Source organism: Pollachius pollachius (assembly GCF_949987615.1).
Source record: "Pollachius pollachius genome assembly, chromosome: 8".
NCBI lineage: Eukaryota > Metazoa > Chordata > Actinopteri > Gadiformes > Gadidae > Pollachius > Pollachius pollachius.
Window position 1 is genome coordinate 26,140,891 of NC_136941.1, and position 62,483 is coordinate 26,203,373.

Sequence of the window (62,483 nt, forward strand, 5' to 3'; positions counted from 1 at the left end):
CTCCGAGCCGCCATCTTCTCCCTTGTTCCCCGCCAACCTTCTTTTTCCCGCCCTCTCCTCTCCTCCCATTCGCCAGTGCACCTGCATGCAAGTCATTGATTGGCCGAGCCTATGGCTAAGTTCATGGGTGCGATTGGGTGAGGCTATTATGAGGGAAAGGTTATCGTAGGGGCTACATATCAAGAAATATATGCACACTCTAGGTGTACACCTACACAAAGACTGACATTTAATTGCTTTTGTCAGTCCAGACCGCATTAGAACTGGTCCTGATTGAAAACCACTACACCCAGACTCTTCAAATCTGGACTTGCCATAAGCAATTAAATGTTGCATTTTCACAAATAGAAAAAAGGTTTCACAAATCTAAAACTATGTTTTATATAATGTATAGCCTCACTGTGATAATGTAGTCCAGATTTGAAGAGTCTAGGTGTAGTGGTTTTCAATCAGGACCAGTTCTAATGTGGTCCAGAACTGTCCTGTATTTTAACTAATCAAATAAAGGTTACATAAATTGTAAACTGTGTCTTAAAGACTGTTTAGACTCTCTTAGATAATCTAGACCAATTAAAGCGGCTCTACCGCGACTGAAGAGGTTAAACAACGAAGAATCAGTCGCTCCATGCCGCTCGTTAAGAATCCCTTAACCTTTTCCTTAACTGCCGAATCGGATGCTGTGAATCGGATGCCAACTTCAGCGTCGTATCACTACAGTACTTTTCAAGTCTCTACCGCCATCTGCTGGCCGGATGGTATCGTAACAGATTGTAGGAGCCAATTCCTTTGTTTTCATTTAGTTGTCATTTTCAGTACCGTGTGTGTTTTGTTCACTGATGTGTATGCTAAAATAAAAGGACCTGTTTGTAGACCTTGCTTGTCTTGCACATCTTATGTTTTTATTTTCAACAACAATCTTTACTTTGAATATTTCTTTGCATGAAGACTCATAATTAAAGATTCTTATTTTGAATCGAATCTGGACATTCCGTTTTTTGCAAGACATCCAGCGTCTTCTATAGCATTTACCCCAGTCCGGAGAAAGAGCGATCTACACAAGTAACAACAATGGAAATCGTAGTCAATAGAGTTTTGTTTTTTTTCTGCCATAGGCCTACCTCATACTGCTTGTTTAACTCCGGATAGATTTCATCTTCCATCTTCCATCTTCCATCTTCTCTGCGGGGAAAATCAACATCAATCCTCCCTTCTAGGCATGATTCTGTTTCGATTCAGATTGTGCATCTGCAGGGGTTTGAGCCAATTCAGCGGCGTAATAATGATTTATAGTCTGTTGTCGATTAGGCCTAGATTGTATTGTCTTCCTGTACTTTTGAGTCTGAGACTAAGAAAGAACTTTGTTTGCCTATATCTTGGTAGGCTATATTTACATTTACATTTAGGGCATTTAGCAGACGCTTTTATCCAAAGCGACTTACAATAAGTGCATTTGTTACAATAAGTACATTTGTCATAAGAAGTGAAACAATATATCACTGTCGGTACAGTAAAGACATTCATAGAACCAAGTGCAAGTATTACAATCGCTAGGCTAACCCATTCCCCGTGTAAAGCAGCGATAGCAGCTACTGTAGATGCTACACAATTAAGTACCTTGAATAAGTGCAATGTACAAGTGCCAGGACGTACAACATTCAATGGTGGCTGTGCATTGGTTTCTATGCAGAGTCGAGATGAACTCTGAACAGGTGAGTTTTGAGTCTTTTGCGGAAGCTGGTGAGCGACTCTGCGGTCCTGACATCGGTAGGGAGCTCGTTCCACCACTGAGGTCCCAAAACAGAGAAAAGTTGTGACTTTGCTGATCGACCTTTGCTTGCTCTTAGCGATGGCGGTACCAGACGTCCAGCTGAGGTAGTTGAGCGGAGGGATCGAGCTGGGGTGTGTGGCTTTACTAATGCTTGGAGGTAGGCAGGGGCAGTTCCATCGACTGCCTTGTATGCCAGTACCATCATCTTGAATCTGATGCGAGCTATTACAGGGAGCCAGTGGAGGTCTCGGAAGAGGGGGGTTACATGTGAGAACTTTGGTAGGTTGAACACGAGGCGCGCTGCCGCATTCTGGATGCGCTGCAAGGGTTTAATCGCAGAGGCAGGGAGTCCAGCCAGGAGAGAGTTGCAGTAGTCGAGGCGGGAGATGACCAGTGATTGGACTAGAAGCTGAGCTGCTTCCCTTGTGAGGAAGGGCCGGATCCTGCGGATGTTGTAAAGTGCAAATCTGCAGGATCGGGCCACCGCAGTGATGATTGCGGTGCAGCATAACTGATTGTCCAACACTACACCAAGGTTTTTGGCAGTTGGAGAAGGAGATACAGTGATGTTCTCAACAGTGACCAGTAAGTCCATGTGTGGGCAATCTTTCCCTGGTATTAGGAGGAGCTCAGTCTTGTTGAGGTTAAGCCTCAGGTGATGGGCAGTTGTCCAGGTGCTGACTTCTGCCAGACATTCAGATATGCGTGTTGCAATCAGGGCTTTGTCAGATGAGGGAAAGGAGAGAAATAGCTGAGTGTCGTCAGCATAGCAGTGATAGGAAAAGCCGTGGGATGTAATTACAGAGCCCAGAGATCTGGTGTAGAGGGAGAACAGAAGAGGCCCCAGTACCGAGCCTTGAGGGACACCTGTATCAAGCGTGCAAGGTTTGGGCAAGGAGCCATTCCATGTTACCTGATAAGTGCGATTCATCAGGTAGGACGTGAACCAGGAAAGGGCAGATTCAGCTATGCCAAGCTCGGCGAGAGTGGCGAGGAGGATCTGGTGGTTCACAGTGTCAAATGCTGCAGACAAGTCAAGGAGAATGAGAACCGATGAGAGGGACGAGGCTCTGGCCTCCCGGAGGGACTCAGTCACCACGAGGAGAGCCGTCTCAGTGGAGTGTGCTTTTTTGAAGCCTGACTGGTGAGGGTCAAGCAGGTTGCTAGATGAGAGATAGGAGGAAGGTTGGTTAGCGACGACACGTTTCAATGTTTTAGAGAGGAATGAAAGAAGAGATACCGGTCTGTAATTCTGGATGTCAGTGGTATCAAGCATTGGTTTTTTGAGGAGAGGCTTTATTCTGGCAGTCTTGAAAGACGTTGGAACAATGCCAGAAGTGAGGGAGGAGTTAATAATTGCGGTTAAAAATGGCAGGATGTCGTTTGACACAGCCTGGAGGAGGGAGGAAGGGATAGTGTCAAGGGGGCAGGTGGTGGCATGGTTAGATGTTATAATTCTGTTGACCTCGTCTGAGGTGAGAGGGATGAATTGGGTAAAGACAGAGGTGGGGGTCGGGGGAGGGAGGATGGTGGCAGTGATAAAAGAGGAGCTAATGTCCTTTACTTTCTGGGTAAAGTAGGTAACAAAGTCATCAGCAGTGAGGCAGGAAGGAGGAGGAGGGGAGGGAGGGTTGAGGAGGGAAGAGAACAAGGAAAACAGTTCCCTGGGGTTTGAGGCGGAGGAGTTAATTTTGGTCCGGTAGAAGGCAGATTTGGCTGTTGACACAGTGGAGGTGAAACCTGAGAGAAGAAGGAGATAGTGAGATAGATCATTAGGACAGTCTGATTTCTTCCATTTCCTCTCAGCTGCCCGCAACTCTGCTCTATGTGTCCGCAGAGATTCAGACAGCCAAGGAGGGGGGGGGGGTGAAGATCGTGCCGGTCTGGAGTGGAAGGGACAGAGGGAGTCCAAAGAGGAGGAGAGGGAGGATAGCAGGGTGTCAGAGGAATGCTCTGTGGATAGTTGAGAGAATTGTTCAATAGAAGGTAGTGAAGACAGAACAGTTGAGGCAAACGTAGAGGGAGAGAGAGTTTTGAGGTTGCGGCGGGTGGTGACAATGTGGGGACTAGAAAGAAGGGGGGAGAGGACTTTAAGGGGAGAGAAAAAGCAACAAAGTGATGGTCAGACACGGGGAGTGGGGTAACAGAGATTGCAGAGATGCCACAGGACCTTGTGAATATCAGGTCAAGCTGGTTCCCTGCCCTGTGTGTGGGAGGAGAAGGGGATAGTGTTAAGTCAAAGGTGGCAAAAAAGTTGGTTAATTCAGGTGAGTGCAACTTCTCTGGCAGGATGTTAAAGTCGCCAAGTATAACGAGTGGTGTGCCATTTTCAGGAAAGCAGCTGAGAAGGGCATCCATTTCGTCATAGAAGTCACGAAGGGGACCAGGGGGACGGTAGATTACCACAATGAAGAGATTAATAGGAAGGGTGACAGTGACAGCGTGGAGTTCAAATGCAGATCTGGCCAAGTGTTCTAGTGGAAGGACCTGATAGGTCCACAACGGAGAGATGAGGAGTCCGGTCCCTCATCCTCGCCCCGAAGGTCTAGGGGTTTGTGAGAAAGAGTAAACAGTGGAAAGGGCAGCAGGAGTGGCAGAGTTCTCTGGAGTGATCCAGGTCTCTGTCAGGGCCAGGAAATGGAGGGTATTGAGGGATGCGTAGGCCGAAATAGAGTCTGCCTTTTTGACCGCTGACTGGCAATTCCAGAGTCCTCCCATCACTTCAAGGTCAGTGATGGCGAGGGTGGGTAAATGGCATAGATTGGATGGGTTGCGACGCCGAGCAGAGGATCTATTGCGGTGTCGTCTATGAGTAGAGATTCTAACGATAATTGAATTACGACACATAGCTACTATACTGTGGCCTCTAAGGTCTTCTTCGATGGACTCCCACAGAGAGACTCCCTTGGTCTTTGTTTCCCGGGTCTTGACTCCCACAGAGAGACTCCCTTGGTCTTTGTTTCCCGGGTCTTGACTCCCACAGAGAGACTTCCATGGTCTTTGTTTCCCGGGTCATCGTTTGCTGGGTCCGGACGCTAAAGCTGAAGCTACTAACTTAGCCTTTACATGCACATGGTAGCTCAGGCAGCCTTAGCTCCGCCCAGTCAATCAAGCCTATTGTTCACACCTTGTGACCGAAACTACACTCAACGACCTTACTATCAACAACAACACAGCAAAAACCAACACTGCAGGTACTAGGGTTAAAGTTAGTACAACCAAATGCAATGCCAAACACTATAATTCTTAGCTTCAACACTCACCACATCTAGATATGAGACGACCTTCTTAAAGACAAAATGTAATGTATGTCAGCCCAGACACTATGGATTATGTCCTATTAAAAAATAACCACTGAAAGCCCCAGACGTATGGTTTCATCTTTAAACTGAACATGGTTTTCAATTTGTACCTGGGGCTGAGGTTGACTGGGTAAACTATGGTGTTCTGCGTCTCAAGACTTTAGGACGACAACAAAAATCACAATATCATTTAAACATTACTTTCATGCATAAGTGGATTAAAACCACAAATAATAAATTAAGTGAATATGACCTAAATCTGGTTATTACAGTAGATGTGAAATAAAGGAATGCTTTTAATATACGGGATTCAAACTCAAACCATTGTGCGGAAAAAGTATTTTAAGTTGGGGAGACTATTCCATTGGTCCTTTATCCCCAAAATGATGTCATCAGTTGTAGCACTAAACAGCACAACCAGCCTTCCTAAAAACAGGAGGCAGTCAGATCAATCATCAGATTTGGTTTGTTCTATACAGCAGGGATTCCCCATGAAGCATCCTGATGGCTTAAGGGTCCTATACAGGCCTCATGCATGAGTATAAGAGATATCCAAGACGAGGCAAACAGTGTTTGTCAGATTAGTTTAGAAATCGAAAAGTCCTCCTTCATATTGGCCTTCCAACACACACAGCCAGTGGAACCATAATGAGCACTGTGTGCATTCAATCTGAAAGAAGATGGATCAATGAGATTTTTTTTATCTAAAGAATGCACTTTCGATGTCAATAACTTTAAAGGCTCACTACCCAATGATCCACATGTGCTCCTTTCCCCACAGAAACGGCACGGTTCTGTCAGGTCATCTGTTTAATGATTTTCACGTGAGGTCGATATACAATTGATTGAAGTGTACCAGAATCCTCCAACAGTCTCCTGGCCATTTCTGTTCTCATGAAGTTCATGGCACCCTCATCCACCTCAAACTCCATGCTGCCACCCTTTAACCGCAGCTCTGCTACTTAAAGGTCCCATGGCATGCTACTTTATGGATGCTTTAATATAGATATTAGTGGGCCCCAAACACAGTATTTGAAGCTGTCCCGAAATTCAGCCGTGGTGCAGGATTACAGCCACTACGAGCCAGTCGCACATTGAGCTTTCCCCAAATGCGCCGTTTCGGTGTCTGTAACTTTAATGCAAATGAGGAGGAGAGAGGCGGGTCAAGGAGGAGGGTGGGGGTGTGGCCCTGAGCAGCTTGCAGCCACGGTACCATGCGCTCTGTTTACAGTGGGTGTGTATCTTTAGCCGTGTTCTGTAAATATTCTAGAACACACGGGAGTCCTGGAGCTCTATATCTAAATAATATCATATTATACATAGATATCTATATCATATAACATATATTATCACGGCCAAAAGCTATGTGAGCCTCCAGATGATATTATGAATCTCAAACGACCGCGTCGGGTTCTCCGACGTCTCTGGTTCTTCCACGTCCACATCAATCTGAAGTAGACTGAACCACAACATGGAGGAGAAAGGGATGGGCGGTGGTCCCTCGGCAGCAGGAAGCGGGGCTCAAGCAGGAGACATTTGCAGCCAACAATCCTTTTCTCCTCCATGTCGTGGTTCATGTACTTCAGGGAGTCAAAGCCAAAGTTCCTTTTCCCCCCAATTCATTCTCAACCATGGCTGAGATAACCCCCACTACGAGTCTCGTGGAAATACAAGAGACGAGAGTCTGACATGTTATGCGCCATAACACCAACAGCAGAACGGTTATCCAAATAACAAGGAAGTGTACAACACTTGCGTTACAGTCCTGGAGCTCTATATCCAAATAATATCAAATAATGCATAGATATCTACATCATATAATACATATTATCATGGCCTAAAGCTGTGTGCACCTCCAGACGATATTATGAATCACAAACGACTGTCGGGTTCTCCGACGTCTCTGGTTCTTCCACTTCCACATCAATCTGAAGTAGACTGAACCGGCGGCATGTCGCAGTTCATACTTCAGGGAGTCAAAGCCAAAGTTCCTTTCCCCCAATTCCTTCTCAACCATGGCTAAGATAACTCCAACTTCAGTCTCGTTGTGGAAATACAAGAGACGTCAAAGAACCGACGTGTTATGCGCCATAACACCAACAGCAAACACTTGCGTTACAGTGTGTGTAATCACACACACACACACAGACATGTGGCACTCGCATGGTCGTGTCTCATTGGCGGGCCAAATTCTTTGGGAGGGCAAGGTAGAGAAAGGGGAGGAGCTTAGATCCTTTATGACGACATATGTGACCACATTCCAAATCAGCACGCTTTAGCTTCCATTTTTTCAAAGGCGAGCAGAAAACCTAGTGCTCGTTTTACACCGAACGCAAGTTTTAGCCACTGGGGGACCATAGGCAGGCTAGGGGAACTCATATTTATGTTAGAAAACCTCATAAAGAGAGATTTTCATGCCATGGGACCTTTAATAATACATGGTAGTGCTAGTATTATTGTCCTTTTAATAGGTTTAAAATGCTTGTTGGCAGTGGCGTTGTACATGTAAAAAACAGGTGAGGCTAATATTTTTTATTCTATTAAATGACGTGCCAGTGTCCGTGACGTCACCCGTTTGTTTTCACGGTCGTGGCGATCTTTGTAGACTATGTGGTACCCGCTCCTCGATGTCTCGGGGTTCAAAGTACATATCACACTTCAAAGTCGGGGTTAAGCCACACACGGCATTTATTACAAGGATCCTTCACCATGGGGAACACATGCACTCTACATAGGGTCTCCGTGAGCTTCTATTCGGTTGTGGTCTCCAGCCCTTACCCCGTGCCACTCGCTCCCCTTCTCCCGTTCTGGTGCTCCTTTTAAGATGGCTCCTTTTCCTCCCTCCGGCCAGGTGTCCCCTATCTCGCTGATTGGGGGGAGAGAGGTGATGCTTTCTGTTGCCGGTTAGTGGGTGGCGGCGGTATACGCCGTTCACCACTGATCCTCAGACCCGCCCGGGCCGAGGTTTAAGAGGCGGGATGCCACAACGTTGACACCGCCTGTTCCCGGCTATCCTGCACAACACAGGACTGTATGTAAAAATCGAGTTCAACATCTGACCTGTGAAGGGCAGTAATACGCTAAACAGCGTCTAAACTGCCGAAATCTTTCAACAAAAATGGTAGACCCCTTCACTTTTATAACAGTGTTGCTACTGGCTTTTACAGGCATACAGACATCCTTCCAAACACCATTGATCCATTTATTTGTACTGCTTGTAGGCAATAGTTAATATCTTATTATAGAATATGAAATGACCAGTGCTCCTCTCTGTCTTGCGTACTTCAAACTTATTGTGACTGATTTAGTGCTGACATGTTTCAAGATATTGGAGCTGCAGTCTCATAAGCATATCAGTTTGAACTATTGTATACCCTCTTGACCTATCAGTAAACCAAGCTAATGTGGAGGGGGTATTAGAATATATTCAAACAAATTACGGGGCATTTTAATTTTGTTTGAAATTCATTTTTGGAAAAAAGTTACAGCCCTAATATATTACAAATAAAAATGGTAATTTTCATAAAAAAGCTGTGCTATTTTGCTATTTTGAAGTGTTTCAAAATAGAGAATGAGCTTCCTTCATTGGTCTTACTTACGTGTCAGTGTCCCACCATGCTGTTTGTAGCCCTGGCTTAGTGTTTCCCATTCTCTATTCAGCCTTCAGCTCCACCCACAAGGACAATAGGCAGGTACTGGGGCCATCACAACCATTACAAATAAAAATATACTTTAGCACTATTCATTATGCTGGGCTTTTTTTTTTTTTGATCTAAGTGACTGTTCTCCATGTATCAGATATATATATATATCTATATATATATATATATATATATATATATATATATATATATATATATATATATATATATACTGTGGCAGCACTGTGGCAGCAGTGTTTAGAGACCAGCTCAGGTCAGACATCACCTGCAGTCCCAGGAATCGGTGGCTGTCCGCCCTCTCCACCTCAGTCCCTTGGATGGTAAGAGGCTGTAGGGGGGCAGGACTCCTCCTGAAGTCTGCCATTACCTCTCTCGTTTTGGCTACGTTGAGGATGAGGTCATTCTCCTCTCCATAGACGAGAATTTCCTCTATCACACTCCTGTAGCCTGACTCGTCACCCCCATTGATGAGGCCCAGGATGGTGGTGTCATCAGCGTATTGGATGACAATGGTGTTATCTTGTGTGGAGGCACAATCATGTGTGTACAGGGTGAAGAGTTTGGGACTGAGGCAGCAGCCCTGTGGTGAACCTGTGCTGACTATGAGCTCAGCAGACACCCGCCCTCCCACTCTCACCACCTGTGGTCTTTCAATCAGGAAATCTAGGATCCAGTTACAGGTGGGAGTCGGGACACCAAGGTCAGTCAGTTTACCAATCAGCTTGCCTGGGCGGATCGTATTGAAGGCAGAGCTATAGTCCAGGAAAAGCATTCTGACATATGTTCTGCTGTTGTCCAGGTGTTGTAAAGTGTGATGTAGGGCTATGGCCACCGCATCATCCACTGATCGGTTGGGGCGATAGGCAAACTGGGATGGGTCGACAGTGTCCGATACTGTGTCATTTATGTGGGAAAGAACCAGCTTTTCTAGGCATTTCATGGGGGCTGAAGTTAGCGCCACCGGCCTGAAGTCATTCAGCGTGGAAGAATTAGGCTTTTTTGGAACCGGTATGATGATGGATGATTTAAATACTCGGGTATATATAATACTCGACTACTGCCTGGGATAGGGACAGATTGAAAATGTCAGCATACACACCCACTAGTTGTTCCCCACAGGCCTTCAAGACTCTTGGATGAACGCCGTCTGGTCCCATAGCCTTATGGCGGTTTACCTGCTTCAGAGCCCTCAGAACCTGTGCGTGTGTAATCCGGAAGGCAGTGTCCCTGGAGTCACAGGGGGCTTTTGAGGGAGTGTCTGTGTTCAGCCTGTCGACCCTTGGCATAAAAGTTGTTGAGACTGTCTGGGAGGGTGGCATCTCGGGTGTCTGGGGTCATCATGGTAGTCCTGTAATTTGTAGCTGCCTGGATTCCCTTCCACCTGCTGCGCGTGTTGTTGTTCAGGTAGAGGCTTTCAAGTTTTTGGGAGTGGGCCCTTTTTGCAGCTGTGATGGACCTCTCAAGCTCATACCGGGCTCTCTTATATTCCTCTTGATCTCCTGACTTGAAGGCCCCACGTCTAATTCTGATGTTTTGTTTTATGTCCCGATTAAACCAAGGTTTTTGGTAAGGGAACACACGCACAGACCTTGGGGGGGCACATATAGACGTGCACCAGCTGATGTAGTCCCTCACACTCTCTGTGTAGTCGTGGATGTTGTCTGTGGCATCTCTGAAGATGTTCCAGTCTGTGGCCTCCAGGCAGCCCTGCAAGCTCGCCTGTGCGCTGTCAGTCCAGGTGTTAACAGTTTTAATGGTGACTGGTCTCGCCTTGAGCCTTTTGATGTATGCAGGCCTTAGTATTATTGCTAGGTGGTCAGATTTGCCGAAATGTGGTAAAGGTGCAGCGAAAAAAGAATTTTTAATGTTGCTATAGCATTAATCCAGTGTTTTGTTTCCTCTGGTGGGGAAAGTCACAGACTTGTAAAGTTTCTGAATATATTTCCGGAGGTTACAGTGGTTGAAGTCTCCCAGAATGATGAAAGCAGCATCAGGGTAAGAGTTGTCATGCTCACTGATCGAGCCGTGCAGTTCTTTAAGTGCAGCCTCCTCCTTGGCAGAGGGGAGGGGGCACACAATTATGCATTGCAGTTCTCTGGGTAAATAAAACGGCCTTAGCCTTACCGTCAGATATTCCACGTTTTCCGAACAGGATTTGGAAATAACTCTGCAGTCCGTGCACCAGGATTGTTTGACATGGATGGCTGTTCCACCTCCCCGGGTTTTACCGCTATCCCTAGCGCTCCGCTCCCCCCTGAAGACCGTATGTCCAGTGCTACGGCCTCGTCAGGTGACTTTTCCCCCAGCCATGTCTCGCAGAAACAGAACAAGGTGCAATCCTGGATGTCCTTCTGGTGGATATCCTTACATGAAGATCATCCATTTTCTTTTCCAAAGACTGGATGTTCGCGAACAGTATGATTGTTAGAGATAGCCTCCCTCGGCTGGCCAAACGCCCGAGCCATTGCTGCACTCCTCCCTGTCTACCGCGTCTCCGCTGTGGGCCGTTGTGGGTAGGAGAGCTGCCTACCGGTGGTTGGCATGGCCATGTGATGAGTAGCTCCGGGTAATCGCTCAACGTACTCGGGTCGAACAGGCCAGAACTCAAGCAAGCCAGGGTCGACTAAAAATGAACTAAAAGCGCCAAACGTATTATTTTACAGAACTTTCTGGGGAGATTTTTTTAAAAATATAAATATATATAATTATTTTTATATAATATATATTATTTATTTTTTTCCCCACTTGCCCCTAATGGCCAGTCGCCACTGCTTGTTGGGCACATAATCTTATTTTGCACACGATAACTCTTCAGGATGTAGTGTCCTTCTGGCGGGGATGCAGGATTGTGTCGCACAGGCACCTCGACAGGTTCCCCATTTCTTCTTCTGCATGAAAGCCCTGAAGACAAACAATAAATAAAACAATTGTTTGTTACTTGCACACCAGAAATTATTTAACATACTTGACGTATGAAATGCATTAGAATACATTCTGGATTTGCTTTCCTCGTTCAATCCCTACAGCAGGCCTAATCATATGGCGGCCCGCGGGCCACATCCGGCCCAGAAGCACCTTCCGAGTGGCCCAGCCCGTGGTCCCGCAAAAAGCGCTTAGAAAAGTAAAAAAAAGAAAAAAAGAAATCGAGCACTGCCTTCAGAAATTCCCACAGTAGTACAGACCATGAATGCAACACTCAGCGTAACCTAGCAGCAGGATTCTAGCATCATTCAACCCTCAATTCCGCGCGTTGTTGTGTTTCATATGTCCATGGTCTGTCAAGAAAGTGATTGAAGGCGAGTCGTCTAATCTGATCTAATCTGAACATGTCTTTGTCAACTCATAAAAGGCCAAGTGAAAACCGTCGGTTCAACCCAACCTGGACTGACAAGTATTTATTCATTTTGCCGCCGAACCCAAACGCCAAACCGATGTGTTTAATTTGTAATGAGTGTGTTGCGGTACTTAAAGATTACAATGTCCGGAGACACCACATTGATAAACACCCGACTTTCCGCTCAAGCTTTCCCGAGGGATCTCAGGAGAGGGCTGCAAAGATGCAGAGTTTGCTGGCATCTTACAACCGGAGCTTTGCTACTATGATGCGGACATGCACAGAACAAGAGAGAACTACAGCAGCTTCCCTTCGTGTGTCATGGATCTTGGCAAAAAAGAAAAGGCCATTTACAGACTCTGAAACCGTGAAAGAGTGAATGCTGGCCGTCGTGGTTATAAATGGTTATAAATGACGACAAAGTAAAAACAAGCGTGACATCTGCCATTAAAAACGTACCCCTGTCAGACACCTCAAATATTCACAGGGTTCAAATTCTTGCTACTGAAGGTGTTCGAAACGCTTTTGGAAGACCTGAAGAAAGCTGATGTCATGTCAATAGCAGTAGATGAATCCACAGATAAGACGGATACCGCCCAACTGTGCATATGTGTCCGTTTTTTTGGTAGGTTTAGCTTTAGGGCCAACGCAAAGGAGGTTCCCATTGACGAGGGGAAATTCATTCTCGAACTTGTGGACATGCGGTCATCCTTCACCATGGCACAGGAGCTGCGCACCAACGGGCCTGCCAGCTTTTGGACTGCTGTCAACCCACATCAGTTCCCTAACGTCAAGAGAGTAGCAGTCCTCGTGCTAAGTATGTTTGGCTCAACATACACATGTGAATCAAGCTTCTCACACATGACCTCAATTAAAAGCAGCTCTCGTTGCTCACTGTCTGACAGTACACTTCACGAATGCCTTCAGATTGCATTGACATCTCATGAGCCCAGAATCACTGCTCTCAATCAGAACAAAATATGTCACTTCTCCCACTGAGAACTCAACATACATAGCAACAAAATGATGTGTTACTAAGTGAGTAACAAAGTATTCATGTGTGTTAAGCTACTTAGTTATTTCTTGTTTTGGGTTTGTTTACTAAGCTTTAATCTGCCTATTTCTGTTTTTTCATGCACGTTGGCATATTGATCCCAGGGGGGATATGCTTGTTTTAATATGTGACCCAAATGTTTGTTTGTTTGTTTTTTTAAAAAGGAAACCTCAGATAAATGTGACCTATTTTGTTCTCAATGCACCTTGTCTTTTGCTTATTGGTCAGATGTGACAAATATTTATTTTATTTTGTTTCAAAAAGGAAACTGCCTATTGATGGGCCTAATATTGTGCACTATTTTGTTGAGTTTTGTTTAGGTCAGATTTCACCAAAGATATATTAATGTAATTTTTCAGATATGACAATTAATAAAACGTTTGTGTTTTTCAATACATTCATTTGTGTTGGTCCAAAATTTGTCATTACTTGCTGCTGAAAATGTCTGGCCCAACTGAATTTCTTGTTTTGAAAATCTGGCCCGACTGAATTTGTAATTGAGTAGCCCTGCACTACAGTTCTTAATTTGATTGCTTGTGGCTCCAAAGGGAACCATGTTTAAGGCTTTCCTTTGGATACATGGCCTTTTACAGATTGTATAAATTGGTGTAATCTTAAGAGTAGTAAATATAGCTACATCAATTGCATCAATGAAGGTGCAGTTACAACTGGATTCCAATGTCCATCCTTGCAGACAGCCATGGTTAAAATGGCCCACTCCATTAAATTAAGCTGCAAATGATTGATTGAGGTTTTAAGATTGTTTAATTGTTAATAAATACCTTTTGAAAGAGACTACTGTCTTCACCTTTATCATCCTCCTTGATGTAGCATTCCAGTTTGTCGTCATCTCAAAGATGTTAACCGCTGTTATTTGACAAAAATCACAGATTTGATGAGTTGGGTAGTCCACTCCCTTCTCCAGCTCAGTTTACGGGTTTCCTCCCGCTTTGTTAGGAAGTTCTCTGTGACAGTCTTATATGTTAGCATTTGCTTTGAGAACAGCTTTTCCTCTGCGCCACCTTCTCAGTGGTCACCTAAAACACAATCGAGTGGTGTTATAATCTCACCTATTTAGTCAAGTAAAAATGACCCCAATCCCTTGAGGACTATACAAAAACAGCCACTTGCCTCACACCTCTGTGGAACCTCAGAGGGGTATTACTCCCTGCCAAACATCAGAAAGTATGGACTATACAGAGTCGTTAACTGCTTCTTGGTCCTTATACCAAAGTGTTACAGGCTGCAGAAACTTATACCATTGCTTTGGGTTCTCGGGTTTGTTTAGAGACCTGAAAATGTCAGCATTACATATCATTTAGCCTGTAGCATTCATATTGTGCATGATGTCTGCCAATTCAACAATATGCAACTTACCTCTGGATGGTGCCATTAAGCCTCTCCACTAAGCCATTTGTTGGGTGTGCTACCTGGTTCTTAAATTTGGTTCCTTGGTCTGTAAGCAGTATGAGGTGCACCAAATTTATATACAAAAGCAAGAATAAGATAGGTCACCACCTCCGCAGACTTACTCTTCAGAGGGTAGGCCTCTGCCCAAATGATTAAATAATCAACCATCATACAAATGTATTACGCATTAGGAAATTATGATTACCACTCTGGAATGGACCAAATTAAGCGCACTATAACAACATGTGGGGGGTTTTATAAGTGCGTCTGAATCTAGAGATTAATATTCTGAAAGAATTTTGAGTCCAGGTCAATCTGGTGAGGAGAAATAAGCCTAATTCATGATTTTTCACAATAGCGCCACCTTTGGGTGCAGTACCACGGGTTTCTAAGAGTTTTCGAATTACGATATAGGTTGCAGTATGACTTTTACAGAATTTGAGGGGAAAAAAACCTGTTACAGAAACAATAGGGGCCAAGCAGCTTCGCTGCTCGTACCCCATTAGTATAGAGTAGCTGTTATGTAAGCACATTTTGCTCAAAAATGTGCTTAAAATGAAAAATGAAAAAATGAAAAAATAAGGATATCGTCAATATAGACGAAGACGGTGTGGTTCACCATGTCCCGGAGGACATAATTTACCAGGGACTGGAAGACAGGGGGGGCATTGGTGAGACCGAAGGGCATGACTAGATACTCGTAGTGGCCTAGTGGGGTCTTCCACTCGTCTCCCTCCCAGATAGACCAAATGATACGCGTTGCGCAGATCCAACTTGGAGAAGACGGAGGCTCCGTAGAGGGGGACGAAGGTGGAACTGATGAGGGGCAAGGGGTACTTGTTCTTCACGGTGATGTCGTTCAGGCCACGGTAGTCGATACAGGGACGAAGCGAGCCATCCTTCTTGCCGACAAAGAAAAATCCCGCTCCTACAGGTGAGGAGGATGGGCGGATGATCCCAGCGGCGAGGGATTCCCCGATGTACTCCTCCATTGACTCCCGTTCAGGACGGGAGAGGTTGAACAGGCGGCTGCCAGGGAGGGGAGCTCCGGGAAGGAGGTCAATGGCGCAGTCATAAGGACGGTGGGGGGGCAGGGACAAGGGGTGGGATTTACTGAACACTGCCCCGAGGTCGTGGTACTCCTCCGGGACCGAGGACAGGTTAGGAGGTGCGGCAGCGGACTCGAGCTCTGGCGCCCCAGTGTGTACTCCAGGACATGACTCGTCCTGGTCTCCAATCGATCTGGGGGTTGTGTGTCTGAAACCAGGGGTAACCCAGAACGACCGGGGAGAAGGGGCTGGTAATCACCAGGAGGGAGATGGACTCGTGGTGATTCCCCGAAACAAGCAGGTTGACCAGAACGGTACGGCTCCCCACCGATCGGGGGGGTCAAGAGGAACGGTATCGATCCTCAATCGGCGAACCAACTCCCGATCAATGAAGCTCTCATCAGCTCCGGACACACACACACACACACACACACACACACACACACACACACACACACACACACACGGTGGCGGAGTGGTAATCGGGAGAGTCGGGAGAATTTCCGGTGGGCCGTTAACGTTTCGGGGCTGTCGGCTGATTACTGCGTGATAACAATATTGCGTTTATTAAAGTTCCTTGCAGCACCGTCCGGGGGCCTGAGCTGTGCGCCCGCAACCTCTCACTCACTCAACAGATGCCACTCTCACTGTCAACGTCGCAACCAATTCGATTTTGTCTAGAGGGGAGTAACTGAGCGGCCCCTCCCGAAGTGGTACAGCCCAGGTGGGCCTTAAACTGCGATTGGTCAGAAAGACGTAACAGCCTTGAACTCTCGTGCAGGCTCGAACAAAGTGACACACAAACCCACACACACACACACACACACACACACACACTTTTAAGGAGTTTTTCATCCGCTCCGTATCCTTGCTTGCCCCAACAATTTTGTGCGGCGTGCTTGTTGTTTTGTTTCCAGTGTAGCTAGATCCGGTATGGTATTGTAGTTTTCTAACGTGACTAGTTGTTGCTAGACAGCAGGTGAAAAAACAACGTTTGTGAAGCCAAAAGAGCGTTAATCGCGCGATAAAAAAATGAACGCCGTTAAAATTGGTTTGCGTTAACGCCGTTAATAACACGTTAAACTGAGAGCACTAATCTTAAGCATTCATATTATTGCAATTACAATTACGGCATTTAGCAGACACTTTTATCCAAAGCGAATTACATCGGTTAATACACACATTGACACACCGACGGCAGAGTCAACCACGCAGGGCGACAGCCAGCTCGACAGGAGCAGTTAGGGTTAAGTGTCTTGCTCAGGGACACATCGACACTCAGCTAGGAGGAGCTGGCGATCGAACCAGCAACCTTTCGGTTATTCCTGCGTCTCCCCCTTCTACGGAGCCCATTTCAGCACCGTGTCAGTTACAATCCTACGAACGTCGTGGGTGCAGTGAACGCGCGTTCATGTTAAGAGGAGTTTCGGGAAATGCTCCAAAGAAATTTACGATGGATCACAAGATCCAACGTAGGAATGATTGTACGAGCGTGGATCCATCGTTATAGGGAAATGGGGCCCTGGTAAGAAACAACGTTTGTTAATGTATTGCGTTTATCATTAAATAGAACCACAGTTACCGCATATCATATGTGTTATGTTTTCTTTGCCGAAATTTATTTGAGGACTCAGTATTTCTGAAGTTGTGGAAGAAAACACTATTCCATGTGTGAATTAGGCCATATTATGTGGCCATAAACTGAGCCATTTGAAGTTTGAAATTCATGTTGTCATGCATCTGTCTCATCGGAGACTGCAAACGCCCTGTCAAAATATCAACTCGTCAGATTCAAATGCGCTCCTGTCTCTTAAAGGGGATGGGAGATGGCACTCTGATTGGTTTATTGCATGTTACGCCCAAACCACACCTACGGGTAATTAGGTTACTTCAGGGCAACCTATTTTAGATTTGCGTCAGGCGCAAGAGTAATTTATCCGCCGGTATAATAGCAACATCGCCATAGAACCGCCCACAAAGCTACTTGCGTTTGGTGCTTCTTACTTGCGTTTCAGACTGATAAAATAGGGCCCTCAGTCTTTAAGACAATAGGTTCTGCTTACCTGGTTCTATGGGCCCGTGGAAGGTGTAGTAAGCCTCTCGCCTGTCGCTCGACTTCAATGAGTCCCAGCACTTGGCTTTTCCTCAGAATCACGTACGGGGTCACCAAATTGTCGTGTTCTATTAGAAAAGGTAATCGAATCAGGATCGCTTTTCAGTCCCTCCAGAAAAACGCGGCGTTTTTTTGTGATTGTTGCGGCCAAAAATCCTTCATTATGCGGCATGTTTTCTTAAAAAATGCGATGATATATGCGGCACATTTATGCAATTTTATGCGAGGATATTGCTGGAACTTGCAAAAAATGTGGGAACTTGCGGAAAATGCAGCTTTTCGACGACGTTCACATCGCGTAATTACGTCACTTCATAACGTTTCCGTGGCAACAGGGGGAAATGGCTGCTCTTGTGTGAAGTAAACGCAACATATTTCAACTTTCTGCTAAGATATATGGGACTTTTTTGCAACGAAAATGCGGGGATTATGAAATCATGCAAGCCCCGCATATTTTGAGCGGAAATCGGCAATTAATGCGGGGAAAGTGCGGCATATTTGAAAAAATGCGACCCCCGCATGAATATGCGGACTTTGGCTGATTATGGGTTGAATTATGCAATCGCATAATCGCGTTTTTGTGGAGGGACTGGCTTTTAACTAACTTTATTTGGCAACGTTTCAGTGTGGTAACTATGAAGCAAAAGGAAGGGAATTGTATATATGTAGCAAGTGTTGTATGTTGTGTTATAGATTCCGCCCCAATTCATTTATTGGTTTAGTTTTACTGTATTACCCGTTGTGGTGTTTGTGTTTTTATTTTGAAAAGTCTTGGAAGTTCGCGCTGTGTCTGTAACGCCGGTTGACGCAACGTCCGGTTGTCTGATGTCAACCGGATAATTGGTTTCCACAAGTGAATCTGACGGCGGTTGCGCCCCCTACTGTTTCTGTGTGACACAGGTGGGTCACTGAGAAAATAAAAGCGCTCGTGTGGAGATCAACCCTGTGTCCTACTTCTCCGTCGTCACATAATGGAGGCTGCTTGAGGCCGGTTACAGTGGTGCCGTGATCCGGATCGTCGCTGCTCTTCAGCATTTTCGGACGCCATTTGGTCACAGGAGGTTGTACAATAGAAGAAAAAAAAAAAAAACAACACACCACAGATAAGAAGTAGGACTCTTAAAGGGATACTATATATAATTTTGTTTGATCTCCAGGTGTGGTAACATTCAGGAAACATTGTTGTGATGCGTGGACAATTTCAAATACTGATTTAAGAATAATCTATTTTATAGAAATTCAGTTTTTCACATGGTTTATTTATTTTATTATTATCATCGATCTTGGTGGAATATATCCAAATGAGTGTTTCAATTGACATGGACGGTAACGGTAGCTCAAGTGATCTCGGCTGGGACAGAGAGCTCGATGAGAGTGGTGGGGCTCCTCAGGGTCGTAGGGGCGTGTCTACATATGATGTTGGAACACCAGCTTTTTGTTCAACGCGCGCTAAAGGCCAGTTGCCAACCAGCAATCCACCAACATTGTCATGTGTTCCCAACGCAGGGGACCCGGCCATGGGTCTGTTGATTTCAAATATTGCGCAGCAAGTTGGCCAGGAAATCAGAGACCAGTTGAGCGGTGCGGGGGTGGGAGGAGCTAGTGGCGCCCGGGTACAATATGGGGCGGACCAAACAGCCGGTGAGCCCACCTATGTTAACCTGACTGGTGCTCGGTTGGTCATGCAGGCGGATGTGAAAGAACCACCCGTGTTCCGGGGAGATGGGTCAGATAAATTCACAGTTGATGATTGGCAGGAGATGATGGAGGTATATCTCCAGAGACGAGCAGTGCCCCTGTCTGAGCAGCACACTGAAGTAATGTGCAGGTTGATGGGTAAAGCTAGAGATGTTGTAAAAATAACCCTGTGGAGCAGCGTGGGGTTAAAAAAACAAAGCGACCCAAAGTTAATTTTTGATGTGCTTAGGCGACATTTCGGTGGGTACTCATCATCCGCTATGCCTATGGCCGATTTTTACAACACAATTCCGGTTGCCAGCGAAACTCCAATGGCTTACTGGTTGAGGTTGAACAAAGCAGCTGATGCTGCCGCGGAGGCTCTTGAGCGATTGGGCCGACGTACTCACGACCCATGTCAGGAGTTACCAATGATGTTTGTTAAATACTGCCCAGACCCTGCGCTCTCCGCCGTGTATAAATTCAAAGCGCCCCAGCAATGGACAGCCGGTGAAATACAAGAGCACCTCGACCGCCATCACATTGAGATGGGGACCACACACACTAGGCATGTGGGGATTCACACCCAAGCACCAGCGTTCAATGGCTCGGATGCTCAGCAGGACAGGAACGGCAACATGGAAAAGGAAAGTGGGGTGATGGAAAAGTTGAGATGTGATGAGGGCTGTATGGAAATGCTGGTCAACATTTTAGACCGAGTTCTTTCTCAAAACAAACAAGAAACCAACAGGCCCATAAACACACAGACACATGGACCTGGTGCCCCATATCAGATGCAGGCTCAGTTATGTAAAGTCTGCATGTCCGCTGAGCATACCACTACCGAGCACTGCAGGAAAGAACGCTTGTGCTTGTCGTGTTTTCAGCCAAACCACCTGATTCGAAACTGCCCAAACCGTCCCCCTCGCCGCGGTCAGAATACCTTGCCTCAACATGACTCGGCTGAGTTAAACTAGTAGGCCCGTGCCTCGGGGGTACAGGTGCGGGTGGTGTCAGCGAGAACCCCATCAATGATATTAGACAGCACTACCTGGAGGCATGCGCCGGGGCTCCGGCGGGTGCACACAACACAGAACACACAGAGGATTGGGCCTTATGATGAGCTGTTTTATACCCCAGTCAGGATCAACCAATATCAGGTCAAGGGTATGCTAGACTCAGGTTCCATGACGTGTACTCTCAGTGAGCAAGTGGAACAGCAGATGTCGGTCAACAAGTTGCTGCCCGCGGAGACTGCAATGAAAGAGGAGGTAGTGCTGGTAGGCTGTGGGGGAGTAAAGACTACGGCGAAGCGCATGTATGAGGTAGAGATGGAACTCTATGGTGTAAAATGCATAGTGCCCATTCTTGTAGTACCAGGCCAGCGTGACGAGTTGATAATCGGATCGAACGTTATCCGGTACCTTACCCACCAGCTGAAGTCGACCGATGACTACTGGCGCATGGTGTCCCAAGGCGGTGTACCCAAGCAGTGTGAGCAGTTCCTCGACCTACTGACTAGCTCTTGTCGTTGGAGGGGTGGGAATGCTTCGGAGAAAATAGGGACCTTAAAGTTGGGACAGGCAGTCACGTTATTGGCTAGGACTGAGCATTTGGTTTGGGGGAGGTTACCCAAAATGTTCCGATGTCGCCGGGTAGCGCAGTTGTTGTGGAGCCGACCACGTCCAAGTCTATGCCTCGTAACATTCTGGTTGCCCGCGTTCTCGCGTCCATGTGGGGGGATGGATGGGTGGCTATGAAGGTTACCAACTTAGCTGACAAACCCATAGTGCTGAGAAGGAACTGCAAATTAGCAGATGTGTCCCCCTGCTTAGCAGTGGAAGATTTTGATGTTGTCCAGGGCATCGGCAGGGTTGAAAGAGGGAGTTCCGAGGGTGGAGTCGTTGAGAGCCAGGTTGGGGAACTCAAGGATCGTCTGCAGCAGGCCGGACTCACTGGTGTTGATATAGACGGATGTGACGCAAGTCCAGAAGGCAGGGAGAAGTTAGTTAAACTGCTCGAACAATACAATGATGTCTTTTCAAAAAACACTTTGGATTGTGGCCAGGCCAAGGATTTTACCCACCGAATACGGCTGACAGATGACAGGCCGTTCCGATTGCCGTACCGTCGGGTGCCACCGGCCCAGTACCAAAAGCTGCGGCAGGTACTCTCGGAGATGGAGGAGCAGGAGATTATCCAAAAGTCTACTAGTGAGTATGCGTCTCCGCTAGTGTTGGTTTGGAAAAAAGATGGAAGTTTGAGGTTGTGCACAGATTTTAGGTGGCTAAACGCGCGCACCCTTAAGGATGCACATCCGCTCCCGCATCAAGCCGACTGTTTAGCTGCGCTGGGCGGCAATGCCTACTTTAGCACAATGGACCTGACCTCCGGGTTTTACAATATTCCCGTTGAGGAGGGTGACAAAAAGTACACAGCATTCACGACTCCAATGGGGCTCTATGAGTACAACAGGATGCCCATGGGGCTTTGCAACAGCCCTGCATCATTTATGCGCATGATGCTTAGCATCTTTGGGGATTTGAACTTCAGCAGTCTGTTGTGTTACCTCGATGACCTGCTTGTGTTTGCACCGACAGAGAAGGAAGCATTAGACAGACTGGAAGTGGTTTTTCAACGACTAAGGCAGTACCATTTAAAGTTGAGCCCCAAAAAGTGCTATTTACTGCGGTCTTCCATCAAGTTCCTAGGACATATTGTAGATGGAAATGGAGTGTCCGTAGACCCAGCAAAGGTGGAGGCCATTCAAAAAATGAACAAGGCATATTTGATGGAGACGGTTGCACACCCTCGGTGAAGAGAATAAAGTCATTTCTAGGCATGGTATTTTACTACCAACATTTCATCCCAAATTGCTCGGCCGTAGCCAAACCACTTTTCGCACTTACGGGTGGACAAAAGAGGCGGGGGAGGACGAAAAAGAACTCGAAGGTGGGGTCATATCGCCGGCTTGTCCCAGCTGATTGGACTGATGAGTGCGACAGGGCAGTGGAGAATTTGAAGGACAGTTTGCTAAACTGTGTTGTTCTGTCGCACCCAAATTTCACCCGACCCCTTATTTTGTCGATTGACGCGTCATTAGATGGCCTAGGAGCCGTATTGTCACAGGTGCCAGAAGGCGAGGAGAAAGCACGCCCCATTGCGTTCACAAGTAACACCCTCAGTAGTTCGCAAAATAATTACCCGGCCCATCGGCTCGAATTCTTGGCACTCAAGTGGAGCGTGTGTGACAAGTTTAGTCACTGGTTGAGGGGAACCCATTTTACAGTATGGACGGACAACAACCCCCTCACCTATATCTTGACCAAACCCAAACTGGACGCATGCGAGCAACGGTGGGTGTCCAAACTAGCATCGTACACATTCGACTTGAAACACATTGCGGGCACGAAAAATGTTGTCGCGGACACGCTCAGCAGGGACCCTTTCGCTAGGCCAGTGAGTCATAGGCTCATCACAGAACAGTATCACCATTTACTGACCAGAGTCGGAGAATGTCGATTATGATGGCATCCAAGATACTTTCCGGTTGAAAGCCCTGTGCCAGCAGGCGGGGGAACCAGAGTGTAGGGAAGTGTCTAGCCGGCATGGGTCACCTAGAAGTTGGGACAGCGGTGCCGTTAGGGCGGTCTTAGAGTGTCATGATCAATGGGATGTGGCTGTGGGGTCAAGGGCGGTGGAGTTGGCACAGTCGGTACAAGGACTAGTACCGCCAGGACAGGACTCACTGCCAGTATTCACACTCGATGAGCTCCAGCGTTGCCAGGAGCATGACGATACGATCTCTAGGATTGTGCCGTTTGTCATCCGCAGGAGGCGCCCATCGAGGCGAGAGAGAGCCAGGTTTAGTGCTAGGGACCTAGCGCAAATGAAGCAGTGGGAAAGGCTCAAAGTACACGATGGTGTTCTGTACCGGGTCATTAAGGACCAGTTTACCAAGCAAAGAAGGCAACAGTTTGTTCTACCTGAGAGTTTGAAAGAAAAGGCGTTGCATGGTTTGCACAACACAGCAGGGCATCAGGGACAGGCTAGAACGTTACACCTGGCCAGGCAACGTTTCTTTTGGCCCAAAATGGAGCAGGATGTTAAAGAATACGTTAAGTGTTGCCCAAGGTGTATCCTAGCTAAGACCCCTGAGCCTTCGGCTCGCGCCCCGCTTGAAAGTATCAGGACTTCTGCCCCTATGGGGCTAGTCTGTTTAGATTTCTGGAGTGCGGAGGACAACAAACAGCGATCAGTAGATGTTCTGGTAGTCACGGATCATTTTACTAAGTTGGCGCACGCATTCCCATGCATGAATCAGACAGCAAAGCAAGTGGCTAAGAAACTGTGGGACCATGTCTTCTGTGTGTATGGGTTTCCTGAGCGTATACATACTGACCAAGGGGCTAATTTTGAAAGCGAACTTATGGCAGAGCTACTTAGGCTTGCAGGGGTCACAAAGTCTCGTACTACTGCTTACCATCCCATGGGTAACGGGGGGACAGAACGCTTCAACCGCACGTTGGGCTCAATGCTGCGGTCTCTTCCCTTGAGGGAGAAGGACAAGTGGCCGCAGCAGATACAAACACTTACGTTTGCATATAACGCCACGGTGCACGAAACGACAGGGTATGCCCCATTCCAGCTTATGTTTGGCCGAGTCCCAAGGCTCCCTGTGGATGTCATGTTCAAACGAGTACTGCATGACCCAGTAGTTGTAGACTACAAGAACTATGTGCGTACTCTAGTTTCACATCTTCATGAGGCGGCTGGTATTGCACAAGAACATGCAGTGAAAGAACAGGACAGACAGGCCAGGGACAACAATAGGAAAGTCAAGGGAACTTGTATTGACGTGGGCGCTAGGGTGCTTATTGCCAATAAGGGAGTGTTGGGAAAGAGGAAATTGGCTGATAAGTGGAGCCCCAGGGTGTACACGGTCAGGGACAGGAATTTGCATACTCACACGTACCGGGTGGAAAATGACGAAGGCGTTGTCAGAGTAGTGCATCGCAATTTGATTTTGGACATCAGTTTTCTCCCTGTGGGGGAAGATGTGGAGCAAGGGGACACAAGTGTCGATCTGGGTGGGGACGAATCAGAGTCCGGACCATTAGATCAGGGACACAGTTATTCCTCTAGTGTAAATGATGTGGATTTGACAGTGAGCCAAGAGAGTCAGGTTGAGGACTCTGTGGAAACTGACTTGGAGTCATCTATCATGTCTGAGGCGCTGGTGGGGGTGGTTGGTGGTCGCTTGCACACGTCGGACATGAGTAGTGATGAAGTGTCAGAGTCGCAACAGGCAAAGCAGAGTGGTTTAAATGTTCCTGCCCCTCGTTTTGTGTCCAGTTCTATGCCTTCATTTGGGGGTGACGGTTGTGATATTTGCACAACGTTGCAGGATGTCGCTAGTTCCCGTAGGGGGAGGGTTAGAAAACCAGTTCACCGACTGATAGAATCAATGGGGCAGGTTATTGTTGCGCGATACCATAGCATTTTTTTTTTCTCTCCTTTTTGATGTTGGTGTGATCCACTCTCAGTGGGGGGGGCAGTGGGCTTGGCATGGGATACAGCACCTAGGCAGGGTGGGACATTTTGTGTGGTGTAACAGGCAGCACATTATTTCACAGGTGGGGTAGTGACTGGCTATGGTCTTCCCCTGGTCTACTGGTGTAGGCGGCCTCGGGCTTGAGGGTGGGACCAGTGGTTCCGCCGTATGTCCTTGCCGGGTGGGTGCGGGTGTCCGTGAGTCTGCTGTGGTGTGATGTGATTTTGGCGGAATCTAGGAGGGGTGAATGTAACAAGTGTTGTATGTTGTGTTATAGATTCCGCCCCAATTCATTTATTGGTTTAGTTTTACTGTATTACCCGTTGTGGTGTTTGTGTTTTTATTTTGAAAAGTCTTAGAAGTTCGCGCTGTGTCTGTAACGCCGGTTGACGCAATGTCCGGTTGTCTGATGTCAACCGGATAATTGGTTTCCACAAGTGAATCTGACGGCGGTTGCGCCCCCTACTGTTTCTGTGTGACACAGGTGGGTCAATGAGAAAATAAAAGTGCTCGTGTGGAGATCAACCCTGTGTCCTACTTCTCCGTCGTCACATAATGGAGGCTGCTTGAATGAGGCCGGTTACACATCTGGGTCTTGCTCTGTTTAGATACAGAGTAGGTGTGGCCTATATGACGTAGTACGTGCTCTGATTGGCTATGGTTTTGAGAGCCCTCTTCCGTTTTCATCATGTGTGATGATGCTGCCATCTGGTGGCTTTGTGCAGTTATTACAGCTTATATGTTTGGTCCTGCTCCCCTTGTGGCTATGTGCAATTATTACAGCTTATGTGTTTGGTGCTGCTCCCTTGTGGCTATGTGTGGATATTGCAGCTTATGTGCTTATTGGCGTCACACTTCATGAATGTGGGCATTGGAATACAGTACAGATTCTTTAATGTCTGGGATTACCAGTCCAGTGAGAGAAGTGTTACGTATTTTAAACACATAAGCTGTAATTACTATACATAGCCACAGGGGGTAGAACACATAAGCTGTAATTACTATACATAGCCACAAGGGGCAGGACACATAAGCTGCAATAACTATTTCAGCCATAGAGGGCAGCACCTTTAGAAAGGTGAGAATAGCGAAACCGGTGCGTTTTATAGGCCACGCATACTCAGTATAAAAGCAAGAATTGAAGCCCGAGGAATTTGAGAAACATCCGGCAAGCCATAGAGAGAGATAGGTAGAGAGGATTGCTGTTTGTCGCTCCGCACGTGCGTAATACAATTCCCCTCCTTCTGCTTCGTAGTTACCATACCGAAATACTTAAGTAAATAAAGTGAGTTCAAAGCGATCCTGATTAGACTACTTTCCTTGAAGAAGAACGCAACAGAAGTGACACGATTTAAAGCAACATAAGCTTGACCTGGTGCAAATATCATTTTTTAACATACCACAGCGTTTTCCACAGTTTAGACCTTGCATTTTTTGAAAGGTACATGCCCATGCCAGCTATAATGGATATTGCCGTCTCATACCACCATCGTTTGTTACTTTATCTTCCTGGGGATGAATAATTGTTATTTGAGACAAGGTAATGCGATTCTTAGCACTTTGTGTTTGTCCAGGTTTGTCGTCGTCAAATTTAACATGGATTGCAGAGGGAATAGACTGGTTAGACTTGTACAAGATATCAACAACTATACAAACAACACCATTTCAAACCCATCAGAGACATCAATGTTTTTCGTTAGCATCACTCTGGCTCCTTTGCCCAAAGACAAGGTCGATTTGAGACAAGTCCGAAATTCTTTACCATGATGACCAATCTTTAGTTCAAGTCTCCCCGTTTTTGAATTACGCTGAAAGTCTTGTGCTTCTATGATGCTAGCATCGGGACACTTTGAAGTTAGCATGCAAGAATTGAAATCGTTTACCTGATCATTTGTTGCAAAGATATGTACAGCGAGCATTTCTTCACCTGTTTCACGTTGTTTAAGCATATTAACATCTTCATCAAGCATAGGGGTGTTTTTTGCATGAACACGTATGCGATTTAACATCTGTGCAAAAGTTGAATCTTTTTGTCTTACCACCTCGGTTAACTCTGCTTTTTGAAAGTGATCATTCCACAAATGAATTCCCGGTACATCAATGTATAGCGCTTAACCTCTCACAGGTCGTAATTGGTAGAAGTCTCAGACTGCAATGATGCTGACTTTGCCAAACAATGAATGATGCCCGCATTGTTTTACTTGCTGTATTCTGCCATGGATATATGCCATCAGTTTGTGAAATACCATTGACATTTCATCAATAATAACCAGTTGCAAGTTTGACAATTTAGCATGCAAAGAATTTATATTCTCTTCACCAAGTGGTTGATAGGGTAATCTAATATATGTGCCAATGCAAAACATATTGTGGATGGTGGTAGCCCCAATGTTATACGCAGTGCTGTCAAAATCGGTGCTGTCAAAATTACAGTAATATCAGGATTGGCACAGGCTTGAGACAAAATGCATGACGTTTCATAATGTTCATAATCGCTTTAATTAAATGGCTTTTTCCAGTCCCTGCACCGCCAGTGATAGTTACTTTAAATTGCTTGTGTGGATTGCGGTAAATGACTAGACAAGAGACGGAGATGGGTCGAGTCGGCTTTACTCTCCACTTCAAATCAAACAAGTTACTCCAGCATGAGTCCAAAACGTAACTGCCGTAAACCGGAACACTCGTAAACCCGAACTGTCGTAAACCGAAACTGTTACCCCAAAACCCTTTTCCTTAAAGGTACAGTCCCTTGGTGAATGTCTTATTATTGTCGTTGTGGGTCACCACACAGACCCCCCCAGAATTCACGCAAACCAACAGGGAACCTACAGAGAACATCGGACACCCACTAGTGTTAAACAGAACATAGCAGCATATAACAGCCCCCAGAAAAATCAACGCCTAGGGGGGCGGACCAGGCGGCCTGAACGGCTGCACCTAACAGGAGAAGGGCAAAAGGCAGGAGCAGGTGCCGAGGCCGCCGCAGGGCCAGGTGTCGAGGGTGCCGCAGGCGGGCGCCCCCGCCGCGGGGGCTGAGCCAGCTGGAGCGGTTCGCCAACATCCACATGAGCAGGCTTGAGCCGGTCTATAGCCACCCGCTCAGGCATGCCCCCCATATCCACAACAAAGTTCTTAGGCCCACCCTCCAAGACACGGAAGGGGCCATCGTAGGGGGGCCGCAGCGGGGTACGGTGGCCGTCGTGGGGGACGAAAACATACTTGGCTGACGGTAAATCCCTGGGAACGTAGGACCGGGGGAGACCATGGTGAGACGTTGGAATGGGAACGAAAGCGTCCGCAATGTCCCGGGACACAGCACGATGGGAGGCAGCCGACCACGGGGCCGTGGCGTCCGGAAGAAACTCCCCAGGGACGCGCAGGGGCTGGCCGTACACCAGCTCTGCCGACGAGGCCTGAAGATCGTCCTTGGGGGTGGAGTGAAGGCCCAGCATAACCCATGGGAGGCGGTCAGCCCAGTCGCTGCCCGTAAGGCTGGCCCTGAGCGCGGCCTTCATGTCCCGATGAAACCGCTCGCAAAGCCCGTTGCTCTGTGGGTTATAGGCTGTGGTACGGTGGACCTTCACCCCCAGGACCCCGGCGACCGCAGTCCAAAGCTCTGACGTGAACTGCGGCCCCCGGTCCGAGGAAAGGTCGGACGGTGTGCCGAAACAGGCCACCCAAGCCATAACGAACACCCGGGCCACCTCAGCTGCTTTAGTGGAGGACAGGGGAACCACTTCTGGCCACCTGGTGGTCCTGTCCACCATGGTGAGGAGGTAGGTGTAACCACGGGAGGGTGAAAGCGGCCCCACCAGGTCCACATTCACATGGTCGAAAAACCTCTTCGGCACTTTGAAGAGAGCCAAGTGGGCTTCGGTATGACGAGTCACCTTTGCACGCTGGCACGCCACACAGACAGCGGCCCAGGCCCTGACGTCCTTCCGCAGGCCCGGCCAGACGAACTTGGCCCCCACCAGCTTGGCAGAGGCCTTCAACCCCGGGTGGGAAAGGCCGTGGATTGTGTCAAAGGCTACAAAATTGTCCTTGCCGGCCACATGCTGAATGTCAGTGGTGTACTCAGAGATGGCAGAGAGCTGACGCTGCTGTCGACCAGACCATGGCTCCGAAGACTTAGCCATGGCGAACGTCAGCGGCTTGTGGTCAACGAAAGCCATGAACCGACGGCCCTCCAACAGGAAACGGAAATGACGGGTGGCGAGTAAAAGAGCCAGGAGCTCCCTGTCGAAGGCGCTGTATTTCCTCTCGTTGTCACGGAGCCTCCTGCTGAAAAAGGCTCACACACAGCTCACACACAGCTCTTACGGCGTAATCGGGGCGTCCGTAGTAAGAGCAACAGGGGCGGTTGGAGACGGGTGCGCCAGCAGAGCAGCGTTGGCCAACGCGGTCTTGGCAGCATTGAAGGCAGCCGTCATCTCTGTGGACCAATCCAACACGTCTGCCGGCCTCCTGCCCCACAAGGCGTTGTACAAGGGTCGCATCAGCTTTGCCGCATGGGGGAGGAAACGATTGTAGAAGTTCACCATGCCCAGGAAGTCCTGCAGGAACTTCACAGTGCGCGGGTGTGGGAAACTGGCGATGGCGTCCACCTTGGCCGGGAGGGGAACCGCCCCCTGCGGGATGACGTGGTGGCCGAGGAAAGTGATGGATGACCGGCCAAACTCGCACTTGGCCGGGTTGACAATGAGACCATGCTCACTGAGCCGACCGAACAGCTGCCATAGATGCGTCAGGTGGTCGTCTGCAGACGCACTGGCAACGAGAATGTCGTCCAAGTAGACGAACAGGAACGGCATGTCCCGCAGCACAGAGTCCATGAGGCGCTGAAACGTCTGTGCTGCGCCCTTGAGGCCGAAAGGCATCCTCAGAAATTCAAAAAGTCCAAAGGGCGTGATGACCGCCGTCTTGGGGACATCCTGCGGGCGGACAGGCACCTGATGGTAACCGCGCACCAGGTCCACCTTCGAAAAGATGGCGGCGCCAGCCAGGTGTGCGGAGAAGTACTGAATGTGCAGTACCAGGTACCAGTCCGGGGTGGTTGCGTTGTTCAGGCAACGGAAATCACCACAGGGCCGCCAACCGCCATCAGCCTTGGTCACCATGTGAAGGGGGGAGGCCCACGGACTGTTGGAACGGCGTACGATGCCGAGGCGCTCCATTGTGGCGAACTCCTCCCTGGCGATCGCGAGCTTGGCAGAGTCGAGGCGCCGGGCCCGTGCATAGACCGGGGGGCCAACCGTGGTGATGTAGTGCTCCACGCCATGCTTAGCCACAGCCGATGAAAACGTGGGCGTGGTGATGTCAGGAAACTCAGCCAGCAGGCGTTGATCCAGGACCCCGGCGGCGAACGTGTTCGCAAGACAAAGCCCCCCCACCCCCCCCAGCGTGCAGGGGTACGAAGCAGAAGAGAGGGCGTCGATCAGGCGGCAGTTTGTAACATCCACCAGCAGCCTGTCGGCGCAGAGGAAATCCGCCCCCAGGAGTGGCGTAGACATGGCAGCCATGACGAAATCCCAGCCGAAACGCCGGCCGCCGAAACACACCTCCACATACCTCGTGCCATAGGTATGAATGGGTGTGCCGTTGGCGGCGTCCATCGGGGGGCCATGGCCGCCAGCCATAGTGTCCACAGGCGTCGCCGGCAGGATGCTGCGCTGAGCCCCAGAATCGACCAGCAGCCGCCGGCCGGACCAGGCGTCAGTTACGAACAACAGCTTGCAGTCCCGACCAGCGCTCACAGCTGTAAATGAGCATTGGCCCGGGCTTTTCCTGGGGCCCCAAAACTGCAAGGCGGGCGACACTGCTTGGCCTTGGCCCCAAACCTGGCATGGTAGTAACAACACCCGTCGTCACGCTGTTGGCGGGCTGTCACAGCGGCTGCGGTGTCCGGGTCGTACCCCGGGGGCGGAAGCGGAGCCGACGTGTGCTGGGGGGGCAGCAGCGCATGGACAAACTTCTGCCTGTTGGCGAGGAAAATCCTGTCGGCCTCCAAAGCCACCGCCCGGTAGTCCTTGGAGGCAAAGAGGGGGGAGCTGGCCAGTGCGGTGCGCACGGGTGCTGGAAGCTGCCGCAGGAAGATGTGGGCGAAAAGGAAGGAGGGATCCGCCGAGCCCAGCATGGCCAGCATCCTCTCCATTAGCTCGGACGGCTTGCCGTCACCTAGACCGTTCAGGGAAAGCAGGCGGTCCGCCTTCTCCAGCTCAGACAGTTCAAAAAGGTCCACGAGGAACGTCTTGAGTGCCTCGTACTTGCCGAACGCTGGAGGAGCCTCCAACCGCGCCATAGACCTGGCCGTCGTCGAGGCATCTAAGGCTGCTACCACATGGAAATACTTTGTCACGTCCTGTGTTATTCCTCTCAGCTGGAACTGGGCTTCGATGTGTTGGAACCACGACCGTGGGTTGTGCTGCCAAAAGTCTGGTAACTTGACGGTGGCAGCATAGATAGCGCCGACGCTAGCCGCGTCGTTAGCCGCGCCGCCAGCGGCGGCCGGCGCCACAGCGGGCGTGTTGTTATCACCGTCGATGTGCAACATAATCCAGCTGTATCGAACTCGCGTCAGGGGTCACCAATTGTGGAGTGCGGTAAATGACTAGACAAGAGACGGAGATGGGTCGAGTCGGCTTTACTCTCCACTTCATTAATACAAGTTACTCCAGCATGAGTCCAAAACGTAACTGCCGTAAACCGGAACACTCGTAAACCCGAACTGTCGTAAACCGGAACTGTTACCCCAAAACCCTTTTCCTTAAAGGTACAGTCCCTTGGTGAATGTCTTATTATTGTCGTTGTGGGTCACCACACTTGGTTGTTTCTCCCAAGAATTTTCACAGAGCCCATTGTCTCACATTGTAAAATAATTCAGCTTGTTTGTCGTTTAACAATCAACATTTTTCCCACACCTCTGCTTTAGAAATGGTTATCCTCCTTACTTCAGTGTTACCGCTTTTGGTTGCTTCATTCACAAGCTCTGCTTTTTTATTCAATTGTAAACATTATAAACGTTTCAGAGCAGGGCAGGGCAGGGCAACGTTTTTCACCCATGCATCATCCAATTGACCCTGCTTATCAACCAAGTGTTGATCCGCTTCTTTTTCATACAGAGACCTGTTCTTTTCTACAATTTCCCTCACTGTGTTCACGTCATTGGTAACATTGCACACCATGCCAAGATTGTAAAAGCCCTTGTATAATTCGAGGTCTGTGGTTTCAAGTCAGATTCTGCATAATACGGCAAAAACAGTTGGAATTGGCTCTGGTATTACTTTCCGGATCTTTTGTTGGCGACAAACAAGCATATTTTATAATTGCTGTTTTTTTTTGCGTGTGCTTCTCCTGGTGAAACCCATGTCATTGTCAACTTGAATGATACTCGTTGCTGTTACCACATGTATACTGCCGACTCTGTTTGACACATTATGCAATATTCTGAGCAAAAAGTAGCTAGACACATGAATTGGAGCCTAAGTCTACAAAACTTGTCATCCACATGCTAGGTTGGTTAGGGGAATCAATGTTGGCCCTTTGTTGCAATACAGTCAATGGTAAACTCATTCTCAAAGGGTGATTGCCTGATGGTGCAAATATTACTTTGCGTGAGCATTCTTTCAAGTGCATTCCAGTAAGTCTGTACACTGCTTCCTGCGCTGAAACCACTGTTATGAAGGTATACCAACCCGGTATCACGCCATTGCGTGCTCCTGCGCACGAACGTTAATCTATTGAAGCGTGTTCCCGAGCACGATAGTCCGACTTTTTGCGTGTTACACAAAACGAAATGTAAACCAATGCATTCTGAATGGGAGTGTTCTAAGACAATTAACGTTCTCCACAAAACGCTACGAGAAAGAGAGAAAGAGAGAGCGGGAGGGACAGAGAGAGAGAGAGAGAGCGAGAGAGAGGCTTCAGAAAGGGTGTGCGCAGATAGTACAGTGCACCCTAGTTATGTTTATGCCAAAACCTATATATATAATTAGGCTATAATTATATTATTTAGCGTGTAATGAGACAATCTATAGCCAAATTGTCGAAGATGCCCGAGAATCTTTCGGGATATCAGCATGGGAAATCGGCGAATCAGACCCATGAATCTATTGTAGCGACCCTAGGACAGTTAAATAGTTTGTGTGTTATGTGTTACATTATATTTCGTTGTCTGTTATGCCAGTTGTTCTATGTGCATGTATTGTAATGTTATTCTTGTCAAACAGCGTGTGGGGCGAATCATTAGGTCAGCTGGGGGAGGGCCTTGGAAGAAGAGGAGGGTGGGGGCCTGCACGCGAGTGAGACCGTGTTGCCGGGGTAACCGGGGTTTGTTTGGGTCCGGTTTTCAGCTGTTGGTTTCAATGTTGTTACAATGTTACGGGTTTCAGTGACCTGGTTTGTGGTCCATTAAAACTACCTTCAACTAATGACTCGACATGATTATGTCACCGGCGAGGTCGTTACACTATAAAGAAACACGTCATCTCAAGCGGGAGAGAAAGTTTGCGGTGCTGGTTTGTGTGTCACCAACCCAGCAACCCAGTCGCCAAGAAAAAACGTTGACGGTGCACGTTTCCATGAACACTGGATACGTAGCATTTACACGTAAAAAATAGCGTGTTATACCTACAGTATCCACGTGTGCCGCTGTGGAGGCGGGTTTCGGGGTTTGGGACACGATTGTTTAGGGGGGGGGGGAGACTGTTGTTGACCGGGGAGGGGGGGGGGGGGGGAGACACGTTTGTTGAGGGGGACGACGACACACGATTGTAGGGGGGGGGACACACGTTAGTTGAAGGGGGGGGGGGGGGGGGGACACGTTTGTTGAGGGGGGGAGACACGTTTGTATCCTAACAACAAAACAAGTTAACAAAAGCCCCATTTGTCAACTGAGAACCCCAATTCCCAGAATCCCCCGCGGCTCCGGAACACGGCGTAGCTTATATTAATCTTTATTATCTGAATGGGAAATGCAATATTTTAGGACAGATACACCATTAAACGCGTTTCTAATGACATTTCTAGCGAGAAATGTACATTTTCCTTACATAATCTTCAGTCAGTGAATGTGTATGATCTTTATTAATCTTTATTATCTGAATGGGAAATGCAATATTTTAGGACAGATACACCATTAAACGCGTTTCTAATGACTTTTCTAGCGAGAAATGTACATTTTCCTTACATAATCTTCAGTCAGTGAATGTGTATGATCTTTATTAATCTTTATTATCTGAATGGGAAATGCAATATTTTAGGACCGATTCACCGTTAAACGTGTTTCTAATAACATTTCTAGCGAGAAATATACTTTTTACTTGCATAATCTTTAGTCAGTGATTGTGTCTGATCTTTAGTTTTATAGTTATTAGGATTTGATCGGCTCGCTCGCATGTTTCAACGACGTCAGGTTGCTTTCGCTAAACTAGCAGCTCACGTGCTTCCTGCGTTTGTGTTATTAAACTGTTACTTTATGTAACTTTTAATGATATCATCTTGTTAGAAACACGTATATCTGAGAGCCAACCCAGTCGCCAAAAGCATACGTTGACAGTGTACTTTTCGTGAACACTGGATTACGTCGCATTTCAACATAAAATAGCGTGTTATACACACACACACACGCACGCACACGCACAGACACACACACACACACACGCACGCACACACGCACGCACGCACGCACACGCGCGCGCGCACACACACACACACGCACACGGTCGTGCGCAGGAGCACGCAATCGCGTGACACCGGGTTGAAAGAAAGACGTCAACTCTGGAGTGACCGAAAATTTGCGGTGCTGGTTTGTGTGACGTAAGTTCAACTATGATTGACTGCTATTTAAAAACGGTTGAATGCTTGAAATACTAAGATTATGGAGTTGATAGTGCAAATAATTATATTGCCGTTGTCAAAGAATATTAACAGGTATTAACAGCTAATAACAGATAACAAAAGCGTTGCTTCATAGGCTAATGTAGGCCTACGTCGCCACCTGTCCCTCGGGTAGGCTAGCTAGTTCGTTAGTAATTGAAATTGAACAATGAGAAAGGCTTAGATAAGTACCATACACAGCATCATGTTAGAAGGTAATTTACACAATGTAGTCGGCTGTTTGTAAAAAATAGTTTGTTTTTAGTGATTTACTTTTTTCTCCCTGCAGCTTCAAATAAGCGTCATACATCTTAACTATCTCTCTGCCAATGCTAATATTTTATATCTATAATCTTTCTTATCTATCTACTATCTGTGTATCTAATCTGTTTTGTCTATCTGTCTATTCGGTTTGTCTGTGTCTTTGTAAATTAGGTAATCTTTCAATATGCCAGGCAGCACATGTAAAACATGCCCCTCCTGCAAAACCATTCTGCCTTGCGCTAAAAAGGTTTGCAGCCACTGCAAAATGGTCCAGCCTGTAAAGGAACGCCTCAAAATTGCCTTGAGAAAATTTGAGGCTAAGCGGGAAGAGTGGGCGTCTTCCCGCAAGAAGAACCACAACATGGCTGTTGTCAAGCAGGAAATGTTCCTCCTGGTATGTAAACAATTCAGATTAATTATGTTCTACCTTTAACTGTCTGAATCACTATTGCTTTGAATAGTAGGTCTTTTTTGATTACTACAGGCAAAACATTAACATGCTGTGATTTCCTTACAGCTCGAAAAGCTTCAAGCAGCAGGATATAAACCTGTCCTGCTGCTTGGAAAAGCCACTAAAAAGAGCCATGTGGTCAAGGTGTTCACACCTCGTTGCACCTTGGCCACATTTGCGGAGGAGTCCCTCAAAAAAATGGGCTCCATCCATGAGTACATTTGTCAAAGTATGATTCTTTATTTTTATAAATTCCACACACCCTCTGCTTTGTTTACCAAAATACTAACTGCATCTTGTTATTTGTCCACCACATTCATTTTTATCATGGAACTATTGCTACAATTTTTTTGGTTGCCATTTGCAATTTAATAACCCTTTGCAACACTTTTCAAACTTGCACAGGATGGACCCCTTTTGCAAGTGGGACTGCAGAGGGGCCAGAAGAGGGCAGGGGGACCACTCAGGTGAAGACATACAGGAATATCTATGACAATTAAAGAGGCTAATCCTATATATTGTTATATACTGCATATATACTCCAATATATTATGCTACAAATTACAATATACTAAGTCAGCTGTATAAGTGCTAACCTCTTTTCATGTTTGTTTATGGTTATTTATGTGTATAGATGTGTATAGATCTGTATGGTCTTAATTTCATATTTTTTAAAACTGAATTTACACTTGCACTGTTGAAGTTCCACTGTTGGACTTTGAGTGAGTGTTATCTTATGTCATCTTAGATGGACATGGACATGGGAGAGGTGGAGGACAGGGCCGTGCAGGTGGAGGAGGGGGAGGAGGTGGCCCTGCAGGTGGAGGAGGGGGAGGAGGTGGCCCTGCAGTTGGAGGAGGTGGCCCTGCAGGTGGAGGAGGGGGAGGAGGTGGCCCTGCAGTTAGAGGAGGTGGCCCTGCAGGTGGAGGAGGTGGAGGAGGTGGCCCTGCAGGTGGAGGAGGTGGCCCTGCAGGTGGAGGAGGTGGCCCTGCAGGTGGAGGAGGGGGCCCTGCAGGTGGAGGAGGGGGCCCTGCAGGTGGAGGAGGTGGCCCTGCAGGTGGAGGAGGGGGCCCTGCAGGTGGAGGAGGGGGCCCTGCAGGTGGAGGAGGGGGCCCTGCAGGTAGAGGAGGTGGCCCACCCGGACACGGAAGGACCAGGTATGGATTTTTCAATTAAAGCATGCATGAGAAGGTACTAAGTGTCATACAAATAAACATCATTGCCTGAATGAGTAATATTTTATTTTCCATTCCAACAGCGGTCTCTACTGTGCAGAGGAAGCGGAGGAGAAAAGGTATGTTCAGAATGTCTGTACAGATCGAATTGCTAATTGACTACTATTCTTTTCACCATAGCATTACATTTATTGTAGTTATTTTGGAAAAAGGACTGTAATAAGAATGTTGGTTATGACCATTTGAGTCTTTGTTTGAATACCTCAACATTTCTTTCCTACAGAGCATCACAGCCAGAAGGGGCTTGAAAAAAGGAACAAGACTTTACCGAAGAGTAAGATGAAATAGTTTGTAACGATCAGAGCACTGACAAACCCTTTACACAATTTATAATTATGGAATTGTAAATTATTCTCCTGTGTATTCATAGCAGCGATTACAGCATTAATACAGTATTAATAATTACTGTTATTGATTTGATATTTGCGGTATTTTATATTTGCCAGTGGATAAGCATAGATGGTTTTGTTGTGAAAAACATGTTTTTTATATTTTCAGATTGCCCCTACCATATTGGTCGTGACTCCTTCGAAATAAGGAGTTACGGGAAGGAGAGGATGAGAAAGGTTTGACAGACCCATAAAGACCCAGCAAAAACACATGCGTGATTAACTGTAGGAATGACATTCTCGCTGATTGATCATGAGCATGCATATTAAGTGCATACTGTAAATGTAATTTACTCATGTATACAAGTAATTTGCATAAATATTTTGGAATAGTACCGTCAATGCATTTTGTCTATCAAACTCATAGGCTAACACTGAATTTATTATCTTACTAATGAATTTATGGTTCCTTTCCTTGATAGGGCATTAAAGAAGTCCTTGTTGATTGGCAGCCTTGCCCAGTTTGGTATGTATTTAATTTGGTTTCTTTCTGTTTCACTTGGTTTTTTTAAACCACTTCATTGCTTTTCCGAGTATTCTATATTATACCATATTATTTTGCACCATCTTGGTGCAAAATAGCTGCTGCTATTTTAACGTTTAACAGTAGTTCTTCCACCAAACACACTTGCCAACCAGATTTCCTATCAAGTGGTTTCATCATTCCCTTTCTTATGTGTCATACACTATTACATTATTAGATCTTGAATTATTAGAAAATGACTTGAAAGTGTGGTATTGCTCAAGAACAAAAATGTGCAAAGATTGGGCTTGATTTGTAATTGCCTTTATAGATGAGAATCAATATAAAGTAGGTATATACTGTGTGTTATGTAAGTGGAGTTCGACCAATCATCACAAAACGGTTCATTGATATATTATTTGTTCTCTTTTCAGTGGGAAGGAGTGGGCCAGGTCCTGGCAGCCAAAAGATTTGAATTAGTCCCCCTGCCCTCTTCAAATATATATATATTTTTTTTTTATTAAGATTTTCCAGGTCCATACATTACAGTCAGAAACAATACATATATACTTCTCACTAAACCGTCCAAATATGTAAATAGTCCACATAGAATTATCACAGGATCAGTAAACAGCATAAAAGTGAACAGGGACCCATTAGGACCTCATACATACTGTATTATTTCCACATAAGCATTTTTTTTTTATTTTTTTTTAAACATAGTAAAATAAGAACAAGAACTAAATAAACAAACAATTTGGGGTAAACCTCAGTGACTCAAAAAGCCCTCTACCGAGGGAAAATAATAAAAAACAAAAAGGATACAACACTCTATTTTAGACAAATGATGGTCGTATTGGTGTGATATAAGTTATCCATCTTTCCAATCTTTTCAAAAAAGTTCCCTGTTGCAGTCTCAAAGCAAAAGTAATCCTTTCCATCTTAAAAATATCATAGATAATGTCAATCCATTCCTCCACAGTAGGTTTTCCTGGTTTTAACCACCTTCTAGTAATAGCTTTTCTATTAGCAGCACTTAGGATCCGAAATAAATATTTGACATTTGAAGAAACATTTTCTGATGTTAAGGCACCCAAATATAAAGACTCAAATTTAAATTGAACGTCTGTCTGAAAAATGCTTTGCATAACTTTATAAACCTCCCGCCAAAATGGAATCAATGATGCACAGGACCAAAATATGTGGAAATGATTTGCTACGAGGCACCCACACTGTCGCCAGCATGCTGAAGAATTTGTGTAGTGCCTCTTTTGAGCTGGAGTGATGAAGAACCTTATTAGGTTTTTCCAGCAAAACTCTCGCCATACAGTTGAGCTGGAAGTTTTCCACTGTATCTCACATAGGTTCTCCCAATCTTCGTCCTTTAGAACAAGGTTTCCTTCATGTTCCCATTTTTGTTTTACATACAGTGAACTACATTTTGTTTGTTGTAACCCCTTGTAAAATCTTGAGATAAGTTTTTGGTTAGAGCCAGTGGAATAAGCGTCTATAAACACTTTCAACAGAATATTATCCCAGCCTACTTGTGTACACCCCTTCTGTATCTGGTCAATATAATGCCGGACCTGAAGGAATCTGTAAAAATCGTCCTTATCCAAGCCAAACTGCCCCTTCAGATTTTGAAAACTATTCATGGTCCCCTTATGCAAAAATGTGCAATACGCTGTTAAACCTTGCGACCCCCGTCTCTTAAATCTTGCGTCCCAATTTTTAGGCAAAAAATCTGGATCAAATGCGCACCATCTCAAGACCTTAACCGCATCCTTCAGGTTATTTTGCGCTATTACCTTGTTCCACATCTTTAGTGACAAACATATCCATGGGTTTCCCAATTCCTTTAAATTATTCAATAAGCGCTTATCCCCAATTGCAGCCTGGATTGGAAATTCATCCGATATAACACTTTCAATCTCCTTCCACCTAGCGCAGTATTCCGGGTTGCACCAACATATTAATGGCCGCAATTGAGCAGCAGTATAGTAATCTTTTAAGCATGGGAGAGCAACCCCGCCCTTGTTTTTTGCCAATTGTAAAGTCTGGTATCTAATTCTTGGCCTTCGTCCCTGCCAAATGAACCTCGAAATATGCTTGTCCCACTCCTGAAATTGTTGGTCCGATATATCCAGTGGAAGGGACTGAAAGAGATAGAGCAATCTCGGCAAAATAACCATTTTGACTGATTCCACGCGTGATCCGAAATTAAGAAAGGGTATAAGGTCCCATCTCCTTATGTCTTCCCTAATCTTTTTGTTCAGGGGGAGGTAGTTAAGTGAGAACAATTTTGTCAAATCTATTGGAATGTTTACCCCCAAGTATCTAATTGAAACCGAGTCCCATTTCAAATTGTACTTATTTTTCACATTTACAGAGGGGTTGTATTTGAAACACAGAATTTGTGTTTTTGGAACATTCAGCTTATATCCAGAGAAGGATCCATATTGTTCCAAGAGTTCAAATAACCGTGCCAAAGATTGCTCAGGGCTGGTTAAATACACCAATACATCATCAGCGTATAACGAAATAATTTGTTCTCCCCCATTCATATCGATTCCTTTAATATTGTCGTCCTGACTGATCCACTGGCTCAGGGGCTCGATAAAGATTGCAAACAGGAGGGGGCTAATTGGGCAGCCCTGTCTTGTTCCTCGTTCTAATGAAAAGGGGCTAGAGACAGCCCCATTTATTTTAATTCTCGCCCTTGGGCCATCATAGAGAGCTCGTATTGTTTTAATAAAGGTGCTATGAAATCCAAATTTGTCCAGAACTCTATACAAAAAAGACCAATTTACACAATCAAAAGCTTTTTCTGCATCTAGCCCCACTAATACTGCTTCTAAATTATATTCTGTTATACGGTTAATTACATGTAGTGTCGTTCTGATACTATCTTGAGTTTGTCTTTCACGAATAAAACCTGTCTGGTCAAGGCTAATAATTTGTGGTAATAATCCCTCTATTCGTTTGGTTAGTATATGGGTAAAAATTTTATAATCCTGGTTTAACACGCTTACTGGTCTATAATTACCACATTCAGACTTATCTTTCCCCTCCTTCGGAATCAGGGATATAACTGCCTCCCTCCAAGAGGGGGGTATACTGTTCTCTTTAAGAACCCAGTTAAAGGTGGACTGCAACACAGGGAGCAAAGAACCCTCCATGGCTCTGTACCATTCGGAAGGGAACCCGTCCGGACCTGGAGCCTTATTTGGTTTAAGGTGTGATATGGCTGAACAAATTTCTTTCTCTGTTATTTTAGCTGCAAGGTTCCTACTTTGTTCACCATTCAATTTAGGCAGATTAATCTTCTGAAAGAAATCTTCCATCTTCTCTCCATCAATTTGAGGTTGGGAGTATAGTTTTTTATAATATTTTTCAAAACAATCTTGTATTTCTTTTAATTTGTAATGCATAGAATTAGTGATAGGATTTTTTATTTTATGAATTGAATTCTCGGCTTGTTGTTTTTTCAGCCTATAAGCTAATAATTTACTGGCTTTTCCGCCCCCTTCATAATATTTCTGTTTTGTAAAAATTAACTTTTTTTGTATATTTTTTGTATAGATCTCATCTATTTCGTTCTTTTTCTTCCTAAGTAGCTCTCTAATTTTCTGATCATTTGTATCTTTATGATTTTGTTCTAATTGTTTTAATTCCGCCTCCAACTGAACTAACTCTTTCTGCCTTACTCTCTTTATGTGAGCGCTGTAGCCAATTATTTTCCCCCGAAGCACAGCTTTACATGCATCCCATAATATTGGAGGGGAAACTTCACCATTATCGTTCTGTTCCAAGTATTCAGCAATATCCTTCTTGATTTGTTCCTTCATCTGATTCAGTACACAAGTGTTCAATCTCCATAAGGTGTCCCTCCGATACTGTTCAAGATTAAATTTTAAATAAATGGGGCTATGGTCTGAAAGGTCCATTCTCCCCACGTCGCAGCCACCAACCCTGGATAGATCCTTAGCAAAAGTAAGAAAATAATCAATCCTTGAATATGCCAAGTGTGGATTTGAAAAAAAAGTGTAGTCTCTCTTTGAAGGATTCAATTCTCTCCAGATATCAATCAACCCGATTTCTTTCAAAGCCATATTGATTTTTTTGTTTATCAATTTGGGCTGGGCTGTATGTGTATTCGAGGAGTCCAGTTTGGGATTTAGTCTAATGTTGAGATCCCCCCCGCAGATTAGAACCCCATGTGTCTCCGCTGTTATCAAATCAAATATCAGTTTAAAAAACTTCCAGTCAGAGTTAGGAGGAGCGTAAATGTTTAATAGAGTGACCAATGAGCCCCCCAAATTTCCCCTCACGAAAATAAATCTTCCCTCTGTATCCTTTTTCTCAAAAATGGGTTCGAAACTAGTATTATTGGAAATCAATATCACCACCCCCCTTCTATGCCCAGCCTTATATGATGATGAGTACTGATGCTTGAAGCCCAAGCGTTTTAATTTAGCATGTTCTGTATCCGAAAGATGTGTTTCCTGTAAAAACGCCACCTCAACTCTCTCTCTTTTTAGTTTAGTTAAAATCTTACTCCTCTTAATGGGATTGACAAGGCCATTCACATTATAAGTTGCTATTTTAACTGATTGCATTCAATGTACAATAAGGGTAAAAAAGATAAATGAAATAAACCGAAAGCACACCACCATAAGTGTCCATATGTGACAAAAAGAATCACAGGTTATACCCCACAGGCTGCAAAGAACAGCAGCGAAAAACGGCAGCAAAAACCGCCACAACACACAGAACACAATAAGAACAATAAAGACAGAAAATAAGACTTCCAACTGTGGGGTCTTAATATTGACCCTGATGAAGCCCTGATGGTAAGAGGGCTCTGAGGTAAAGCCTCCCCCCTATCAGGTGGGAGAGGGCCTTCATGCATGGTGTCTCTGTTCCGGCAACATAAAGAAAAATCCCCCCGACGTTTACGTTATAATCGTAGTTGTTTAGCCCGTACAATGCGTCTTTAATAAGCAGGACGTGTTAACAGTCCTAATTCCTCCCTCTGCTGGGAGTCCTCGGAGAAAAAGAAGAAAGAGAATATCGATTCACCAGACTCACCCGATATATTCTGAGTAGACTCTCAGTTTTCAGTTAACTTAGTCACCCGAGTCCTGGCGTCTAAAAGCCTGTAGCTTTTCCCTAAAGTCCAAAGCCTTGCCAGCTCTGTCCCGATTCCCTGGTCTCTTAACGGTGCGCCACGTGAACCGCTGGATCCGCTCCAAAAGCGAGTTCGGGTGTTTAATTGCCGACACCGGGAGCCCCCTCTTCGCCATATCCTCCGTCGCCTCCTCCGCCGAGCCGTACATCACAACTCCCTCCTGGTAGAAGACCCTGAACCTGGCGGGAAACGGCGTCTGGAATCGGATTTTCTTCTCCTTCAGTACCGCTTTCGCTTCGGCATATTCCCTTCGCTTTTTCAATACATCAGGCGCGTAGTCGTGATCCAGATTGACTCTTTTTCCGAGGTGTTGAAATCCTCGCTTTTGCCAGGCCGTTCTCAGCAGCTCGTCTTTCATCCTGTAGCTCGCCATCTTTACAACGATGGACCTCGGCGGGGCTTCCCCGGGCGGCTTCGGCATCAAGGAGCGGTGAGCTCTTTCCACTCGTAGTTCAAGTTCAGCCGGCAGCTCCAGTCCCTCCCGCAGCAAGCGCTCCACATACACCGCCATCGAAGGGGAATTTTCCTCCGCTCCCTCTTTAACGCCGTGGATTCTGATGTTTTCTCTTCTGGAGCGGCTCTCTAAATCAGTCAGCTTAGCGTCCAGGTGTATCTGAAGGTGTAGCAGCTCCTGCACGGTATCCTCCGCCACTTGTAACCGTGTTTCAGTCGCAACAATCCGTCTCTCCGCTTCTTCGATCCTAGTATTGGTTTTGTTAATTTCTTCCCGAATTTCTTTCAGCTGCTGATTGTTGTCTTTTCTGAACTCTCTCAGCTCTTTGAGTATGAGGCCAAGATCTCCGGTCTCTCTTCGATCCACTTCGAGGCGTGTATGCGTGCCATCATCGTCCTCCATTACGCTGCTAGGCGAGGAAGTTTGGCTAGCTCCGTCGCCGTCGAGTATCTCCGCCTGCATTGACTTTTTATTTTTCCCTTTAGGCATTCTCAAGACCCACTAACTTAAATCAAATTATAAACTATTTTTCTTTCAATATTCGGGTTGAAGTGGGTTACTTTGACTTCAATTGTCGGGAGCACGTTCTCTAAGCTGCCATCGCCTGGCTCGTCAAACCGGAAGTCCCTCTGCCCTCATATTTTACATATTTTCAGTCTTTCTAGAATGTGGTGCTACTCCTGATACATGATTGCCCTGCCATTCAAATGTGGTCACTAAGAGCTTAATGACACACACACACATATATATATATATATATATATATATATATATATATATATATATATATATATGTATGGACACAACAGTTAATATAAATATGAATTCCAGTCTGTAGGCAGTACATGGTGGGTAAAGTTAAAGTAACTCAAAAGTTGTGGGCTGAAGGGTCTCTAGCTAATAGAGTAGTAGCAGCAATTAATTGAGTATTTAATCCATTCAATGTATTTAAGATATGCATCCAGGTATAATTGCAAATGGCTATATTGTATAGAAAATATTGATTTTAAACATACAAGTGCAAGCAGGGCCTACTGAATGTCAATTTAGTCACAACAGATTATTAAAATATTGTGCTGATAGATCTTTATTCAACACCAAAACACCAGATTCTCTTGGATGATTAAGTTAGCTGCTACGTCAAACCAACCATGGTGTGGTGGTGGTTTCATATATGTGAAAGGGCATTCAAATATAGCCTACTACAATAATAATAATAATACATTTTATTTGTAAATCACTTTTCATAAAAATAATCTCAAAGTGCTACAACAAAACACAAAGGGCAATAACACAATAAAATAAATAATAATCTAAGGACCATAGGTGTTATAGGGTGTACCGATGAGAAGGCTGTTACAGTAATCAAGCCTGGAGGGGATTAAGGCGTGGACGAGTTTCTCTGCGTCAGAGAAGGTGAGGATTGGGCAGAGTTTTGATCAATGATCAATTAGGAGGCCGAAGCCCTAAAGGACAACCCTGTCTCATGAAAATTACGTTCCCAGAGAACTATTCGGCATTCTCAATTACGTTTGTCTGAAAACGTATTTTGTCTCGACAGAAAAACATGGTGGCTAAGCCTATGATGGTTGCTATGGACGCTGAAACTAGCAGCCCGAATGCCGTTTAAAGCATGGAAATAAAACCATTGTCTTTGCTGATTATGTTATTTTATGGAACCGTGTAATGATGTTATTTTTCCACACATAAACACAGAACAGTCTGTTCAACCCGGTATCACGCCAAGGCGTGAAATAGATACATTGGTCCACCTCGCAAGGAGTGTTCAGTGTCACGCTATGCCTGACCAAAGCGTGAAGAGATACACGTTTCTTCCGCCCATCTAAATGAATGGAGGAATAGCACCAATAGGGGTCGATACGTTCTCCCAGCATTTGGGGGAAATGGTTACGTATATATATATATATATATATTAGATTAGATTAGAAAACTTTATTTATCCCAAAATGGGCAATTTCGTTCACAGTTTCCAGTCTCACATAATAGATTACTTAATAAATACAATAAATAGCAATAGGAGGTAGACAAAAACATATATCAAAGGCAGTCCAACACACACATTTAACTCACAATTCATTTCAGCCCGTCAGTAACAACCACCCTGCCCCCGGAAACACCCAGCAACACTGGTGTGCTCTCCACCTACTCCTTACTTTTGTCATCATTTAGTAACCTGATGGTTGCAGGGATAAAAGAGTGGGAGTACCTCATTGTTCTTGTCCTGATTGAACAGTAGCGCCGCCCTGAAGGCATTAGGCATATATATATATATATATATATATATATATATATATATATATATATATATATATATCCAATATTTTAGGACAGATTGACCATTAAACGTGTTTCTAATAACATTTCTAGCGAGAAATATACTTTTTACTTGCATAATCTTCAGTCAGTGAATGTGTCTGATCTTTTGTTCGATAGTTAGTTTTATGGTCTCCCTAGCATGTTTCAAAGACGTCAGGTTGCTAGGGACGCGACGATCTAGTTGTGGGCCAGCAGAGGGTAACATTTATACCGAATTTGGCCTGTAACCAAATGTATGATATGCTATACGTATAGCCTAGTTTATATGTTATAAATATTTGTTATATGGTCTGGTTATACCTGAACTTGGTTAAAGATGTTCAATGGTCAGATACAGATCATGTTATAACGATAATTGAATAAAAGTTATGGTCTACTTATAGATAGAATATTACACGACGTAATAATTGTATACATATAATAGCCTATATTTTAATATTAAATTAATTAATTACAATAACGGCTTTAAACATCTGACATGCCTACGTTTTTTGGGCCTTTTCTTTTCAATGGGCCTGCGTCAACGTCACGTGACTCTCGGCAAACCACGTTGGTTAAAGACGGCAATGGAGCTTGGTTAGGAAATAGAAAGATATACCATGAAAATATCTTCCCGTAACGGGGCAAACAAGGTGTCATTTGTCATCTACGTTTCGAGGCGATTGCAACGGTGCCATGCATGACCATATTTGACTATGTTTCAGGGTAGTAATTAGCTGTCGATTTTGGAGGCCTTTATAGATAATAACCAGCTATAGATTTGCTACCCGATGGAGTTTTCTGACAAATTACATGTTATTTAGCATCTACATTAGCAGCTGAGTCCAATGAGATCAAGCTCGACCTTGTGCCACACAGAGATCATGCCCTAGACCATAGGTGTACCATGTAAAATACAGGGGCCATGTAGTGTAGGGGGCCGTGTAGGGCCGTGGAGTGTCATGCTTTGTGTCATTGGACTCAGCTCAATGTGTAGATGCTAAATAACATGTCATTTGTCACAAACTTTTATCGGGAAGCAAATCAATAGCTGGTCATTATTGATTAAGGCCTCCAATTTCGACAGCTAATTACTACCATTAAACATGTTTGAATGTGTTCATGTGTGGCACCGTTGCAATCGCCTGGAAGCGTAGATATTGAAGGACATCTTGTTTGCCCTCTTACGCACCGGCCCTACAAGAAATTACTCAGCAAGTGCTCCATCTTGTTGCACCTCACCCAGCGGCTCGCTTACAAGATTTTGGTCTGAAGTTCTACCCAAACCTACACCCTAGCCATCCAACATGCATATCTGAGAATCAGGCCTCTCTTTAATAATGACAAAAAGTTATGAGAGAAACACACATTAACTTTTTGTTATCTCATAAGCGGCGTGGTGCCGGCTCCTTTTGACCTTTTGACCCCCGACTTCAAAAACATGGCCACAGGCCAGCTGTGTCTACACACCTTTAGCCACAAATGTACACCTCCATCCCACAAAAAATGGGGACTAGAAACTAACCTCTGTCTTATGTACATTTACTGTACTGTTGGAGGTCACGCCCCTTTGCCGACCTTTTCGAGATAGCTAGGGATGCTAAAATGTTTACACACATTTCCCGGGGCCCCGTGTACGACATATCCGAGATTTGGAGTTCTAGCCCTTAGAGAAAAAAAGTTTTCCCAAATGGAGTGTCATTTGGACAAAGCCCCTCAGAAGTGTAGCCTGCAAGACCTAATGGTTCAGAATGTGGTGGAAAAACAGTTTTTGAGATAGGAAGGTCCTACCGCCCTGAAATTTTAATACCTTGTTCTAGGGCCTAACTGGGACCTCCGCAACGAAACTTGGCCCGGTCGGACCCCGAGGGCAGGAAGGGGGGGCCCTTCCTGTCCGAGACTTGGCCCGGTCAGACCCCGAGGGCAGGCCCCCCCTTCCTGCCCTCGGGGTCCGACCGGGCCAAGTTTCGGTGCGGAGGTCCCAGTTAGGCCCTAGAATAAGGTATTAAAATTTCAGGGCGGTAGGACCTTCCTATCTCAAAAACTTTTTCCACCACATTCTGAACCATTAGGTCTTGCAGGCTACACTTCTGAGGGGCTTTGTCCAAATGACACTCCATTTGGGAAAACTTTTTTTCTCTAAGGGCTAGAACTCCAAATCTCGGATATGTCGTACACGGGGCCCCGGGAAATGTGTGTAAACATTTTAGCATCTCTAGCTATCTCGAAAAGGTGGAAAAAGGGGCGTGACCTCCAACAGTAGAGTAAATGTATATGACAGAGGTTATGTTTCTAGTCCCCATTTACTGTGGGATGTAGGTGTACATTTGTGGCTTAAGGTGGGTAGACACAGCTGGCCTGTGGACACGTTTTTGAAGTCTGGGGTCAAAAGGTCAAAAGGAGCCGGCACCACACCGCTTATGAGATAACAAAAAGTTAATGTGCATTTCTCTCATAACTTGTCCTTAAAGTGACTGTCAACGTATGCTTTTGGCGACTGGGTTGTCATACCACAAAGGTTCAAAATAGTTTTTCATCAACCCCCAAACCTTGACATTCTTTCTCATTATAACAAGATATTTCTCGAATCTCATCCACTTCTGAAATTGTATATATGAATGAAATTCATAGTATCCGCGTTTACATGACACATCTGATCCGCATAGATTTCTATGCGTCATAGATCTCTTCCTAAAATGTGATCCGAATGTACTGTATACATGGCAGTAACAAAAGTGTCCGTTAAGTCTCGTGCATAGAAATCTATGCGGAACAGATGTGTCCATGTCAATAAGGCTAGTGAGGTTATAGCACTATTTATTCTCACCCACCCCATCTTGAATTGAAGAGATAGATTTTTTTATTTTTTTATTTTAAACATAGCAATAACAATGATCATTTGTGTACATCAAGCGAGGCACGAAACCACACCATCAACTAAGTTGCTTGTTCTCTTGCATCTTCCTCATCCTCGCTGGTGTCTGGACTGACCAGGCCCATCGGATCACATTCCTCTTCCTCACAAACATCAAGGAGGACAGAGGCCAATGGACCTAGAGCAGTCTTATACCACTGCAGGACCATTTGATGTCGTTCTTCCACTTCCGCAAGTCTTCTTGCCAAGAGACAGTGAAGTCCATTTTCATCTTCTACAAGTAGAGGACAGAAAACCCAACGACGTTAATATATATTGAAACATCCCCCACTAATTGAATACATTAAATGGGATCCCCAAAACTTGTCTTTAACTTACCGTATCTTGCAAGCTCCGTCTTGAGGGCCACTCCCAGGTTCTGCAACCACGTACAGTGCTGGGCCATCTCCAACACCAGGATAGGGAGCTCCTCTTCCAGCCGTGTTTTCAGCATTTCCTGGTCGTGCAGTCGTTTCTTGACCCCGATTGTTACTAATGATCCAAAATATTAAGATCAATACATGAGTATCTGGCATAACATTTAGCAATGCAACCATAATGGAAACAGAATTTAGAAATGATGTTTCTTTCCCAAAATCGTTTTATATATTACAAAACCACCATTATATTTAATATATCATTTCAGGATAGTTCACTATTCCGATATACTGCATGACATTTTAAAAGCATTGAAAAATGCATACCACTGCCATAGTCCTCCCATGGCCATATTGCGCCAGTGCTCTGTCCAGCCAAAGAGTGGTCAACCAAGGCCACATCAATCCTTTTGGAGAGGTCTGCAACAAGACTGTTGTATTTATCAATCTCCTGGAGAAGGCGCTTTTTGTCTTCCGTCAACTTTCTTCGGAGACGATGGCGAAGCTTGTTGCTGTCTAGATTGTTTAGGAGAAACGTAATATGCAGACACAAAAACCTTGTATAGGTTATATTAAAAACAATATAGATACATTGTTAGGTATACCGGATAACTCAAGAAAAAGCCTACATACCATTCTGACGGTAGAGGGTTTGTTTCTGTTGCTTTAGACCCAGATGGAGACCCTCAATGGACTGCTGGAGAACGTGCAGACCCGTTACTGGGGTCTCTGTAGATATCCGTTAGGGTGAAATTAAGCTCAGTGTACTGTATTCTATACAATGCAACCGAGTTTTCTAGATTTTTGCAGCACTAATGCTTCACTGATTGTGTATTATTTTGATTACCGTTTGAACACAAATGTCTGTAAGGAAACTGCAAAAAGGCATGTATATTGTTCTGTCCTCACCGCTCTCTGCCCATTCCTTGACTTCAGCAATCCACTGTACAGCCATTGCATTTGAGCACTGCAGGTCCTTCTGCAGTTGTGACAGCCTCTCTGCCTCTTCTTCTGCCCTTTTAGATGTCTAAAATATTTACAATAATTACAATAGGAACTCAGTCTGCCTAACAACTGGCACAAAAACATACATGAATATGAAACATACCTTCACATATCTTGTGGAGAGGGCCTTGTGTAGCGTCTCTGCTTTGTGATGGTTCCAACCCATTGCATGCACAGTGAGCATGTCCACACGTGCTGGTATAAGGAGAATTACATTATGTTCTGCAATCTATGAGCAATATTAGATGATAGCATAAACTCAGACCAAAGTGACTTACCTGCTTTTGACATGTACTTTGTTGTCAGGGCACAACGGGAGAGGTAGCTGTTTATTTGCTCCACCTCCTCACCGGCAGTTGTGCCTGCTCCCTTCTGATTCCGACCACTCCATTTTATCTGTTGCAAGGATGGGTGGATTTGGGGTTCATTAGAGCCAATGAAGCAGTTGGAAAACGTGGACAAATATTATGGAAAAGGAATTCAGCTTAAAGCTGTCCATTCCTATAGTAACACATGGCGTATTCATTTGAAAATAACAGATAACAGACATACCTCACACTTGGTAGCATGAGCTCTTGCATGCATGATGCTCAGGAAGGGCTTCATTTCTGTGAGGCTCTTGAGAGCTGGAATGACCGAAGCAACTTTTTGTAGGTATGGCCAGTATTTGCATGCCACATCCATAGCAAAAAACTGTGCCTTGCTTGGGAGAAGCTCCCTTTGGAGATACATAGGATACGCAAATATCTCTCCTCGGTACATGTTAAGGGCTTTTAAAAGGAAGCCATGCCGACACACCGCAACCTCAACGCCTTCCTCATCCAGTTTAGAGGCCCGCCTAGAGGTCTCCCTTGCTGCTGCCCATTGAGAGTCTCCACATGTGCCTCTCCCCTTTATCTGTGAATATAGTGCATACACATATTGTTAATGTAATTCACGACAAAAGAGTAGGGAGTATGGAATACTTCTAGAAGTCCAGGAAATGCAATGATTCCTTTAGTAACAGAACTATTTGAGTGTTTAAACTTAGCTTAAACTTACATTCTTCACCGCCATTTGTATTGTGTTGACAAAATCAGACACCTCACTGTCTTTGGCTAGAAATAGCCCATCAAAAAAGGGAGTGTCATTAGATCTAGGGGAAAAATATATAACATCCATTACCTACTCTTGTTGTCACTTACAGTCACGACTCAATTACCAAAGAGAACTTAAAGTGCACCTTCCAGTATGGCCAAAGCGATAAAGCTTCCTGTTGCCATCTGCTGACACTGCTACCATTTCAGGTGTGCAGGCAGGGCAGGTGAAAGGGGTATCACAGCAGAGCTGGTCTTTCTCAAAGGAGGCGTATGCAAACTCAAGAAAGCTCCTCTGCAGGGCATCCCCGTTGATCTGTCCAGACTAGAAAGTATATCAGAATATGGAAAACATTTTTGAGATAGTCAAAAAAAAAATAAAAAAATTGCTGACAATATTGGTGAGCATAATAAATAGTATTGCTGATGTCACTTACTCTTCCTGCACACAGTGTGCGATGTTCCAGCATTTTTGCAAGGGCTTGCCTGGAGAATCCAGGTGAGATCAACTTCAGCTCCTGAAAGGTGTTGAGGAGGTCCACCGTGTAGATTGTGGAAGCATTTGCAGAAGCTGGCCAATATCCACTCCTGACTAGGTCTCTCACATCAGGGGCCCACTGCTGCAGGCATGTTTGGCACACATAACGTGGCAAATCATAACGCCCTAACGAAAAAAACAACATTAGTCATAATCATTGACACATATTGTATATTAGACTAACAGAAGTCTAAATAGAGAACTGGTTTCTACCATTGATGGTAATCAAGATGACTGGTTTCCCAGCTTCCACTGTGAAGCTAGGGACCTGGCAGGTGCAGTGCTGTGCTGGCATTGTGGGTAAAATGCGATCTGTCGAAAAGAAAAGTGAACATTCTGTATATGGCAGCAGACTGAATAAACAAGATAAGGATCAGGAAGTCTAGACAGGTAGATTTGTCAGACCTTACCTTGCTCATGTGTGGCATATATTCCAGTCTCTCCTCTTGAGATACATGTGGATGGGGGAATGGCTTTAAAGAAGCCATCCACCACGCTGTCCCTGTTGTGGAGTGGCCGTTTGCTGTGGTTATGCATGTCGCAGGCCCCGCAAAACCACTGCTCCGGAAGGCACTCTCTGCACCTAAGCAGACAAAACACTCAAGTCAAGTCACTCAATTTATATGATATACTTTTTTTAGTGTACATAGATACATTCTATTATTTGATTGATGAACATCCAACCTTATAACAGCCGGCTTGTGGCAGAAGCAACACAATGGCTTGCCAACAGCCTCAGATTCCAAAAGGCATCTGAGGTGGTACGGCCGTGCTTCCTCCCAACGGTCAGAGGCTGTCTGCTGCCTAACAGACCACGATGATGCTGCGCTTCTCTCAGGCTCAGCAGGACAGGGGCTTGAATCCAGTAGGGCAGAAAGCCTCTCCATGTTTTGTTCTGCAAATAAAATATAACCAAATGATCTACATTCTATATACAGTATTTGGATTTCAGAATTAAACACTGTATATTTACCAAACATCTCTTGAGGATTTTGCTGTGCTCTGGGTAAGGGCAAGGAATCCTCTGAAGGAAGTGCCAACACCTCAGTGTCCATGCCTGTTAAACAGTACATGACAGATTAATATATCTCTACGGCAGACACTCAAGTGCTTGCACTGCTGCAAGAAACTCATTTGACAGTAAGTACGTCAATCAAACGGTCGTACGGCACTCCCTCTCCCCCGCTCCCATGTACTTGTACTTGGAATGGGTAGAGTCAGCGTTGAAGGAGAGGGGGTAGGACCATTTGAGTTGTGTATTTTCAAAATCTGCTGGCGTTTCGCAAATCCCATACCCAACCTTTAACGGTCCAAATGTTACAAATCGACTTTGACCCACGGGAACGAAAAATCGAATAATAGAAAATTCTGACCCATCCCTAATTGCCATGGGTAATTGTTTGTCACCAAATTAAACTAATCTGAATTTGCACATAAACAAACCTGTAGTTAGGCCACTCCATCGGTCTGCACGGCCTGTATGGCCTGCACGGCCTCCACGTCTCCCTCTGGCCTTGCCGCGTCCGCTCCGTTTGGTTGAGCTCCGTGGTGAATCCCCTCCAGATCTTGCCCGATTGACATTCTCCGCAGCCTCCTGTGTGTTTAAGTCCAACATCTTGTTAGACGGAGTTTCTGAGGTACTGAAACATTCATTTCATGTACAAGTTCAAGTTCAGTTAATGTACAAAAGGTTGTTACCATGGCTTCTGCAAGGAATTGGTCATGCATCAACCCAACGGCAAGGTGTCTTCCTTCTGTGCGGGGGTCACGGAGATCCAGGTCAAACAACTTGTCCATAGCAACACGAGAGAAAAGTTACAGCGATAGAATGAATAGAACTACTGCCGACAATCGATCTTGAGAATGCTTGTAAGATTAGCAGTCCTATCTATATGTCGCTCGAGAGCAGCGTCATAGAGCTCGTAAGTTCGCCCCTTCCGGTAGGCCCCTCATGGGACCTCTGAGATCGAAAAATATGAATGGGTTTCAATGGAGAGAAAGTAATTATTTTCTGGTCCCCGTCTTTATATGTGCTGGATTACACATATGTATACGTAGCGGAAGAGTCGGAGCCAGGCTGAGCCAAAGTCGGCGCATTTTCCACATAGCCTGCATTAATAGAGTCATTTTTTAGTTTTTATAGTTTTTTATAGCTGCTAGGCGTAAAGAGTTCACCTTTCAAAGCGGGATGTTTATTGCGGGGGAGGAGCCACGGCGGCAGTCGTGATCGTAATTTCCGGTTAGTGCACCACGGAGTACTCGATTTGGAACAGCACTCACATCTGAAAAATTAACGTAGTAGATAGTACGGATAGTATACTTCCTTTAAGTATACTCATGGAAGTACAGGTATTGGAACACGGCAGCCTTAACAGCATAGCCTATTTGTATAATAAGGGAAATAATTACTTTTCCAAAGCCAAAACTTACTTTATTTTTCAAGTTTTACAAAGAAGAAATCTAAAAATCATTGTACAAGATACTGTGTGTGTGTGTGTGTGTGTGTATGTGTGTGTGTGTGTGTGTGTGTGTGTGTGTGTGTGTGTGTGTGTGTGTGTGTGTGTGTGTGTGCGCGCGCGCGCGTGTGTGTGTGTGTGTCTGTGCGTGTGCGTGCGTGTGTGTGTGTGTGTGTGTATAACACGCTATTTTATGTTGAAATGCGACGTAATCCAGTGTTCACGAAAAGTACACTGTCAACGTATGCTTTTGGCGACTGGGTTGGCTCTCAGATATACGTGTTTCTAACAAGATGATATCATTAAAAGTTACATAAAGTAACAGTTTAATAACACAAACGCAGGAAGCACGTGAGCTGCTAGTTTAGCGAAAGCAACCTGACGTCGTTGAAACATGCGAGCGAGCCGATCAAATCCTAATAACTATAAAACTAAAGATCAGACACAATCACTGACTAAAGATTATGCAAGTAAAAAGTATATTTCTCGCTAGAAATGTTATTAGAAACACGTTTAACGGTGAATCGGTCCTAAAATATTGCATTTCCCATTCAGATAATAAAGATTAATATAAGCTACGCCGTGTTCCGGAGCCGCGGGGGATTCTGGGAATTGGGGTTCTCAGTTGACAAATGGGGCTTTTGTTAACTTGTTTTGTTGTTAGGATACAAACATGTCTCCCCCCCTCAACAAACGTGTCCCCCCCCCCCCCCCCCTTCAACTAACGTGTGTCCCCCCCCCTACAATCGTGTGTCGTCGTCCCCCTCAACAAACGTGTCTCCCCCCCCCCCCCCCCCCCTCCCCGGTCAACAACAGTCTCCCCCCCCCCCTAAACAATCGTGTCCCAAACCCCGAAACCCGCCTCCACAGCGGCACACGTGGATACTGTAGGTATAACACGCTATTTTTTACGTTGAAATGCTACGTATCCAGTGTTGATGGAAACGTGCACCGTCAACGTTTTTTCTTGGCGACTGGGTTGCTGGGTTGGTGACACAAACCAGCACCGCAAACTTTCTCTCCCGCTTGAGATGACGTGTTTCTTTATAGTGTAACGACCTCGCCGGTGACATAATCATGTCGAGTCATTAGTTGAAGGTAGTTTTAATGGACCAAAAACCAGGTCACTGAAACCCGTAACATTGTAACAACATTGAAACCAACAGCTGAAAACCGGACCCAAACAAACCCCGGTTACCCCGGCAACACGGTCTCACTCGCGTGCAGGCCCCCACCCTCCTGTTCTTCCAAGGCCCTCCCCCAGCTGACCTAATGATTCGCCCCACACGCTGTTTGACAAGAATTACATTACAATACATGCACATAGAACAACTGGCATAACGGACAACGAAATATAATGTAACACATAACACACAAACTATTTAACTGTCCCAGGGTCGCTACAATAGATTCATGGGTCTGATTCGCCGATTTCCCATGCTGATATCCCGAAAGATTCTCGGGCATCTTCGACAATTTGGCTATAGATTGTCTCATTACACGCTAAATAATATAATTATAGCCTAATTATATATATAGGTTTTGGCATAAACATAACTAGGGTGCACTGTACTATCTGCGCACACCCTTTCTGAAGCCTCTCTCTCGCTCTCTCTCTCTCTCTCTGTCCCTCCCGCTCTCTCTTTCTCTCTCTCTCGTAGCGTTTTGTGGAGAACGTTAATTGTCTTAGAACACTCCCATTCAGAATGCATTGGTTTACATTTCGTTTTGTGTAACACGCAAAAAGTCGGACTATCGTGCTCGGGAACACGCTTCAATAGATTAACGTTCGTGCGCAGGAGCACGCAATGGCGTGATACCGGGTTGCTCCACAACGAGACTCGTAGTTGGGGTTATCTCAGCCATGGTTGAGAAGGAATCGGGGGAAAGGAACTTTGGCTTTGACTCCCTGAAGTACATGAACCGCGACATGGAGGAGAAAGGGATTGTTGCCCGCGGTTTTCTCCCTCCAGAGCCTCCCTGCCCACAGCCCGCCACCGCGAGGCATATATTCATATACTTCAGGGAGTCAAAGCCAAAGGCTGTGTGCACCTCGCCATTGCGATACATCCACTGTAAACAGAGCGCATTGTACCGTGGCTGCAAGCTGCTCAGGGCCACACCCCCACTCTCCTCCTTGACCCGCCTCTCTCCTCCTAATTTGCATTAAAGCTACAGACACCGAAACGACGCGTTTGGGGAAAGCTCAATGTGCGACTGGCTCGGAGTGGCTGTAATTCTGCACCACGGCTGAATTTGGGGAACGTCTTCAAATACTGTGTTAGGGGCCCACTAATACCTATATTAAGCATCCATAAAGTAGCATGCCATGGGAACTTTAATGTGTTCCCACACACGCCTTGAGGTGGAACATGGAAGTGTCCCTAGTATACAACAGTGACACCTATTGGCGCAGAAAGGATATGACTTTGAGATAAAATGAAATGAAGAAAGACAACTTCAAGTAAGTCACTTATGGCGCTTTTCCAATGGCGGATACGCTTCGGACCAAGCAGGCCTCAGCCCAACAGTGAGGTTGCGGTGTAGCCCAGCTCAGTTACGGCTCGCGTTTCCACCGCCGATAGTACCCTTATGGTATGGTGGGATTTAAGCCGTAAGGCGATAGCCGTGGCAGCTACGTAAGCATCGTGATCTCATAGCAGCCCGACACAGTGTAGACTGCTAATAAATCCAAGGAAAAAGCAGAAGGCGCTCAATGAACAAAGAGAAACAATATATGACACCTAAGAAGGATGCCAAACTTTTGCGCGACATTTTCTTCAATAAACGAAGCTTTCGCCGTTGTCCAGAAATATCTTGTGGGTACTGTGTTTGTTTGTTATTATCCCCCTGCCGCACGGAACTGCGATTCTGTCGACCAATCAACGGACGGCATGTGAGACTGAACCTGGAAATGCACCATTTACCGTTTATTTCGCGCCATCCTTTTCAGTCTGCATTTGCCCTGCTGGAGAGAGGTAAGAATGTATAGTGCTCCTTTGTTATAATTGATATGAAAGTTATAAACACAGTAAACATAAAACGAATGTGTAAATAATCATGTTTGAAGGTTGGAGCTGTTGGTTACTGACCAAAAGACCCTCGGTTTAGCAGGTAAACATACTTTTATATCTAGTACAGTAGTTTTTGTTTCATTTGGCGCTCTTGTGTCCCTTTGCTTTCAAGGAGTGAGTATAAGACTGACATCATTGTTGAAGTACTTATATTAATGTGTTCCACAGAGGTGCTTGAGCTATCTTTTTGTGTTTATTTATTTTGGTGTATTTTTGTTTCATTTCATTTGTTTAGTGGGCACTTTGGTTCAGATGTTCTAATCTAATGCTTGTGAGTCGGCGATTCGCCATGCTGGAGAGGAGTGCATACATCATTGTTTCTGTACTTATATCAACGTGTTTACATTTACATTTACATTTAGGGCATTTAGCAGACGCTTTTATCCAAAGCGACTTACAATAAGTGCATTTGTTACAATAAGTGCATTTAGTACATTTGTCATAAGAAGTGAAACAATATGTGTGTTTCTGTTACGTATTTTAAACACATAAGCTGCCCACACATAGCCACTAGGAAGTAGGATCGAACACATAAGCTGTAATTACCACACATGCCACTAGGAAGTAGGATCGAACACATAAGCTGTAATTACCATACATAGCCACTAGGAAGTAGGATCAAACACATAAGCTGTAATTACCACACATAGCCACTAGGAAGCAGGACCCGACATTTTAAGCTGCAATAAACTATTCCAGCCACAGAGGGCAGCACCTTTAGACAGGTGAGGAGGGCAAACCAATACGTCACATAGGCCACGCCTACTCGGTATTAAAGCAGGAACTGAAGCCAACGAGATCAGAAACATCCAGCAGTCCATACTAGGGAGTTAGGTACAGAGCCCTGCTGTTTGTCGCTCACGCGCGTGTCCATACAATTCCCCTCCTTTTGTTTCATAGTTACCACACCGAAATACTTTAACAAATAAAGTGAGTTAAAAGTGATCCGGATTAGACTACTTTCTTCAAGAACGCAACATTCCCCACAGATTAAAGACCATCTCTGTTGGCAAAGCAGCAGATGTATCCCGACTCATTTGGAAAATACACAACGTAGAATTAGCCGAGTCAAGTCTAGGCCGGCTATACATGTATGTATTGTTTGGTTCATTCCGGCTCTACTGGTGCAACCAATACAAATTTGGTTGCACCCCTTTTCCGCCTCTTTGTCACAGTATTGGCATGTCCTTTTTCACATTCCATCCATCTGTGTAAGAGTCATCTATTTTTCCTTAAAAATCTTCATTGTACAGTGAATACAGCACAAGTATTAAGATGGTTAGTGATTAGTAGGAATTTTCCACAAATTAAATTAAGTGGCTACGGTTAATCCTATATGCCTATAACTCGTCGTCTCTGCTGAGTGGCTTCGATGTCATCATGTTATGGTTGCTACGTGCCCTTATGCTGCTTGTCTTTTTCTGAAAACAAGGCAAGGCAAGGCAGCTTTATTTATACAGCACTTTTCATTTACAAGGCAGACTCAAAGTGCTTCACATATAAACATTGTCATACAATAAAATAAAATAATAGATAGATTAGAAGAAAAACATATGCAAAGAAATTAGTAAAATAGATCAGCATTTTAGATAAATACATTGCAAAAAATTTTTTGCAATGTATTTAAGATCAGATCAACAGTCTCTCTGGTACCCACGTCGGGACTCCAACCCGACCTAAAGGAACTTGGTCCTTTCTCTGGGACTCCAACCCCACCTAAAGGAACTTGGTCCTTTCTCTGGGACTCCAACCCGACCTAAAGGAACTTGGTCCTTTCTCTGGGACTCCAACCCCACCTAAAGGAACTTGGTCCTTTCTCTGGGACTCCAACCCCACCTAAAGGAACTTGGTCCTTTCTCTGGGACTCCAACCCGACCTAAAGGAACTCGGTTCTTTCTCTGGGACTCCAACCCGACCTAAAGGAACTTGGTCCTTTCTCTGGGACTCCAACCCGACCTTAAGGAACTTGGTCCTTTCTCTGGGACTCCAACCCCACCTAAAGGAACTTGGTCCTTTCTCTGGGACTCCAACCCGACCTTAAGGAACTTGGTCCTTTCTCTGGGATTCCAACCCAGATTCTAGGGCTCTAACCCAGACAGAACTTGGGTCTCAAACTCTTATCCTTTCTCTCTGGTATCAGATCATGTATCTTTCTGGTAAAAATAGAAAATAACGGCAAAGTTAAAAAGGCATTTTAGTAATAAAATAGAAAATAAAGTTAAAGTTAAAAAAGCATTTTAGAAAGTGCAATGTATTTAAGATTTAGCAGAAAGCTAAAGTAAACACAAAAAGTCTTCAGTCTTGTTTTAAAAGTGGTCCGAGTTGGGGGCAAGTCTTAAATCCTCTGGGAGTTTATTCCAGCTATTTGTTGCATAGTAACTAAAACCTACTTTCCTATTTTTCGTGTTTACACTGGGGATAAGTAACAGATTGGTCTCAGAAGATCTTAGTGGTCTAGAAAGCTTATGTAGTGGAAGCATATCAGTTAAATATTTTGGGCCTAAACCATGTAGGGATTTGTAGGTCAGCAACATGATTTTAAAATCAATTCCCTGACCTACAGGCAGCCAATGTAATGATTTAAGAATTGGTGTAATATGTTCACATTATTTGGTTTTTGTTAGAACTCTAGCAGCAGCATTCTGAACAAGCTGAAGTTTCTTTAGAGTTTTTTTGGGAGACCTGTAAGGAGACCATTGCAGTTATCAAGCTTACTAGTGATAAAGGCATGTGCAAGTTTTTGTAAGTCTTCGGCGGACATGAGCCTGCTACATTTTTAAGGTGATAATATGCAGATTCTTTAACTGATTTGATGTGACTGTCAAAATGTAAATCTGAATCCATGATAACCCCTAGATTTCTGGCTTTGATTGAGGTTTTCAGGGACAGAGAGTAAAGGTGTTGGGTTACTTTAAACCTTTCCGTTTTAGCACCAAATACAATTATCTTGATTTTGTCCTCATTTAGTTGAAGGAAATTTCGGCACATCCAGTCTTTCACTTGCTCAATGCACTGGCACAGCAGATCTATTGGCCGATAGTCATTTGGTGATAGCGATACATAGATATGCGTGTCATTAGCATAGCAATATTGTTATTTTGCATGATTTGCCCTAGTGGGAGCATGTAGATGTTGAATAAAGAGGGTTCTAAGATCGAACCTTGTGGGACTCCACATGTCACGTTAGTTGATTCTGATACAAAGTCGCCAATGGAAACAAAGTAGTTCCTATTTTGTAGTTAGGACCTGAACCAATTTAAGACTGTGCCTGAAAGCCCAACCCAGTTTTCTATCCTGTCCACAAACCAAGTTGCAATGCCAACACATAGCTGCAAGAGATCAGCATAGTGTACACATACGGGTATCCAGGAGGCGGGAGTTCAGCACCATGCTTAGCCAATCAGAGCATATAACTGAGTCCACGCCTGCCCAGTATTAAAGTCGCAACACATAGCCCAGGGGGCAGAACGCTCCAGGTAACGCATCCATCAGATGCCCTACTAAGTGTATCTCCACGCTTGCATAATACAATTCCTCTCCTTTTGCTTCATAGTTATCATAGCAAACCTTTACCAAAATAAAGTGAGTTACAAGCGACCCTGACTCTGCAAACTTTTTCCAAAGAACACTGCAGTTAAGACAGAAGTCGTTTACAACTTTAATAAGGGCGGTCTCAGTGCTGTGCAGGGGTCGAAATCCTGATTGGAAGGTGTCATAGCAACCAGTTGATGCCAGTAAGTGATAAAGTTGCTGGAGGACAACTTTCTCAATGATATTACTTATGAAGGGTAGATTTGATATTGGTCTGTAGTTGTTAATAATAGAGGCATCTAGGCTCCGAGGAAAAATTGCCTGACTGAAGAGAGTTGTTAACTATTTGCAATATGTCATTCTTAAAGAGGTTGGTAGGTAAAGTATCAAGGCAACAGGTGGATGGCTTCAGTTGTGTCACTGTTTCCACAAGAGTTTTAGAGTCTATAACATTAAAGCATGTCATAATTGCCACGTTACTTTTGCCTGAACAGGGTGGTAGTCCAACATTTTTGTTTGAAGTTGATATATTGATGGCGCGTCTGATGCCTTCAATTTTATCAGTATAAAAAGCTGCAAACTCCTTGCATTTCTGTGTGGAGTGGAGATCATGTGGAATTTGTGTTGGGGGGTTGGTCAGTCTGTTAACAGCTGCAAATAGGGTTTTTGCATTATTAGTATTGGTTTTAAAGATATTGGAGAAAAATGTTTCTCTAACACTTTTTAAGTCTAAATTGTCTCTTTATAGATATCATGGTGAATATGAAGTTTTGTTTTACGCCAGATGAGTTCAACCTTCCTGCATTCTTTTTTCTGTGCTGTTAGAGAAGCAGATTTTCTCCAGGGTGCCTTTTGCTTTCCAGAAATCATTTAACCCTTTAAGGTGCAATGACATCTATGACTTTCAAAATTTTCAAATTAAAGTTTTCTACAAAATCATCAGCAGAACATGGGTTGAGAGTTGGTAGCAAGGAGATGGTCTTTTTTAAAAGTACATCAGAATCTTCAATGATATATAGTTTTTTGACAGTATTTGATTTGTCTGTATGTCGGGAATAAAAGATTATTAAAGAAAACACAAAAGTAGTCAGACAATGAAGGATCAGTCACAGAGAGATCAGAAACATTGATGCCCTTTGTGATAACCAGGTCTAGAGTGTGCCCCTTGCAATGAGTAGCCTCTTTCACCTGTTGAGACAGTTCAAGTGTGTCCAAAATCATCAGTATAAAAATTGAAGTCACCAGTTATATCTAGACAGTCAAAGTCTGGAGATGCTAGACAATAATGCTGTAAAGTCATTTTTTGCAAAATTCTCTGCATACTCATATACATTTTAGAGTATGTGGGTGGCCTGTAAATAATTAATAGGAGAACTCTGGGGGAGCACTTCAATACAGCACAAAGATATTTGAATGATAGAAAAAAACACCAAATATCATCTGTTTCCCCTGAAATGCATATTTAAATATAGTAGCAACCCCTCCACCTCTTTTTCCAAATCTACATGCATCATAAAAGTTATAGTTGGGAGGAGCTGTCTCTATCAAAACGGTTGCCCTGTTATTTTGTTCCAGCCATGTTTCGGTTAAAAATATAAAATCCAGTTTAGAAGTGGTAATAAAAACCTTAAGTAAAATTGATTTGTTCTTAAGAGACCTAACATTAAGTAGACCCATCCTGATGGTGTTGTTGATAGGCTATAAGGTTGTTTTTGGTTTGGAGGCAATAGGTATGAGATTTGTGAGGTGAGCAGTGTGTCTAAGTTTCCCTTTGTTTGCTCTCTTAGTGGTTACAGCAGGAATGCTAGAGTTGCCATGTTTTGACGTAAGCAACCTTGGGTTCAGCAGATTATGCGAAACTTCCTTTATACTGCGTCTACGGCTGAACCCTTTTTTGTCTCAGTAATACTCAGGACTACTATCAGTACGGGGGGCTGGGGCGTCCTCCGC

At 45.1% G+C, this 62,483-nt stretch overlaps 2 protein-coding genes across 3 annotated transcripts; one reads left to right on the forward strand and one right to left on the reverse strand.

Annotated features, from left to right (window-relative positions):
* Positions 1–32,601: 32,601 nt before the first annotated feature.
* LOC307079102 (uncharacterized protein) lies at positions 32,602–38,094 on the forward strand (the record flags this gene model as incomplete). The annotated part of the gene is made up of 7 exons (XM_079741194.1): positions 32,602–32,607; positions 36,530–36,671; positions 36,773–36,808; positions 36,973–37,023; positions 37,248–37,315; positions 37,561–37,604; positions 38,036–38,094. The coding sequence occupies 7 exons, from the start codon at positions 32,602–32,604 to the stop codon at positions 38,079–38,081; spliced, it is 393 nt and encodes a 130-aa protein (XP_079597320.1). The 3' UTR covers positions 38,082–38,094.
* Positions 38,095–48,481: 10,387 nt separating this feature from the next.
* On the reverse strand, positions 48,482–53,915 carry LOC307079983 (uncharacterized protein). Of its 2 annotated transcripts, XM_079742534.1 has the most exons (18): positions 53,648–53,915; positions 53,171–53,226; positions 52,916–53,066; positions 52,446–52,529; positions 52,157–52,367; positions 51,883–52,055; positions 51,686–51,784; positions 51,372–51,598; positions 51,081–51,259; positions 50,900–50,993; positions 50,411–50,755; positions 50,137–50,254; positions 49,962–50,053; positions 49,763–49,880; positions 49,487–49,582; positions 49,181–49,369; positions 48,816–48,968; positions 48,482–48,711 (listed from the first exon to the last, which is right to left on the reverse strand). In XM_079742534.1, exons 2-18 carry the CDS (start codon positions 53,198–53,200, stop codon positions 48,500–48,502), a joined length of 2,571 nt encoding a protein of 856 aa, XP_079598660.1. In that variant the 5' UTR covers positions 53,201–53,226; positions 53,648–53,915; the 3' UTR covers positions 48,482–48,499. The 2 variants fall into 2 exon arrangements, with proteins under 2 accessions (XP_079598660.1, XP_079598659.1); XM_079742533.1 differs by having other exon boundaries at positions 53,171–53,915.
* Between the last annotated feature and the right edge of the window lie 8,568 nt (positions 53,916–62,483).

Coding starts and splice junctions, on each gene's coding strand:
- LOC307079983 (XM_079742533.1), bottom strand. CDS start 53,269: ATGGACAAGTTGTTTGACCTGGATCTCCGTGACCCCCGCACAGAAGGA. Junction 50,756..50,899: donor TACAAATGGCGGTGAAGAAT/GTAAGTTTAAGC, acceptor CTATATTCACAG/ATAAAGGGGAGAGGCACATG. Junction 48,969..49,180: donor ATGGGAGGACTATGGCAGTG/GTATGCATTTTT, acceptor TTGGATCATTAG/TAACAATCGGGGTCAAGAAA.